The sequence below is a fragment of the Pholis gunnellus genome, assembly GCF_910591455.1.
Source record: "Pholis gunnellus genome assembly, chromosome: 22".
Taxonomy (NCBI): Eukaryota; Metazoa; Chordata; class Actinopteri; order Perciformes; family Pholidae; genus Pholis; species Pholis gunnellus.
In genome coordinates, this window is record NC_136549.1 from 9,164,558 (window position 1) to 9,236,646 (window position 72,089).

General features: G+C 41.6%; 1 protein-coding gene across 1 annotated transcript; it reads left to right on the top strand.

Annotated features, from left to right (window-relative positions):
* Nucleotides 1-20,856: 20,856 nt before the first annotated feature.
* Nucleotides 20,857-52,584, top strand: pdzrn4 (PDZ domain containing ring finger 4; the record flags this gene model as incomplete). Its single annotated transcript, XM_079183761.1, has 9 exons — nucleotides 20,857-20,925; nucleotides 39,822-40,099; nucleotides 40,939-41,041; nucleotides 45,633-45,731; nucleotides 47,276-47,338; nucleotides 49,421-49,522; nucleotides 49,712-49,828; nucleotides 50,297-51,355; nucleotides 52,012-52,584. 9 exons carry the CDS (start codon nucleotides 20,857-20,859, stop codon nucleotides 52,582-52,584), a joined length of 2,463 nt encoding a protein of 820 aa, XP_079039887.1.
* Between the last annotated feature and the right edge of the window lie 19,505 nt (nucleotides 52,585-72,089).

Consider the following 72,089-nt stretch of genomic DNA (forward strand, 5'->3'; position numbering starts at 1 on the left):
AAAAAAAATTGAAAAAATGATTCAAGAGAATACATTAAAGCCACATGTTGTTAGAAATCTGTGTTTTGGTTCACTCATTATTCATTTCAGTGCCCTTTGAATTATATGCGTGCACTGTACTTGGCTACATAATTTAATACTTTGAGTCATTATAGCCTACGTAGGGAATATATAACCAATACAATCAGACATGCTGGTATCTCTTAATGAGATATAGTATTACTATTCAAAATACTAATACACACTTTGCAGAAAAATACTGCAGTTTAAAGTAAAAGTTAGACATTTTGGGAAATGTGCATTTTTGCTGAGAGTTATAAGAGGATGGGTCTTTTCAAAATATGAAGGTTTAGCAAGCAGCTGGTTAGCTTAGCTTGACACCAAAACAAAACCACCACTTCAGCTTGCTACTTAGCAAGTTATACCTGTTTAATCAGTACAAAAAACAAATATGGTGAGATTAAAAAGATATTTAACACAATAAACAACCTTGTATCTGGTTAATTTGTGGTAGCTGAATTTTGCTAGCTTTGGACTAAACCAGGCTAGCCCTGTAGAGCCTATTTTATCATATTTGTTACAACAGTTTCAGAGACCTTTATGTAATTAACATGAGCAATACTTTCCTGGAAAAACGTATTGTATACAATCCTATACATGTCTGCTGCCATCTGGTGGATTTTCAATGCACTGCAGGCAGTAGCAGGTATTTCAATTCCATTTCCAAAATGGCAGCTGTCATGACGTGACTCGTTCCGTTTTCGGCAGGGTAATCGTTGCTAATTTTGAAACAGTTACGGTAAGAATAAAATTTATAGTGTTACTAATATTTCAATATCAATATTTACTGTATTGAAGCAACCTATAATTAATTAATGTTTCATTATTTGTTTACAGTAAAATCATGTTGAAAATATAGGTATCAAATATGAGACAGCAGGTATATAAAGTAAGAATTCACCTGTAAATCCTTGTATTGTATTTCATCATGCAATCTGGATTATGCCATATCACAATGCCAAATACACTGTTTTGATTATTTAATTAAACTAATTAAGGTAGAAATGTCATAGTAAGATATATTGAGTGGAAATTTATGTTTTATATATATATAATAACAAATCCTTGGCTATCAAAATTGTTTGTTATATTGCTTGTTTCAAAAAAAGAAACTCAGAGTAGACAATTTTTTTGTTTTTACTTTTAGATGGCAAAAACGTAGTGTTGTGGGACATGTGTGACGACCCTCTCTGCCCTGTCTGCCTGTTCGTTTGGCTGCCTTCCTTGCAGGTGTGGCAGAGGGTCGTCAGGCAGAGTGGAAACACCTGAGGCCATTAGCAACACTGGCCCTGTGTGCCAGAGCACCCAATATAAAAACATTCTGGACTCTCAGTTGGCTTCTCAGTTGTTCCAAATGTTCAAAAAGCAATGAACATCATTTGTTATTGTTTGTAAAATAAAAATTGTTGTGATAAATAAATTGCCCTCTTATACCTGATGTAACAAATGTGATACAAAAAAAATATCATATAGGTAAATAAAAAATAAAAATATGTATATATATTTTTGGACTAAAGGTCCAATAAACAATTCAATATCAAAAATTCAGAATTTTCTGAATATTATTTGATGGTTCAGGCTTCACAGGGCTAGGTGCTTCCGTGTCTTTGTCCCAAACGAAGCTAACAACTTCTCATCTAACACTCGGCAGGAAAACAAATGCATTTCTCAGAATGTCAGACTATTTCCTCAACAGTTTAGAACAGCTGGAATATTTTTTATTCATTTTACTTTGCGTTTGGACAGAGCCAGGCCTTTGCTCCGTTTCCAGTCTTCCCGCTAAGCTAGGCTAATGGGCTGCTGGCAAATCAGAGCAGTATCAATCTTGACAGTGATTAAGCATATTTTCAAAACATCGCACTATTTCTTCAACACATTCAGCCATTAAGTCCTTCTGTAATTTCATTTGCAGCTCTTTAATGGTGTTTGTGATGTTTACCTGCTCCTCAGACACTGAACAATACCCCCTAAATCCTACTGTGTTGTTTAATTGGCGTGAGCGTCTCGTGAATGCTTACAAATTGCTTTGGATTATTTCATATTTGTAATAATTAGATTCATTTGTAAGATTATATCATTCCTGTGGCATGTATCTGCATGTAAAAGTGTGTGTTAATCAAATGTGTATGTCTGTGTGGGTTGGTGCTGAAGTGAGGAAGTTAATGAAGCCTGTTTTATTTTTTATTGTTTGTGAGATGGAGGAGAAACCAATTGCAGACAATTAAAATCAGTAATTGAAATTGATGTTGCCACTTAAACTATCCTCTCTAATTTTTATTTGGCTAACAAGAGCAATAAATGGGTGCTCTAACTTTAAAAGTGAAAAATATGAAATCCTATATATTAAAGCTGAAAACGTGGTAAATAATACAACAAATCCATTTATTATGCTCTTCTGTCTTTTATTGGTGTGGAAAATTCAATATCTAATTTCTCATATCCTGCTGTGTGGCCTGTGAAGCTTTTGTAATTGCGAAACAATCCAATTCTTTCGCAGCTATGAAGAGTTTTCAACACAGCTACTGAACAGGTTATCAGAGGTTTTCTTTTTGCGATCTCTGAAAATTGTTTGTTCATTCAAATAAGTTACAAAATATGACTTCAAAGAAAAGATCTTGCAACATTATGCACATAATGATGACGATGAACACAAAGGGATGTGTGTTTCGAGGTGACCTCAGTGTTCATCTGACCTCTCTGGACTCCCAGTTTATGACCTGTGAAAGGATACAAAGGCTTCTGACCAAAGCCATAAATCCATATTAGACACCGTGAAGGGAATAATTGGAGAAACCCTATTATTTGTTATTAATGTTTTTTTTCAGATTTTATATTTGACAGCTGCTCATGTGCAGGACAAAGTGCTTTTGCTTTTCTCAATCACCTTCTCACTATGATTCCATTAAATTACATTACATTACAGTCATTTAGCAGACACTTTTATCCAAAGCGACTTACAATAAGTGTACGTTTTTTTTTTTTTCACTTTCTGCCGTCCACCAATCAGCATTTAGCAACATTTGAATTAGTGGGACAGTCATGGCATTGTTTGGTCATAATGCCAGTTCTGTGATGGGACCACATCCACATAGCTGTGATAAAACTGAATAGCTGAGTTTATGAGTGTTAAGGGCGAACAACGACGGTGGCTAAAGATATCGTTCAGACCACTTTCAGAACGATAGAAACACTGACGACCAATCAAAATCCATCCCAAATGTACAAGTCAAAACGGCAGCTGAATTGCAGAGAGACTGTTTTGCCTCCTTATGATAAATAATCAACTAATCAATTAATAATCAGATTATTAATATGTTGCATCGGGTGAGTACCGGGGCCATGAGACAATTTGCAGCGCTGGGTGGTACCAACGAGAAAAAACGTTGATAGTTATTCTGATCAGAAACAGCAGATACATTTATAAAGTACCGTATTTAGCTTGTTTATCTTATTCCTATTAATAAGAACATGAATAGGAAGAATAAGAAAGTAGTTGAAGTAGCCACGACTGTGCTGCACAGTAGGCAGAGAGAGAGAGAGAGAGAGAGAGAGAGAGAGAGATGCTATTGATTTGAGTAAATAGCTTACAACTATTTTATTTTCCATTTACAAAGGTAGGAAAGAAGGAAATTCAAGTCCTTTATTGTCCTTCACTGTCATTATAATTAGCCTTCTTGGTGTGAATAGTCCTTTAAACCTCTTGAACCCTAAGCCTATTTTTAGGCCTCTGCTCGAAAATTGCTTACCCATACTCAAGAGAGTGTAAATCTCTAACTACAAGGTCTATTTGAATATTTTTTTTTTTTTTTTTATATCAGAAACACTTGTGAGATCTGTTCAGATGGGTAAATATTGTGTAAATGTTACTGGTTAATAGTAAATGAAGATGGCACACAGCTCAAATTGAAAATTGTCAAATTCGCCTGAAAAAAAAGCAATTTTATTGTTAATATTTTTTTTTATGAGGCCCTGTCTAGCCTAAAAACTCTCCCAAATCATAGCAAAACAGGTCAGGAGTCTCTAAAAAAAAAATTGGCTTTGATAGAGTAAAGAATAAATATATTTAGAGAGTTTTCAGTACAGGAGAATTTAGGCGAGATCATCATTTTGGAACCAGGTGTTCCAGCTGTTCAATTGTACTTTTATAACTATATAACTATTTATTTCACTTGTTTTATCAATAATATTGTTCAAACATCCAAATCCGGCAGTTTGGCATGATTTTGAGAGCCAGAATCCTCTCTAAGGCTGTAAACCATGGAGGATTCTCATCTGAGCTCCAGTCTTCATGTGTGTATTGGGAGCTCAGACAGCCTACGATTGGTCTATTTTCAAGATGGAGACCATTTTGGACATGTCAGCGTCTCAGCAGTGCGGGGATAGAAGCTTGGTTTTGATTGACAGAGTCTTTAGCCCCTAAAATTCGAAGAAACGCCTTCCAAGCCCGTGTGTAAAATCCCATTCGCCCAAAGCTTGCCCCCCTTCCCCCGGGTCCCACACGGTTAGTCTGACCCCCCTTTCTCTAGTCAACACATCAGAGGGTCAGAGGACAAGCATAGCAACATAGCAAGTTAGCTTTGAACGGATTACCGGAACGTTTTCTTTATGATTCGTCACAAAGTAAGGAACTTTCACGGTTGTTCTGCTGCTGAGTGGCTTGGTGTTGTGGTGCTTGTTGGCTTGTATCTCTGTAATGCGTTCACTGAGAGAAATTCTGAAGATATCTCTAGATTCCTGATCGAATCCTCTTGCAGTTAGACGTATTAGTCGGCCATGCTAGTCGCTAGCGCCGTGTTTGTAGCCTTCTCCGAAGTGCGAAGCTCCCTGACTCGTAGCCAGAAATACGTGATATTGTGTACAATCTTCTGAGTTAGTTAGTGTAATAGTTTATAATGGTGTTTGCTGTGTGTAAAATGGTTTAGATGATTAAGTTAAAGAGACTTTTTTCGATCAAATAAAAAAAATAGAAAAAAATTCTTTTTTAAATTTCTTTATGAACTTTGATTTCTACAACGCTCTCTTCGATTAAATATCTCGCTCTGAACCCCAAATGGGGCTCGCTCGGGTCCAAGACTCTATATAATAAATACCATAAGGATGTTTTTTCAAAATCTTTATTTTCGTTGCTCATGAATATTAACTTTTATAAAGAACTTCTCAAGAATTGAAACCAAGATTTCAATGGTTTTGAACCACAATTGTGCTAAATGGTCCCTAACGCCTTTCATACAGCTCTCATATAGTTTAGATAGATGTTAGATATGAAGAGTTAATATGCACAAAGCCAGCAGGGTGCCCATATTAGAATCACTCTTACATCAAGTTATCAGGTAATCTCAAGAAGTGTTGCTGGCAAAAATCACTTGTTGACAGCTAAAGTTTTGTTCTACAACACTGGCAGGGTGTCATCTCATGTAACCTTGTTTTTTTTATTGTCCACACAGTCTGGAGCAAGATAATTGTCATGCATTGGAAGCCGGGGAGCATGACGGGCACAGATAGGCACACCATATATACACTGTACTTGATACTGACAGAGCCACTGCTATTTGTCTCACCCAGAGCGGGACAAGCCAACCCTGTCTTTTGATCAATGGATTTCTCCCCCGTCCATCTTTTTTTCTTACCGTCTCTCTCTTTTTTTCTTTTTCATACACTACTTTTTATACGTCTCCTCTCTTCTCTCTTTTTTTCTGCAGTACTTTTCCTTTTTATAGTTTCCATGCACACCGCCCACAGACGGGCTATTATGTTAACCATAGTGGCCAGTAAGGTTAAGTACATCATATAACCTTTTAAATCAAGATTTTAATGGTCAAGTCATTTGCCATTGCACTAATCCTTTGTTCAGACATCATTCATATACGGCACCAGAAAACCGAACACAGTGGGTGATAACTATACAGTCTTACGGAGCGGAAATGGCATAATTGCCTCCCATAGATTTGTAACCATTAGGTGTTTCACTACAGAAGCACATTTACTCTGGTGATTCCACATGCATGCTGAGAAATGAGTTTTTTTGACAAATACAATGTATACAACGGTTAAAGTTACAGTCTTGGCATCTGATGTGTTAATGCTAAACAACAGAGTGAAATCTCGAATGCATTCTTTAACATTCTATTTTTATAAGAGCATAATGTTCACACTCATTTGGTGGTTGCCTAGCAACAATAATAAATGATGTGATCTGATAACAAAATGGCAAAACGCTCTCTGGCTGATCAGGCCCTATAAGTAAAGTGTCTACTTGAAGCATGGCAAGTAGTCGTAATAAAATGGCAATTAATTCCTGACTTTCTACCTCGGGGTGTGTTTCCTGTTGGACGTTTAGTTGGCTGAAATTACGACGTCCACGTGCTGCATCGAGTTATAACTGTTAAGATAATCTAGGGTGGTTGGAAGGTTAGTGGAGATCCGGGGCATATAGCCCAGAAATCTTTGAAGGAGTCTGGGATCATGCTTTAATTCAGTTAGTCTGCTTTGTCAGCCTATAGCTTTGATCAAAGATACATCCACAGCTGTCACTATCAAGTGTGTCTGTGATACATTCACACTCCAACACGCCCAGTTGTTCGGTAAGACATGGTTGCTATGAGATTTGTGCTGCAACTCGTACTTTGTGAATAAGTTCAATCATTGGCAAAGCAGCAGCGGCAGGATTACATTACTACATTTGTGGTCTCTCTCTCTCTCTCTCTCTCTCTCTCGCTCTCTCTCTCTCTCTCTCTCTCTCTCTCTCTCTCTCTCTCTCTCTCTCTCTCTCTCAAGAAATGGATGGATGGATGGATGCTTGGAAAATGTGAGGTTGTAATAGCTGGGGAAGCAAAGAGACCTGACCATAGAAGTGGCCTGTTAAATGCACCTAATGTTCTGCCATTAAGACCTGTTACATCAAGCTACGACTATGTTTGGCATGATTGGATGCAGGGGTCTTTAATAGAGCTCTTCGTGTTTTTATCCTACATGCGCTAAAAGCTTTGAGTGGTCTTGGTTGCCAGTGCAGCACTTGAAGACACTCACGGATGCTGCGAGCCCAGACCGAGCTGAAATGATCATAAAACCCAAACATGGCCATTCAGATCAAGGAACCACACAAATAACATATATACTCAGCTGTTTTTCAATTACCTGCATCATATTGCTCACACAGATATTCCTATGTTTCCTTTTTTTTCTTATCTCCGTTAAACCGCTATGAAATGCATGAGAATCAAAAGCAATCAAAAAGCAATTCCTCACCGCAGTAATATGTGGTAATATCGGGAGTGAAAGGGGCGAGATGAGTCAGAGCTATAGCTCAAATATTCCCTCACATGCACACGCTGTGCTGGAGCTGCACTGTAAAAAGGCAATGTCAAATGTGTTTGGATGTGTTCGCAGCAGCACACTTCTAAAGTTCCTGTACCGGCTGAAATGTATAGAAATCTTGGGAAGAAAACGTTCTGCATCGCACCACTGTTGCTCCAACACAGTGGGGTTGTATGAAATGGAAAAACAGTAATAAATCCACGATTGATGGCTAACGAGAGGTTTGAGTCAGCAGAGAGCTGTTCTTGGAAGAAGCAGAAATTACACTGAAAAAGAAAGTTGCCTTTTGAACTCTGACACGTTCCTGACCTTGTGGCTTCGTGGATCCACTAAACAAGCTTCCCTCTCATGAGATTAAGCCTCTTAACCATTTTGATCTTTTTGACCGAAGAGGACCCCCACTGGGACACAGGGTGACCCTAACATGCCCTTATGCTCCGTTCTGATGAATTGACCACCAAAGGTCAGCAAAGAAGACGATGCTTCTTCATGGCAAGAGAGTTGCAGATTAAACTGACGAATGAGAAAGTCTTTCACAAACACAGGATCTGCTGCACCCCTATCTCCAATCGTATTATCCTTTCATGGTGCTTTATGAGGTCTGACTTATAGGTTAGATAAGAATTGAAACCAGAGTAAGGCTTTGAATTTAAAAATAAAAGAGTTTGAAGGAATTTCAACTGACAAAGAAATTTGAAAACAACCTCTATAACCTCCTGCGGCTCGGTCTTATTCCCAGGGCATCAAATACCGAAGCTTGATCCCTGCCGCCTGTTACCGTATGAGGTGCACCAGGCTTTCAAGTATCTACATTGTAAAATCATCATTAGACGCTCAGAGAAAATGCTCCGGGAGTGTGAAAAACATAGTATGAATACCAAAATAAAACACAGTGTGAGGGATTGGAGGTGGATGGGTCAAACAAACACAGGACTTTCAGTGTTGTTGTGAAGTTTTGTCTTTAATGTCATGTCTAACCATGTATGTACTGAGACTGTAGTGGCGTATTGACCAAGCATCAGTATGGGATGAGTTGGGATGAGAACGTGTTGCCTAATCCTAAAACTCGTTTGCACACGTTGGCAGTTGCATTGCTAAATTAGCAAACAAACTAACATTTGTCCACGATTTTTCCATCTATGGTGTCAATTCCAAAATGCTTCCTTTCTTATATGGTTTGGTTTTCTGATTATTTGTTAAGTCAACAGGCTATAAAGAGGACCAGAGGGACGATGGATTTCTAGGACTGCTGGAGTATGAAGTTAATGCCTTTTGTGCTACACTGCATATTGCAAGGGGGACATAATTACAGATTGAATGTATTTTTTCTGACATTCTCCCTAAATCAGAGGGATTTTGATTGGAAAGACATCAGCAACATGCAGAGATTTACAGTATCAAATGCAGAAACGCCTTATCCATTCTGCTAAGGTGACAAGGGAAGTTACGCATCTCAAACCTTGTCTGTCAGATGTGCTTTAATGTTGCAAGAAGTCTTTGTGCAGGTTACTTTTACTCCCGTGACACTGGCTTTCAGTCAGGTACCACTACATAGAGAAACCTTATTCGTCTGCCATCAATATATGATACACTGTCCAAACACACTTGACATCGCCTCTTTGTCATGTTTTGTGGTCCGGAGGACTCCCAGGTCATATCACACCAAAATGATTTTGGCTTTTCTGTGGACGCAGCAGAAGAAGAAGAAGAAGAAGAAGAAGGAGTGTGTTGCTTCATCCGTGCACCCACACAGACAGGTGCACACATCATTATAGCATGGCTTCCGCCATATGAGGCTATTTCAGTGACAGATCTTTGCTTAGTGCTCCTCTGTCATCAGCTCTGTCATATTGCACGGTTGCTATGACAACCACGGCACCATGTCAAGTCAAGCGATAGAGGTAACAAATACGGCGCTATAGTGCCAGGCCCCCCCACTATTTTTAAATGAGGTTGATTTGATTAAAAACGTATGGCACATCTTGTGCATGTGTTAATTGATGACTACGTGACCAATTATAGACAGGCTGATACGTCTTTAACAAGCAGTTTGAAGTCCTATGCAATGCTTTTGGCAGCATTGTGACTTTCACTATTGGTATGTCCCAATAAAATCCTACGCTGACCTTCTGTGCTTTTCCCCTGTCCACGGTGGTTGTAAAAAGAATGGCTTGATATTGGATCATAAACAACTGACAAGGCTGCTGCAGGATTAGTAAAAGAAAGAGATTTATAAGGTGAAAAGAGAGCTGTAAACATCAGGTGTGAATGTTCTTGTATCTCTAGCCTTGTGAGAACTATCGTGTTAAGGCCTGGCCACCCCAGGCCATAAATCACCGGAAATGTTTCTGTGTCGCGTCTGATTTTGGTGAACTTTGACCCGTGAATTTGCGCCTACCAATAACAAGCTGCCTTGACATTGGTGCCAACTTTTTTGCTTTGCCTCACTATGCCGCAGAATCAAACAGCCGCAGCTCGCTCGGGTCGGAGCAGCTGCCGCGGCGCCCCGTAGACATTGCATGGCAGCTCGCAGCAAGATGCACGTCTCCGCTGCTGTGGTGTGTTTTTGGCGTAAGTCACCAGAGGTAATGACCTAAGAAGTGAATTAAGTCATTTTTCACTGGCCCTTGCTTCTTCAAATGGCTAGTTTTAAGTTAGGGCTTGGGTTCAGGTTTGAGTTGGGTTCAGGGTTAGGGGTCAGGGAATGAATTTAGTCAATAAAACATCCTCACTGCTCAACTAAATTGTGTGTGTGTGTGTTGTCGTACCCAATAACCTACTATGAAAAAGGGGCCCTCCACAATTCTCATTAGCATTGTAAAGACTCGGGCCATCTGATACTTGCATCCCTTTGACCTCTGGGGTCATAACAGAGCGGATGTTAGAGCTTTGTGTGTGTACCAAACCGTCTGTGTTCAGTCTGCTTTGAACCGTGTAACATCTAGTCTATAATCTATGAAATGACCTATATGTCAATGCTAAACAGTAACTATGTGTTACTTACAAAACACAGACCTTGCTTATTTGGTGTCATGCTTTTTGTCTTTTTGTCTAATTTGGAATTTTATGAAATATGGGAGGTTTGTCCTGAAACAAAACATTTAAAACATGGCTTCTGACAAAATTTTTACAGGCATGTGAGTGAATCTTACTCATGTTGGTCATTTTGGGGTTTGAAGATCAAAATGTTTTCTCGTCACACATAAATACTATATATTGCAGAATGAAATGAACCCAACCAATTGGACTGTGATGGGCCATCTTCTCCTCGTAAAGCCATTTTTTTCCTTTGTTGTATGACCATCGTGGGGACAGTAAATTTTTTATTGGTCACTTTTGGCGAAGATTGGGACCAGCAGGGTGCTAAAGGCACGCCCAGTCAATCAAGCAATCAATCACATTTATTTGTGTGTGGATCATTTTGGAGACATGCTGTCTCAAAATATCTGGCAATATTGTGAGCATTAAAAAGAAAGCAACAGCAACAGGGAACATTTGTCGACCCAGACGCCCTGTGGCTCTCCAACAGATGCAGCACATAAAACAAAAAGCACTGTGGGACGGCTCGGGTAACAGATCAGTGTGATGCGGGGCTGCTTAGATTTGTTTATCTGGTGATTTTATTACAGTCATAATGAAGCAACAACAACCTGAACTTTTTCTTTCACCAATAACACCATCTTACCACCTGAAGATACAATTAATTTTACCTTGAGGAGTAACCGCATTATACATAATTCATTAAGTACATTTTTTTTTAAATCGTGTCTATTTAATTTTGCTATTCCTTTCATCATAGAACTACAGACCGCCATAGAAATGAAATGTCTATTTCATGATTGAAGTGACCTTTATCTTGCCGCTTCTCTGCGACGATGAATTGATCTTGAGATAAAATTACAGGTTAAAAATGACACTCAGGACTAAAGGCCTGCTACTTACCAACCTCCAACTGGAACAATGTCCTTGAAATGAACAAGAGAGCACAAGTTTTTCTATGAATTGCACCAATCCTTAAAAGCATGTGGAGCCAAATAGGGCAAAGGCATTACGCATAATTTCACATTTGAACCTTTAAAACATACAGTATATGTAGCATTTTGAATAAGACGTGTACGTCTTATCAGACATTGCTCCTACATTGATAAGATTATAATGATTCTGCTGTAATGTCAACTAAAACTACGCACATCACTGGCTCAACTCAATAAATGATTTGTTAAGATAGACATTTATGTCTGCGTAGTATAAATCCCCTGCAGACATGCTGTATAGATTTACGCAATATAGATCTGTGTTACTCAGGATTTGCCAAATTACTGTATGTTCTACAATCTGCACTTTATTGAGCATATTGACTGTAAGGCCAACCGCTGCCAGTTAGCCAGCCACACCCTTAGCCACAGAGGGCCTCTGAATCAATACTGTGTGCTTATTCACTACACATGGGCTTGGGGGCCCCTGTTGTTATGGACGTAATGTAGCTCACACATGGTATTCAAATATAAACTTGATGTGGGCCCCTATCCCAATCGACAAAACATTTGTGTGTAAGTGAATGAAAGACAGCCATAATTCGAGCATTTCTCCAGGAACCAAGAAAAAAAGGAAAGAGTTTTCTTTTCTGGTGCAGATGGAGCCATTGTTCCCCGTGTTTTTCTGCTCTGACCACACAGGTTGGCACATTGACACAAGAAGCACCGTAATATACAGACATAAGGAGGATCGGGGAGACAATGAACACTTCCTTATCTTCCTGTCAGGCAGTAGCTTGTCCTCAGTTTGGATTAGACAGGAAAGGGGGAACCAGCAGCTGGAACCAGGAAGTGAGACGCCACGCGACATCTCGGGCCCCACTTCGAGCTCAGTGGCGTATGACTAATCTTGTGTCCCCTGACCGAACACGCTCTGTCTCTTACACCACTTTATCACTGTGTGTGTGGGGGGCCAGATTAAGGCCACATTAATTCACAACAGGGAAGCCCTTTTAAACCCAGCCGGTGCACTGATAAAAATCGAAAGGGCTATTCTCCGCCACGGGAGGATGTGCATGCGAAAGATGGAAAAGCCGGCTGAGTGGGAGGCAGAAAGAGAGTACGACTGTGAAATAGTTTTCAAAAGAGAAATCTTTTGCCTCCCAGTCATAAAACAAATGATTAATAGCATCAAGATAATTAGGATATGTTATTTTTGCTTAACATGTTAATCAAGGTCTTGGTTGACAAAAGACAACACTTTCACATAGTTGATATCATATATTATTGAACAACAACCCTTTAAGAAATATTCGAGTTACAGCACAAATTGGACAGTAAATTTTGATGTGAGTCCCAGAGAAGAAAGAAGTTCGATTTTTACGCCCTCAGGCAGATTTATTTTTTTGATTTTAAGAGCATAGTGGGTCTTTTCAAAACCAAACTGAGCGAGTGATACAGATCTAAAGTGCTTTAGACGGGCAAGACTTCCGGGAAAACACAAAGAACAGAGAGAGAGAGAGGGGGGGGGGAGAAAGAATAGGGGTTTGTGCATTCATGTCAGAGAGAACCACTAAAGTTGTAGATTAAGTTTATTCAGACTAAATAAGGAAGTTCCTGTATTACTTCTAAGAAATGCTAGACTTACTGGAGCCATGACTTAACAAGTACTTTAGTGGTTTATCTAGTCCTGACAATGTATTTTTAGCCATGATAGAGGCGTGGCTCAATGGATAGCAATGGCAGTCAGTCGGACTCGAACGGTGGGTCCACCACTTTGGTACAGACAGAAATAACGTAACTATTGGATGATTTGACATGGATTTTTGAAAAGATATACATGGTACTCAAAGAACGAACCCTAGTAACTTTGGTGATCTGCTGACTTTTCCTCAGGCACTGCCATGAGGTTGACATTCATGTTTTCTCAGTGAAACGTCTCGACAACTATTGGATGGATTGCCATGACATTTGGTACAGAAACTCGTATCCCACTGAGGATGAATTGTAATAACTTGATCTCCTGAATGATTGAATCCTGAGTGATCTGCTATACCTGGCAATGATTTTCCAAGAAAGACAGCAATCCCAAGGTGGCACAAGATACTCAATAAATCCCAGTTTTCCTTTCACTTCTTCAATAACAATACGCAGATATGATAGTGAACCCAGGGTCGAATGACAGAATTCAATGTATATTTTTTGCACGGTGGTATTCTTTTATAAAAGAACACCCCAATAACACAATATCTGCATGCTTGGCCAAGCATGGCTCCATCCATTATCCGCTAAGCCAAGGTATGATGTGTCCTTGTGCTTCTCGTTCAGCCTTTGAAGTTTGAGGTTAAGTCTTGCAGTGTCTGCATGTGAGTGTGTGTGTGTGTGTGTGTATGGAAGAGGTTGGCCTCGTGCCCTCCTGTAATCCTGTTAAGCTACTGGACAATGGAGGAACAGCTGGCTTGGTCTTCCCTCGCTCTGCATCGAGTGGAGGGGAGGATGATGTGCACATCATTCAGATGAAGAATGGAAACTAGAATAAGACGGACACATCCAAGTTATCTACTGGTCTATATCCTCCGTGTCCATCTACCTATCTCTTTTATCTATCTTGCTCCCTCCCTCGGGCTGCTCGTGGTGCTCCCTCAGCCCGGGTGCTCCATCCATTCTTATGGTTCAATACTGGCACAGATGTTGTGGAAAGATTAAGAGGCCCACTTGTGCCATTAGTCCAGCAGCAGGACCTGGGAGCAGCAGGGGAAGACTTCTTTAATCAGTTTTATTGAAGCTATGCTATTGGGTTAACACATCAGGGTCAGGCCCAGAGCCCAGAAACACTCTTGTGTAAATGTGTGTGTTAGCAGAAGGGGTATCCGTGTATATTGACACCTAAGGCTAGGCACTGTCTCTCTCTCTCTCTCTCTCTCTTTTATGCACACATACACACATGTTGGTCATGGGTGGAACCTGAGACTCAGCTGTGTGACAGATGAGCTCCAGTTGGTTCAGATGTAATCAAATAAGTGATCACAACTCGGACACATTTCTTTGTTGGAATGGATGATAACCATGGTATAAATGAATCAAAGACAACCAGACTAAGAGTCACACACGCTGTAGCTGCTCCGTGAAGCGTTACTTAAGCACAGTGGTGCTTCAGCTGAATGCTAACATTTGCATGCTAACATGCTCAAAATGACAATGTTGACATACTAATGTTGAGCACGTCTTATGCTTGACAGTGTCACCATTTTAGTTAAGCTTGTTAGCATGCTAACATTAGCACCAATCACAAAGTAGGGCTAAGGCTGTTTTTTGTCAAAATAATTTAAACCAATGTCACCTCAAAGTAATAGTTAAGTGCATTTTCTGACCTGATTGTGCACAATTAGGTAAAAAAGAAAGTTTCTGTCTCTCCAAAATTCATCTTGAAGAAGAGATCAAAATCTGTAATATATTTCAAGTCAATATGTCCAATAGTTGTGGAGACATTTATAAACATCAATTTGTGAATATATCACGCCTTGTTTGGGATCCAGAGGAAGATTGTGGGTCATTAAAGTCAGTAGGATTCATCCCCCGGGGACCATGAACCTCGACAGAATTTTGTAGTAGAAGTAGATGAGATATTTCAATGGATAAGTGAAAAGGTTGACCGGCCTGCGGCACTTGAGGAAAAGTCAGATGATGAAGAAAGCCGTTAGGATTCATCCTATGGTCACCTAGGATGTCTGCACCGAATTCCATGGTAATCCATCTAATAGTGTTTGCGATATTTCAGTTTGAACCCAAGTGTTGGAAAGCCAATGCCAGCCCTTGAGCCACGCCCAAAACCAAAAATAAGGTACAAACCAGTTCAGACTCGTTAAACTCAGACATCTTATTTTCATTTTATTCTGCCACTTCTTTCAATAGGTAAAATTACTTTCAGTTGAACAAAGGTCTTCAATGCTTCAAAGTCTAATTTTGAGTGCATTCAAGTCAAAGGAAATCTGAACTTGTGTCCCAGTGCCTGAGGACAACTCCATCCTTATGGGCTACTTGACCCTGCTCAGCGAACGTGGTGTGAGGTCAGCTGGTCAGACGCCAGTGTGGCTGCTAGCTTATTGAGTAAAGAGACTGTCAGGGTCTCATATTGCCCCCGGTGATGCTGCACTGGGGTGGTTAAGTTGCCATATTGAATCGTGAGCAAGGAAGGGGGAAACGCAGCCCCTGGGTGTGTGGTCACAGCGGTTCAAGAAATGTTTCCATTTGCTTTTCTAAATAGCCTTGTTCAATGAAGCAGGGACAAAGAAAGTGTTAGCGACTGATTCAACAGTGATTTGACTTGTTTTAATGGCTGCCACGGTTCATCTGATGCCGAGCACTGAGCGGTTTCATTATCGCACACTTTGTCTGTTTGTGTATATGTGTGAATGTGTCTACCTCGCTTTGCCCGGCTGCTCAAAGGGGACATAACTAAGATTGGACATTAAAACACCGTGTTTCTACGACAACTCACTAATGAATGATTTTTGCCCAACTAGCAGTCTGAAAATTATGAACAAAGGGCCCCTCTGTGTTTTGTTGAATAGATCCCAGTTTTGTCTTTTCTTTACTTTTGTGGGCTTGACCGCCTTTTGTTTCTCTTTTAACTCGGCTCATTATTTGATAATTAAATGACTGGAGTCACTCGGGCTCTTTTTTTTTTTTTTTTACAGAGTCAGTCGTTTTGCTTCAACAATTGGGATCAGGAGACAATGAGTGGAGGACAGACAGTCATTATGAGGATTGGATCTGAACGCTGGCCTCCTGCAAAGTAATTAGACAGTAATGAATAGTTACAATGTAATTACTAGAACAAAAAACAGAAAAGGATGCCGCTTTTCAATTACCATCACGTACCATCATTTCCCCTCGGCCTTTAGCTGCGTTCTGTAAGTAGCACTCTAATCATGTTTTTACCTAGATGAATGGTTCAGAGTGTTAAATAATGTATGGGTTATGGCTATTGAGTCGCCCGCAGGCTCTTCTCACGCCATTGGCTTTGAGACGCCCAGCTGTCTACACGAGCAGAAATGTTGCTGTTTTGTATTGATCTTTCCATGCATGACGTGGCATCTAAAAGTCACATTGGAAGCAAACTTTATCACCACAAGTGGTTGAGAATTGATTTCATCTTTTCACAAAAGCCATATCCAAGTGAAACCAGCTAATTTGACAGGACAAAATGTGCTTCCAGCCCCGTTTCCAACTCCTCTGAAGGAGAATCTGGTGCTGTTTTGAACATCAACAACCGAGACCAAAAGAATCATAAAAGACACTGCATCATATCATCATAAAACTGAGATTTATGAGTCCTGGAGGTGTTTTTAGTCTGCCTGCGCCCACGTTGTGTCGTGTCCTGGATGTGTCCCCACTGAGGCGTTCGAGGCAACTTTGTGAAAGAAAAGTTTCCACTGGTAACTTATTTAACAGCAGTTTGTTGGTATTTTGCAGAGCAGGCCTCAGAGCACAGACCGAATGCGTGATCCTTGTTCCTGATTAGATACACTCTCTACCCCTCTACTGCTCTGTCTGTCGTCAAGGGTACTGTGGCCTTTGAACATCTCGGCGAATTATACCTAAAACTCTGACTGAGTTTTCTTTTTCAAAGTTTATACTCAGATTTACCGTAGATTCAAGACTGAAATGGCTCAGAGCTTTCCTAACAAGTTTCTATTTTCAGACAGGAACGTGCAGAGTGGCCAATTTTCTTTCAATCACAGCCATATAGGACATTATGCTAATATGGCGTTTCAGGCTTCCTTTGAAGTGCAACACTTTCCCCCTGCAGCAAGCTATTTTTGGTTAACCTTTCACTGACGGCAGATCCCACTGACGAACTTTACCATAAAACATGAAATGACCAGTACAGCTGTTTGAACCCACTTCAACCCTAAAGTGAACTACCTGTCAGAGGATTAATTCAACATGCAACTTACAGGTATGACACCACTCTGCTGCTGCATTGCCAGTCCAGTTGTCAGACATCAAAGACGATGAAATGCATTTTGTTTGTGCAATATTCTCCACACAATTTCTGCAGGGTTCAAATCCCACACCTCTTAAAGTTATACGAGTCTCTTCAATTTTATATGAGAGCATGAGCCAGACATCTGTCCAGTGTCTCATGTACGCAGAGGCAATAGAACAGGATGATGAAATCAAGGAGAGACATTGTAGAGATGATGGAAAGTGGGTGATATGAACAATAAAAAGGATGGTGATAGGCCATAAATGACCACAATGATGATGTCAACTACTGTAGAAAAAGCCTTGCATCTCAGATTAATTGAGGAATAGGATGGAAAATGTCACATTTTTGTTGTGTCTATGTGCGTGAGACTGTATATTTTTGTGTGTTCTGGACACACATTTATTTTTTTTTGTCTGTCAGCAAATCTGACTTCAGGGATGGTCACAGTAGCAGTTCAACCAGAGTTATTTCCAATCCCATACTCAAGACTCCAAACATCAGCACTGAAAAAGTGTGGGAGAGACTGACAGAAGAGAAGAAAAAGAAACAAAGGAAATAATCGAAGAACCCTAAAATTCATTAGGGGGGTGATGTCACCCCTGAGAAGTCCCCTTCAGAGATCCGCAGAGAAAGCGGTGACCTCATCAGAAAGGGACGAGAGTGGTCAGAGAGAAAGGGTTAAGTGTTATCTGGGGGGCTGTATCTGTATCTGCTCTGACGCCCTTGACTGAACCACTATGGTCCTTGTACCTGCATGACTGGTGATAAGGAGGATGACGCATCTGTTGTCTCTGCTCAAAGTCTTAACAGTGACGGCTATTCGTCATGCGGCCCGGGTGGAAGTTCGATAACAGATTTTTTACTGTTAGTCAGTAACACGTATGCATTTCATTGTAAAATGAGTGATACTAAGGTGTAAACCACTAACCTCTTGAAAAGAAAGAATTACTCAAACTTATACGCGGAACATAAACACTTGAGTTGACAAAAGGCACAGTACAACACATTGTTGAGCATTGAGCGAGTGAGATTCATGCTTCCCTTTGTGACGGACGTCAAAGGCCGTCCTTGCAAACTGAACATTTCATCAAAACATGTTTTGTAATATTCATACTAGCATTTCCAATATATATATATATATATATATATATATATATATATATATATATATATATACACACACACACAACACAAACAACAAGATATTTGTAGGCATGTCCAGGGGAACAAATTATAGACTTCTATATGTTAATTTATACTGCATGAGTGTATTAATATTCATCATTGTCTTATAGAAATTAAGTTTTCATGGGAAACATAATTGCTGCCTCGATTAGAATCATTTGCAACTCGTTATACAGGAAGCAAGTCAAATCCAGGCAGTTAGGTAGATGGTGAGCGTACGAAGTACGAGATTTTGACACTGATGACCAGGATTCGTATCATGCGTTTTTTTTAAAAGAAACCAGCATATATCCTTTAGTTTGACCCGGGTACTTGACTCAGTGGGTAGATAGCGATTAATAACATGAACCAAATGTAACGTCTAGTGGGAATTAGTGCTTGTCCCACGGGATCTCACAGAAATACCTGAAATGGCTATGACCAACACTTTTGGTTTAAAAAAAGTACACAAACACAGGTCTCCTGGGGGAAAGTGTTGGACCCATCCATCCACCCTGACCTCCACTATATATGGGGTTTAATCAAAACATGTTTCTGTTGAACCTCTTTGTGTTCACCATGACAAATTATCCTTATTGACTCTCTATTGGCATCCATTGTGCCGACACACGTTTGTAAGAGGTCGTGGTCATTTCATGTATTTCTGTGAGATCAGGCTGTGCTAATGTTGACAAGCTAGGTCCACTTTCTATGTGGGAGATAATAAGCTTAGCTTGAATAAAGAGTGAAAGATGAATTAAAAAGCACTATGAGTGCTCCCAAATGTTTAAATTTGTAAAGGACAAGATGTCTTAAATCATGAATGGTACATAATCAGCCCTATCAACGCTGTTTTTTAAAATTCCCCCCTGAAGCTTAGATATCTTTTCCAAAATATATTCAAAAAGTATTTTATCTTCTCTTGCAAAGAAAATAACATTATGTACAATAGCTGCAGTATCAAAAGTGTGAAAAATTCAAATTTCAGTTTGACTTTGAATGAAGTTAACACCATGTGTCCTAATATTCAAGTCACTTTTTCAATGTTGGACCAAGACCTAACTTTAACCAAGTGCTGCCAGTGCTTCAACATAACCATAAAAATGTTCATTGACAACTTCTCATTATGCTGATTTAAAGGCAATCTGGGCAGCATTGCACTTCTGTCAAAACACATTTACCATGTCAAATTACTATCATTTCTAGTGTAACACGGTTGTAATACCTTCACTGTGCTCTCAGTTTATCTTAACAGCATCCCAGAGTCTTCCATCCACCTCTCTCCCATTTTCCTTTACTCCCCCTCTGTCCTTCCACCCCTGTGGAGAGGGACCAGTTGAGCTGGAAGCTAATTTGAAGCCAATCAATACCGGCCTGTGTTTCTTCCACCCTTCCAACACTCCAACTGAGTGCAAAATGCCATCTGATTGAATTCAAATGAGATTGATTTTTTTTTTATGCCACATCCAGTTGTCAAATGTGGGCGCAGACAAATAGCCCTCTCGGTAACTTGATTAACTGCAGGGATGGCATTTCAACTCCTGTTTTTTTTTTTTTTTTTTTAATTGAACGTCCTGCATTGAAATGTAGGGATTTCGCATGTTGCTGGAATGTGTACACACAGATGCACTCTTGCGCATACAACTACATACCCCCCCACACACACACACACACAGACAGACACAGCATGTCCTTCACATCGCCTGCAAGCTACAACACTGATGTTCAGATACTGAACATGCCCAAGATAAGACCAGTCCCCTCCCTCTTCTCCCAGCCCTTCTCCCACAGCCAATGAGGACGCCGTCTATTCATGAGCCGGGAGTAGGAGCAAGGCATGTGTAGGCAGCCTGCCACAGGAGGAGGTGTGTCTCCATGAGCCAAAAGTGTGTGTGCGGACTAGTGTGTGCTCACACTGGGAGAGGAGGTGGTGGAGAAGAGAGTGTATGTAGGCATGCAAGGGAGAATCAAGAGAAGGAGTGACAAGCAATAGGGAAAGAGAAGCCAGGTGCTTTTGCTCATCTTACCACTGATACACACCCCCCCTCTCCCCCCACACACACACACACTAAAGGAACTACAGCCACAACCTCTACTAAAGGAGTGAGCTGACACACGTGGGCGTGTGTGTGTGTGTGTGTGTGAGAGAGAGAGAGAGAGAGAGAGAGAGAGAGTTTCCTGCGCTTGGAGCAACAGAGGGGAGCTCTGAGGATACACGGATGAGAAAGAGGAGTGGGGGAGCCAAGGAAGAGGAGCCCGAGTGTGTTTCGCCCCAGGGGGAGCTCCCACACACCACAGACAAGGCACACACTCCAGCGGGCACTCTGCACGGTTTCCCTGACAACTAGGATGGGCTGCAATTTGTGCACCTTGCAGAAACGGGAAGAACACTACAAACTGCTGTATGATATTGCACAGGTAAGTGAGTCTTAAAAGGAAAGAAGGGAGGAGGTTCGGTGTGGTTGATCAGTGGGAATCGTCAGCGTGATGAGCTTGAGGACGGCAGAGGCAAAGAAGATGATCACTGCGGGGATGATTTAGAGAATTCAGCAAGAAAGTGAGACAGAATCACAAGCAGGAACTGAGCAAAGTCAGAGCCATTGTGAGAAAGGCGCTAGGCAGGTTGAGTGGCGAAACGAGCAGAAAAATGGAAAAAGGACATGAGAGAAATGTACAAAAATGAGTATGAGAGCCAGTGTGTGTGTGTGTGTATATTCCTCTCCATCAAAGTAAGTGGAGCTAGTTATTTTCTCCTCAGCAGCAGGAGATGTGAGTACAAGTTCAGCTCTTTTTCTCGCGCTGGCTCCGGGGGAATTCATCAGATCTCCTCTTTGCCCGTGACTGTCTAGAAGCAATACAGTTCAAAGAACAGCCAGCAAATGTGTTCTGCTGTTTCCTTCTCTGTTGTGAACTGGACAGGTTTCCTTTGTGTCTTCTGACCTGATGTGACAGTTTTCAACCCTGCTGTCATGTAATAATACGATTAAGTTTCTGCGATGTTGATGCTTTTAAAAAAAAAAAAATGATGATTGGCTCTGGTATTTGGCACTTTTATTTATAGCATTTCCCCAAGATATAGACAGAAAAACAACATTATCACCACAAACGATCATATTGGTCATAATAAGCAGTAAAACAGTGAATGTTTGGCTGGAATGTGTTGATTAGATATGAAGTGTGAGCAAGTGTGAATCTCCTGATAAACGGATAACTCCAATGTGCCATTCTTTTAGAAATAGATGACATTACGGGTTTGTTCTCTCCGATTGCTTTTTTGAAAACGGTGTCATCTGGTAATGTGAGCTACATTCAAATCCAGATTGTTGCTGCACGTTTTTCTACAGCAGCGATATGTGTGGACAGTCGAGCTTACTGTGGGGAAACACGTGCTCCGGTACTTCTCTGTTGTTGATGTACAGTACGGGCGAATACGCTGGCCAGCAGCAAGGATTCATTCATCATTTAGTATCTTACTCGGTTACAGACAGCGCGGTAACTGGACACAGCATGATGAGAACAGAGCAGTTCAGCTGGTAGTCAGTTTTTGTCTTGTAAATGAAACCAGCATCATATCACAAACTACCGTCCGATGTGTGCGGTCGTGTCAAAAGTGTTGTGCATTTTACAACACCGGTTGTGGCCAATGACAGCAAGGCTGTTGCCAGTGTTTTGGTGTTGATGATTGTGTTATGGGCTTTGTAAAAATGTAAGAAATACATTATCACAACCCCCAATAACCTCAATCGCTGCTCCACGCTGTTTTCAGGAACGTTACTTACAGCGCTGCAGTCTCGAGCTCATTACGCGCACTGACTGAATGCCTCGATGCTTTAATGAGATGGTGGATGTCTGTGTTGTCTGCCTGGGTGGAGTGCAAGAAAATGAGCCTATTAGTTAAAGGAAACCCTAAGAGGTTAGGCTCCTTTTATACCGCCGAGGTGAATTGAGTAAACTGGCTCGAAACAAAGGGATATGTTAACACAGGGAGCCATAAAAAAAGTAATTGTTTTGACATATAAAAAAAGGAAGTGGCTGATTAAATTATATGATGAAATAATATTGTTGGAAGGAGTAGTTTGACATTTTGGGAAAAAAAGATTTAGCCAGAGGAAGCAAAACTGTCCCTTTTTGAAGTTTGGAAGAATTACATGGAGAGTGTGCGCTGCCCCACGTGCATACTGTAGGCTATGTATTCAGTGGTTTATCTTAAAGAAAAGAAAAGATCTAACAGCCTATATATAAAAGCCAAAGCTTCATTTGGCATAGCATAACAGCAGATGCATGATTGTACCATGAAGCATGGTGTTTTTGTGGAGAACATAAAAATGACCCTCGGTTTCCTCCTATTTCCGCATCACACAGTCGGTGTCCTGGCGCTGTGGCAGACGTCCAAGAATATTGTGTGTGTGTGTGTGTGTGTGTGTGTGTCTGTGTGTGTGTGTGAGCAAACCCGCACTGTTAAGCGCTCTGCAGTATGTGACAGTCAGCGAACACCTACGGTTCTCATTACCAGTGCAAAAGAAAGACAGAAAGAAAGAGAAAAGAAAAGAGAGCTCAGTAAGTGTGTCAGTGTGACTTTGTCGCGAAACTCGAGGCTGAGGGGGATTCTACAAATCCAGGGAGACTCCTCAACCATCCCTCCGCCTCTCCTCTCTTTTATCGCTCCAGACTCATTTCTTCTTCTCTCCTTTTTCATACTTTCTCCTTCTCCATAACCTTCATTAGTCTCTCTCTCTCTACCCCCTCTGTCTTTTTTTCTCTCTGCAATCTGTTTCTCCCCTCCTCTCACTTTATTTTGGCACACGCACAGCACTACGTATTCTAAATGTGTTTTTGTTCTTTTGTACGTTCAACGGCGCTACACAATAGGACACCACCTGCTCATTATACCAGTGAGAAACCAATGGCTGCTGATAGTGTTGCTGAAGCGGGGATAGAAAAGATGTCTCTTGACTCTCAGGTGCTTTGGTTATGCATCCCTCTTGTCTCACTCCCTTGTGTATTGGACGGTGAGTCCTGTTAGAGACATTTCAGAATAACAGATTGATATTGTTGACATTGTTTTCTCTCATCCGACGGCATCATCAATTCAAGTCCTGATGCTTTTGACTTCCACCTCCGGGAGACAGTTGCCTGTGTTTGACCTTTCCTTGTCCAGAATTTGTAGAGCCGCTAAAATGTAAATTCTATTTCAAGGCCTAGGTCACACCAGCATTGCAAATGATTCACCCAGGTGCTCAAAGCAAATCAGTGCAAGTTTTTCCACATCGCCCAATACAAAACCGTCGTTGACAGTGCTGACCTTTTAGGGGACAGAGACTCCAAAAATGGAGGAAGCAATCGTAGCTCATTGGCTATGTTGCACCATCCAATTTACAGCTCCACGGAGGAGAATGGAGTGAAGACCCTTATGAGACAAGAGTTGATGTTACAAATAGCTTTTTTTTTAATAAACTGCGTGCCCCCTTAGAGATCTAACAAGCTTGCTAACTGACAGTAAGCAGTTAGCAAGCTTGTTGTTCCTGCGAGCGTATTTCCCTCTCCAGTAAGACTCCTTACTGAAATAATGTACAATCCTGATGGCAAACGGATAGCATGGACGCCTGTCAATCATAGGGCTCCAATGCTACACAGGGCGGGTCTTGCTAAGAAAATCAGTAGGATTCATGATAACGCCCCGGCGGCGGCTGGTCTGTCGCGGCTATTGCCAGCTACAGTATAGTCCTTTTAGGGTGATTTTTCATTTAAGATGGAAAAATGTCCTTTTGTGGATGAAACAATGACACAATGGATTGCAGCTATTCTTGACTTATAGTAATGATTCCCCCCCCCCCCCCCCCCCCAAAAAAAAGATATGTATAGTGTTTTGGAACAGACCTGTTCATCACTTTCCATTTTGAAAAAGTAACGGAGCATTTCAGAGGCCAATTCCAGTTGTCAGCCCGCAGGCCTTCCATGGTGACTCCCACACCACAGCGGCTATCTCTGTTCACACAGCCGCACTATTCTGACAGGACCGCTGGCTGCACAACCCCTGCTGCCCAGCGGCCACTGAGAGAGTTATGACTTCCGTCATACCATTTACATTCAACGTTTCATTTGTGACTGTGTGTGTGTGTGTGTGTGGGGGTATCTCTGCACACTCACACCGCGGGGTCCCATTCTGGCTTTAGTAATTGCTATTCCATGTATTTTGCTTGTGGCTGTGTTCAATTGTCACACAGCCTCTGGCCTTCAGAGCCTCACTGGACAAATTAGTTTTGTCCTTTTTAGCGATACCAAAGTCAGCACTGTTGTATCACACAATACAAGAGCCACTAACTGCTCTGTGTGTAATCCTCCCCTGCATTTCTGCTAAGTAATAGGGTAAGGTATGGTTTTCTATGGAAGAATTCCTGAATAATTATGGTTCAAACCACGCATTAGCATGGCTTGTTGAGAGCCTTTCAGTCAGGTCTGGTTCATATTTCATATTTATGTATTATTGTGACATATCGCACCCTCTTCCATGGGTGTGTATGGTTGTGTCCCAGGTCAATATTTGGTGTGAGCCTGTCCTCCGGACACAGATGCTGTGCCACATGTCCAGCCTGTTAGACAGCATGAAGAGGGCTAGACAGTCACCCCTTTCATCCCGCCTCCCGCCACCACCTATGGTGTCCAGAGAGTGCCACACAGAGCAGGGGAAGCTGCGGTCAGACCCACACAGCCGTCACCTCCATATGGTCACCTTAGACCGCGACTTCATCCAGATAAGGATGTGAAATACGCCGGTGTTATCGGTTACATCAGCCTGAGAGGTTGAGAAGACGTGTAAGGCAGAAGAATGAAGTGGAAAAGGAAAAAAATCCACAAAACCGCAGTCATCATGCAGCTACCGCATGATTATTCCTGTGATCCAAAAGTTAGAATGCAACAGGAATGCTCCCAGAACTCATCTCTGAATGATGTTTTGAGATCATAAAAATGTACAGATGAGCAACAGGGGATGAACGGAGGTGGTATCACCTGATTCATCGGCTGTCTTCTTACCGGGGCGGCACAACACTGGTCCTGAACTGCCTGTCTCTGTTTCTCTGATGGGATTTCGAGCTTTTTCGGAAAAGTATAAAATGAAGTGACCTTTCCAATTTTTTCCTGTCTTTTTCTAACAACTTATCTTCCTGTCTGTGCAGGTCAGTGAGTTTGACCTTTTTTTTTTACCTGTGAGTGTAATTCACAGTGTCTTGCTGTGTGTGGTTTTGAGACGCAGTTTTGTATTGCATGTCAGAAAATGGAACACATTTCTAAAAACATACATCATTGCTTGCATTTCAGTCTGTTGGTGATAATGGTAATGTATTTTACTGCAAAGAAAGGAAAAACCTTTTTAACGCTCACACTTTCTAAAGCTTAGAGGTACTAAAAGATAAATGGCTTTTCCCCACTAAAAACGTGAACGTAGCATTTTGTAAATGAACTCTGCTGTTGAACACAGATCATCTGGTGTCTTCCATCATGGTTATAGTTGCTCGTTGGAGCACAGCGTGGTGGCTAGCGCATGATTTAGAGGTGCATATGGCCTCGTCACCGGCGCTGTGAGTAGCACGTCTCCTGGTCGCCGGCCAAACTGGAAACAGGAAACGGGTGATGTTTCAGTGTCAGGTTATCACGGGAAAAAGCACCCTGGTGTTGCTGTGTCTGTGTGCTTGTTATAAAAAAAATACGGAAACAGTTGGAATGGATTGATGTGGTATTTTAGATTTTACTCTGAATTCATTTGTGCGTGTTTTTACTTGTGTGTGTGAGTGATAGGGATGATGACAGCCAGCTTGTCACTCTGTACATGTCTAGCTGTCGAGCTGGTGTCTTTCTTTGTGCATCTGTCTGCCCGGCTGTAAGAAAACAAACATACACACCACTTTTCTTGCCGAGTGTGTGTGTGTGAAGCACAAAGTCAGAGGAAGAAGGGTCCGGCGTTTAGGGGGGTGAACAGCAACAGTCGCCGTTTCGCTCCACCAGCCAACGATCTCCCCCTGCGTTGGCTCTGATAAGCCCAGGATGAAAGCCTTCCATGTGGGCAGAGTGACACTCCTCTACCCCCACCCCCCCTCGTGTCTCCCCTCCACAAAAGGCACACATGATGCATGCACACACAACTACACAGCATTGTAAAATAGGTAAATATGCCTCTTTGCACATACTGTGTACATTAATGTACCACACGGAAGGAGAATCACACAAGGCGAATCCATTCATCAGCTTTACGGCGTGTTTTCCTTTTTTTTTTACGACTCTGTAAAAATGTCATTCAAGCTCTCAGTGCCTGACAAGAGGACTTATCAGTTGTTATCAGCCTCTAGCTGATTACCATACTCACCAATTGGCCAAGTGGCCTGGCCAAGATGATAGGAGGTGTAGGAAGAGGGAGAAGGGGGACAGAGAGTAGTGGGGGTGGGAGGAAAATGGAAAGGTGAGAAAGAAAGAAAATAAAGAGAGGATTGTGCAACAGTAAGCTAAAGCATGAGGGGAGCGAATCAGAGCGAGAAAAGGCGAGCCATCAATAAGTCCTTTAAACCCCCCACATTCTCCTTCTTAACCTCGCCCTTTCCAAAACACAATGCCTCGCCCTCCTCCTCCTCCTCCCATCACTTATCAGTCGCCAAACACAGTTTCAAGTCTGTTCCATTCCACTGCCCCTGTCTGTCTCCCTGCCTTGTTTGTCACTGTCTGTCTACCCGACTCATTAATACACTTTGGCGTGACCCCGCCCTTGGAGGTGCTACAAATTTTCCATGCGTGCTGGGAAAATCCTGCAAAGAAAGATATAGTGATGGAGGACACGGAGACTGTCAGTCAGGGAGGACACTAATTGTGTCTAGCCTCAGTGTGTTAGCCGTCAGCCGATGATGGTTATATGGTTTGAAGCCAACCTTGTGCCGGAATAACCCAATAATGCACCTTATGGCCACACGCTGCAGGCTATGTTTTGTCAGGTTAGACAGATGTTACGAGGAAACCATCTGGAGCTGTTATGGATATGTTGCAGGCATTTGCTGCAACACGGCGCTACAAAAATCTACACCTACACACAAAACATGCGCACAAAAATATCCCTCTAGATATTTAGCTGTTTCAGGGGAAAAAAATGCTAAGACACAACTTCTTAGACATAAAAACATCTAACGTCCTCCAAATTAGCATAAAATTCCTCTCAGTCAGATCTTTGGATGAGTTCTTTGGCAGCGAAAGGTGCATTTCTCATCTGAGACCAAATGTCAGTTAAACTATAAAAAGAAAACCTTTTTTTTTCTTCTCTTTGCCAAGAATTTCTCCATCACGCATAACCATTCGGGGGAGACGGGGGTATTTGTTACAGCGTCTTTCAAAGAACAGTGGCTCTGAATCGTGAACATTTACAGCTCGTAATGTCGGTAATGGTTTTCTCTGACAGCCACCGTCACGGATGTCACATCCGCTCTACAACATGTTGTAGAGCTAAATAATTCTGCACAAAGTCTGTGTCTTGATAAGGCTTTTAGCTCAATGCTTAAAAATGCACTGTTGCACTGCCACTGCCAAATGTGTTCTGAACCCACAGGGCGGATCCTGGGTCCAGGTGGTCTAAAGAGAGATTAGGTTACAACAGGGCACTGGTGTTGAATTCCCACTTAACCAACTTGGGGCTAGAAGTCATTAGTCCCACTCAGAGCCTCGCATCGAGTCCAGTTACAGATAGAATAACACTAAACCATCTGCATGGGGGGGGGGGGGGGGGGGGGGGTATTGCATTTAGCGCAGGGTGTAACCATACGCCTTGTGTTGATATGGGAAAAGCCCTCAGGATGGAGAGCGGCCGCCGAAGCGTCGTCTTTGTTGTTGTTGTTGTTAGTTTGAGGAAATGTATTAGATCATGAATGCTGTGGTGCAGTTTCATTCAATCGTGTTCGGTGTCGATGAATGAACGGTTTACGGCTGTAAATGCAGAGATCACAGCAGGTGCAGGCAGTGCAGCATAACGGCTCCAAACAACGAGCACGATGGCAAATTAGTGTCTCGAGGAAAGGTTGTCAAGACTTGTGAAGAATTGCATTCCTTAGCTGAACATCTCACAAACGTTGGTCAAGAGATATCATCTGCTCATCGCCTCATACTCCAACACCCGTCTTGGTGTGGATTGAGTGTTTTTCCCTAAAGTGCAGAGCAGAATGCCCCCCAAAAGAAAATCACTTCATGCTGAGACTTTTTCATAATACTATGTTCATTCTTTTTGCACAACTGACAAAAAATGAGAAATACATGCTGCACTTGCAAAGGAACTTAAAGCCACGTCTTTGTGCAACAAGGCCTCCAAAGACAATATGTGACAAAACATGTGTATGCCTTAAAAAATTACCCATATGAAGATGTTCACATCTGTCGAAGCTATAGTTAAAGTTTGATAACATTTAGACACAAAAACCATGAGTTTACGTTTTATGCATGACTGGAGTTTTGCCTATACTTTCACACATTGCCAATAATGTGCACCTTTTCTTTAACCTGAACCTTTTTCCAAACCTGTACCTCAGAAAGCAAGCATCTAGCATTAGGTCTAATATCAACATTCTTGTCTGGGTATACAAAGTAGTTAACAAATAGTCTTATCTTCCTGATATGTCCTCAGTCAGCCGTCATCATTACAACATGCTTCATGGCCTTGTTACGTGGAGACTCGCACAAATGAGGCCTGTGACCCATTTTTGAGAAACTGTGATTTGATTTAGAGTCAATCTGTGACATAGTCTAAAAATTACCCGAACGCAGACACTAATCACCATCCGACTGAGAATACGTTGGTGATTAGCCGTTCACTCAGTCATATTGTAGATTTAACCCCATCTGCCTGGAACTGTGACTACAGTCTAAGTCTTGATTGTGGCGGGTCGATTTGGGGGGTAAATTGCACCACAGTGTGTCTCTCGCTTAACTAACCAACCGTGCTTTTTGGATGAAGGTATTTTCCATTGAAGGAAGAGCTCTTCTCGCATGCTCACAGTTTGTGGAGTGTGAGGTCGTTTTTCTTCTCCACCAAAGAGGCGGACTGCGGAGGCTTCGTGTAATGAATAATGCTAATGGCTTAGGTGCTTCCAGTGAGCATAAACATGCATCACTTTAGAATGAAAAAGGCAAAGGTTTGGTGGGGGGAGGGAAGGGAAAAAATGGGAAGTTCACACTCCAGGCTTTTTAAAAGAAATACTTAATTTTATGCAAAAAGCATCACATAAATCTTTCATTTTCCTGCTCCCCAGTAAAATGTTTTCAATTTCCAAGCTTTAGCATGTTTTGCTTAATTATGCCCCTGCATCCGGAGATGGCTCTCTCTCGCCTGGAACTAACTATGCTCATGTGAATAACAAAGATATATAGCAAGATTGAACTTTTTGCGTTATATAGTTATGAGTACACAAAATGCTTCAAGCAATGGGAGGCTATACACATTTCTGATGCATTCAGTCAGCCTCAGTTCTTGTCAGTTCTTACTGTCTGTCTCTTCACTGGTGTCTTAAAAAAGTGCAGATTTACAAAACACTGAATAATCAAAGTAAATAAAATAATAATTATACAAATACAATTAATGATCTAAAGACAACTATAAACCATAGATTGTTTAATGCTTACTATGAAATGATATACAATATAAAATTGTGTATCCATCATCCATGCAGACATCTCCTGTCGTTGACACCTCATGCCCATTGTTTCCCAATAAAGAAAATCTTTAAGAAAAAAAGGGGGCACACATATATATAGTTTCATTTGTCTGAAAGGCCTAATAATATCCAAATATAGCTTGGCACTACAGTTTTTAGCTAACGTTACTCAAACAGGAGAAAGTAAGGCATTTGTTGGAAAATATTTTCAGCAGCGCATTAACACATTTGGTGCACTGGTGAGTCTTTATGGCAGCAGAATGGTGTTTGTGGGATTGGCTCAAAATAAACTACACTGCCCTGGTAATGACAAATGTGGCTTATTGTTGTTTTCAACGCTTCTTTTTTTTAAACAATGGAGGTCAACGGCACAGAATAATTAGCCACAGTATTTCACGCCTGCTACACTTCATTGTTGGTTTTCAAATGGGATTTGCTGAGAATAATATCATCACCAGTCTGGTTTTTAGCTAAATACAGTCCAATAAAAGATGACATGCTTGGATGGAGAATGTATGTTCAGCTTTCCCATGTAGAGGCGTAACACATAACCTCTTTGTGAACTCAGCCGTCTGGATGAATTATGTGGGTCTAATCGGTGACCCCCGAGAGCCTAATTCAAACTCATTGCTAGTATGTGTCGAGGGGCTGGAGGAAGGGCCACTGTATTGTTCAGCCTAGCTCACTGGCTGTTGTTTTAATGGCAGATGAGAGATTAATGGCGATCTAATGACTGTGGGGAGGACACGGCGCAACAATAGAGTCCTGGCACAGTGCAGACCAAGTACATTAGTCAGTCAAGACAACGATCTGCATGGATGCACACATACACAAGGATACCTATATGTAAAATGTACACACAAAACATCCCCAAACACATGTACAGATGCACGCAGAGTAAAAATTAAAGTGTCTGTTGATTTGCCAGGAAAGATGTTTGGCAGTCATCTGCCATCAGTTCACCCAGACTCATCACAAGCACAACAAACTAAGCTAATTCTCATACCCGCCAACCCCCCAATGTGACAAAAGAAGGCTAATTTATGCGTTGCCGACATGTTGTGCGAGGAATAAGAGTGTGGCAGCGGGGCTGGATGCTCACTCTTGGATCAGGGTAATTGTGATTTGGTTGCTAGGATGTTGAGGGTAATGAATGTCTTGTTGATGCAGTTTGTCATAACCCGTGCCATCCGTGCCTGCTTGAGGACACAGAGCCTATTAGTTAAACACAGACACATTGGCCCTGCCATGATGTATGAGCCCACCAAGCAAAAGGCATTTGTCATTTCATGAAGGAAACTGCCAGGCTACTGTAGATGTTGAGTAGATTGTGGATTAGGCAGTGTGTAGCAAATCTCCTTGACTTTTGCCATTGTTTTTTTTTTATTGTATACATTTTTTTTTTAATTGGACTTCATATGCTTTGGATTAGCTCAGTGATGATACAGTAGGAGGCGGTTTTTCCCTTGAAAGTGTCACATATGCTGTTGTGTTGTGAATAAAACACAAAAATACTCGTATTGTAATTCCAAAACGTAGGATGCGAGACAAATCATGTTTGATTCCAAGGTTGTAACAGTGGGAAGTGTCTGTATTCATGAAGCCTAATTGAAAGGAAGCCGCCTTGCATTTGGAGATGGTACAAAGAGCAGGAAATGAGATGGTTCTTAATGTGTTCACTGACAGATGATAACCTTTGATTTCTTCCCACTTACATCAGAAATGGCTGCTTGGAATGACAGTCACAAGTCAACAGTCTCTGATGTCTGCGCACACGTTTATACCGCTGGTGGTTTCACACTGGGGTGGGGAAGAATAGACATGTGAAGACCTAGAGAGGGGAAAACCCTCGAGACATGCACAAAAACCCACAGAACAGAAAGTGATGTACCGTCTGTTTTAAGAGTGCTTTGGCAATATACGGTGTTTTTACACATTGAATCTAAATGAAATGGGCTGACTTGCAGTTAGAATGACAGACAAAAGGGGAAATAAACCCTTGACAGCAAGACAAAGAAAAGTCATTCCAAAGAAAGGATGACAGGAATAAAAGAACCAATATTATTAGATTAAAGAATGTCATTCCAGTCATTTTAAAGACAACAGAGACATACGCATGCTTACATAAATGATCATCAGTAGACATATTTTTGAGGATGTACTCCATCCAAGGGTAAAATGAAACAATACTTGTATTATTTTACTTAAAGTCAACTTTTAAAGTTCATCTTTAACCAGACATTTAGTGAGAATGACTACATTACTGGAATGCCTAAAATGTGTGTTTCATTATTCCAATAATTCCATTCAAAAGCATGCTGAAAAATGGCGAGCTACCTCTAGATGGTTTATTGAATGATTGACTCATCGCTCTGTTGGTCTTTGTATTGTTTTGGTATTTGAAAATTAGAAAGGATTGTTGGTTTTATTTCACTCTTTGTTACCAAATAACAGAAAACCATTCTTTCGTTTGGCTTCCTTTCCTCTCACAACTTTAAAAAAAAAAAAAAAGGAAACCCTGCCATTCGTATTGATACCAACCTTGAGTTTATGGGGGAACATTTGGCACAAGGAGGTTGTAGTGACGAGATATTTGGAATGAGTTATTGGTGCAAAATCGAGTTCTGGCTATGATGAGGATTGCCTGAAGTGATTCTGGGAAATGTAGGAAATAATCTTTTGTTTTAGCCCTCCATGGGAAGCTAACAGCGTATGATCAGCTGCTGAGCAGCAAAGTCCATCTTGTTGAAGGACACTTCAGCAGTGCCGATGCTTCATGATGAGGGGCTTGAATGCAGGATAACCGGTTGAAGGACAGTACGCCAGCCTGTTACTTTTAGCAGATAGTATTGAACAGGGACATGTGGGAAGCACTGGTCTCTGCTGTTGCTGCGAGACTGTGAAAAGCCATTTGAAGCATGCCACTCTTGTGCTAAAAGTTCAGACATTTTTACATTTAACGCTCCCTTTGAAGCAAGGATCTAAAAGCTAAAAACAAGCCAGCACTGTGAAGAGCGATTCCAAGAGAAAACACAGTCTAATCTACCGCACACAGATACTGTGTGATGTACAAGGGATTGACTTGAGCGGGCTACTTAACATCCGTCCCAACAGCAGCTATTTAATCCATGTTTCATGTTGTCGTGAGCTCTTTCTCCATGCAGAACTAATTGGTTGTTTTTGCCCGTTGTGCAGGAGCCCATGTCTGTAAAAAAAAAAAAAAACTGTGAAGGACACTCATTACAAGTTGTACAGACACTAGCAGGCGTGGCCATAGATGCAATCATGGGTGCAGACGAGCACAAAAACACAGGCAGAAAACCAGTGAATAAGTTCTAATAGGAGCACTGAGCGAAATCTCCTTGAACCCGTTGCCATAGCTCATCGCACACACACACACTCGAACACACACATACGCATACCCGAAGCCGCTACTACTACTACCAACACAAACACACATCTCTCGCAGCACCCCCTTCCGTGCTCTCTCTCAATCTGATTTGCATTTTGGTTAACACTCTAATTGCCTCTCATTAAATACCTTGTCACTTTGATTAATTGGTGCGATACAGAAATGTAAAACAGCAGAGCGTCACAATGCATAGTGAACAGTTTCTGATTGGGAAAGACGAACAAATCAGGCTTAAAATGCAAAACAGATGTGAAATCTCACCAACTCCTCCATGCACTTTTAAGTTGAGTCAGGGGTTTTTCTGAAGTTGAACTGTCAAACTTTGAAGAAAATGTAACTTGAGGTCAAAATGTTGCATTCTGATGAACTTTCCTTACCTCACACAATTTGTCTCTCCTCAAATGGATCACATCACCGCATAACAGCAGTCATTTATCCCACAGAGTCATCCTACTCGGCTTGAAATTGCCTATAATTGTAGTGAATTACATGTTTTTTAGCCACTCTCAGGCGAATTTTACGGAAACCTATATATAGGATTCTCTATGTCCTTTGAAATGGCAGGTGCTGTAATTGTACAGTAAGTGAGAGGTATTATCTGAGTTGTTGTTGTTTTTTCACTTTCTGACTTTTGAGCTCAATATAAAAGTCATAAGGAAACTAAAAAAAAGTAGCAAACCTTAACTAACAAAAGTTCTGAAACTGAAAGAGAAATTTGTATAACCTGTGAGAAGTTCTAACATAGGGAATTGCAGACAGTGCAAATCCTTAAATTTCCCAAATCATCTTCAGTTTTAAGATCATTTCAAATATTGTATCCGAATCCAACCGAAACGGAACACAGAAGTTAGCCCCCTGGATTAGCAACTGGCTGCAGGCTCGCTAACTCCATAGAAAGGTGCTAATGGGGCAAATTGCTAACCAAACTAGCTGCCTTGATTTGACTCTAAGTCCATTGACCATTTGCGAACAGTTTACAGCTATTAATATTGAACTTTAGCCGATCAAGATTAGAACGTTTATTTCAACCCTGTCATTCTGTTTTGCTTGCTCGCCCTGGGTGCATCGATAGCATTGTGTTATTCTCATCCCGCACAAGGCAAGAATCAGCGCGATGCAGTTGACCGAGCATTACCCACCAGTTGCCTAGCCTGCCACTCAAATTTATGAAACCATCATCTTCTTTTGCCTTCGCTGCACATAGGTGATATTGCATGTCAGAGACTTTTGTCATTGAAATGAGACATTTATGACAGTGATCCCTCGCCACATGAGAGCGACCTGCTGAACCATCTCAATGCAGCTGAAGGAGTAAAATAAATGAGATTTGACAGATTATTGGAGCACGCCACCTGCGCTTCCTTACTCATCACAATATGCCAATTTCAATGTGAAAACAATCTCACTTGTATTGAGCTGAAGTTCACAAAAACCACGATATGGGATTTATGGAAGAAAGCTTGCTGCTGGTGTAGAGCTCTGCGTTTCCTCGGAGGCAGGCGAGGTCGGTGTTGAATAGGCAGGGGGTCTCTCGGCAGCTTATTGTTTCGTGGGCCATTGTCAACCTATTCAGTCTGAGATACTGCCATTATTCAGTCAAACGCAAACAGCCGCATTGTAGAGCTGTTTTAAGTCTGTGGGGAGCTGATGTCCTGTTTAAACTGTGTGCACATTTGTGTGTGTCTGCCTCCATTTGCTCACAATGATACCGTATCTGTCAGATTTAGCTGTGAGGTTGAGTGGTTCCCATCACGCTCTTATCTCTGCACTGCAAACACACACAAACTCTCATCTCTGGGCTTTCCTTATTGCTCCTGTTTGCATTCAAAAGTGGAAACATTTAGCCATCTTAGTGGCCCACTGATCCAACTGTGTGACACATTTAAAAAGGTTGACATGAGTCCTCTCTTGAGCAAATTGAAAGCCTCAGGCCCGGCCCTGATTGGCTTTCACTGTGCTACTTTCAACCCCGTCTCAACACATGTACCAACCATTTCCACACCACGGTCCGCTAGTAAACCTGTATAGTCAATGATGTGTGTAATTGGTGCATCACAGGCAGCAAAATGTGACATTATTGGCTGGGAGCTGAGACTCGCCGTTTGCTGTATGTGTGACCTTAAAGTCTTTGAAGTGCCATTTCAATAAGTAAATATCAAAGAAAATGCACAGGACAAAAGGAGAGAGGAGACAGTGGTCTGGTTGTCTGGAAAATAAGCATGTTGTACAAATTTGCAGTAACTACAAATTAAAAGAAAACTCTGGCTCCAAAGACCAAACGGCTAAAGCAAAGAACACTCGATGACGTTAAAGCTGGCTTGGTGAGTTAGCCACAGCTAGCTTTAGCTAGAAGTGAGTGTACTATACTTTTGCCAACCTACTTCCTGTAAGTCATTTTAGATGAATCCAACATGTTAGTATTTCAGTTTGTTATACCGCATTAATTACGAGGTAGCTAAATCCAAAGCATGATCCATAAAGAAAAATACACTAATCCGTCTAAACAGTAGTTTAGGTTTGCAGGGTAATGTAAGCAGTAAGTGCCAGCTAAGCTGCTGAGAGAGATTCATTTATTTTCTTTGTAGATACTGCATTTCTCCTGCACCCTTGAATCAGAATCTCGTTTATTGCAAAGTAGGTTTTCACATATTCTACAAAGGATTTAGATTTATTGTTTGCTGCATACAAAGCATAATCATACTATAAGAGAACATACAAATGAAAGTAAGCCCTGCATAGGACAACAAACGTAAAAATCAATAAAAGTAAGAAACAATACTATCAATAAAAAATGTCTTACAATATATCTGTTGCAAAATGTTGTCCAGGGGATGTGCAAAAGTTCATATTATGAAAGTATAAATAGAATATGTGCAATGTACAGAGATTATAGTCCAAAATATTTGAATACGCTTAGAAGCATTTTGCTATAACTTAAGAAAAGGTAAATTATGCAAATTGTGTGCTTGCCTTTATTTACAGTCAACATCTGACACAGTGAATCTTAAGAATCCAAATCAGTTAATTGCAACACAAACAAATGTATGCTGGTCATACTGGAAATAATCAACAACTCACCTATAGTGGGAACATGATAAAACAGCATAAAAAGTCAAATGCAAGGACTAAAAGTGTGGTTGCTGTATGAATGAGCTTCTCATTTAACTGTTCTGACAAATGTTTTACCACAAACCAAGCAGCTAAGTGGTCTCACTCCTATGAGACTTCTCATTTGTCTCTTTGTATCTGCTTTACAATAAAATATTTATCACAAACTGAGCAACTAAAGGGTTTCTCCCCTGTATGGACTTCTTTTCCCCACTTTCGCTAAATCGTTTCTTGCAGATTGATCAGCCAAATGGTTTTTAATTTGTATGAATATTTGTCGTAATACATCATAGATAATATTCAATCTAGCATGATTCAACCCTTAAAACCATCAGACGCTCTGAAACTTTACTGGGTCCAAACTTCACTGTTTCTATAGTCACTGCCTTTTCGGACCAGTGTGGATAAAAAGACAAAGACCATCCAATAAGTGTCTCAAGGAGTGATAACAAACAGAGTACAAAGTGGGCCGATAAGCAAATGACATTTTCAGTAAAGGCTGTAGATCGATGATGACCCACTACATTCAGTGAACATACGCGTAGAAACACACATCTCTGGGCTTTCCTATCTGCTGTCCCAAACTGTGGCACACCACTTTGAACCTTTGACCTTTTAAAGGAAGAGTGGTTGGAGAGACGAGAAGCTTTGGTTTAGGGCTACTGGGAACCATTTTTATTGGCAATGGTAACCTTTAACTTGAGAGGGATATGAAGGCTGCTCTAGATTGTTGGTTCATTACAGCCGTCCCCACAGACTCCCGTGATCTCTACTATTTTTAGTGTTCTCGTGGAGCTTTCATGGTTTATATCAGATGATGCATTGAGTTGATATTGTCTCTCTGTCAGCGTGGTCACAGGACCACAGTGGAGAAATGAGAAAGGGTACTTGTAATCAAAATGGAATTACTGTTTGATATAGATGGAATCCGCACACCTACATGTGTCCGTACGGATATTGTACTAACACGTATAGCTTCCATGCATCTAACCCACTCACACACACACACGGATGGATGGAGTTGAAAATCCCAGACTATGACTAAATCAAAATACAATCCCTTTGGGGAAGTAATTGTCAAGGGTAAACAATAATATTCTAAGGAAACCGAAAAGAAAAAGATTATACACAGAACAGAAGATGAGAATATTTCGACGAAACGTATGGCAAATGTTTGATATTGGATCAATGTCACTGAAGGTTTATTGCAGAATATGTGATCAAAAGGGAAAATAGAATGAATGACACAACTAAGAAATATGAAGTAATTACATTACGATTTATAGCATACTAAACGTGGCCATAAAGAAAACAAATACGTGAATGATTTTGAACCACTTTGCCCAATCCACATCTCAATCGTCTCAAAGCTTTAAAAGCCTTCTCTAACTCGTCTGCTCCTCTTTATCTCCTCATTTGTGGTTTAATTATCCTTAATGCTTTTGTAAATTCTGTGTACATTATGTACAAAATGCACGTAGCGCACACACACATACACACGAACAATCCTGCACACTTGAGCCATTATCCCCGGTCGTTGTCACATCTGCTGGCTATTAATCAGCCCCCAGTTAGCTCATCAACAGGCAGATTGAATGGAGGAACAACAGCAGGTAAACACACGGGCAGGTGTACCCGTACAATCACTTCCTGCATTCCACAGCATTCCCTCTGATTGGAGATTAATGTGTCCATCTGGATCTCATTACAACTCAACATTGTTGTGGAACTTTCTCTGCACTTTTTCTGGAGGTGGACATAGTTTCAAATGGGACCATAAAATTCTGTGTGTGGAGGACAACTTTTATGTGGCAAAAACACAATAAGGCCACAGGTTGGATGCAGCCATAAGTCAATTGACATCATAGCTGCAGATGGCGGTGGATGTGGACTGATGGGTTCCTAAAGCCATTGGAACATTTGGTAAATTTGTTTACATACCCCATGCGACATCCCAAAAAGAAAGCCATATAATTGCCGCTACTAAGCCTTTCCACCAGGCTAAAATATACATTATAAGACATTTCAGAATGTAGCTCTTCATATTTCTAATTTGCTCTCCCAATAATGATGCTGACATTAGGCCCATGCTTCAACATTTTAAGCCCTTGACAAACTCTGACACATTCAGACATCCAAAATCAATGCAAACAATCAATTTCAAGCTGAAATTGAACTTCACAGCCTCGGCATACAGAGGTAAAACTAATTGGGTTACAATTAAACACACACGTGTGGGTGTGTTTTCACATTGACAGCTGTCAGTATGACATCTCTTCTGCACTGATTCCCTTGTGGCACAACCTTTCCTGATCTCGCAAATTAAGTAGGCGCTGCTTGCTAAAACTGATGTTCCCAATGGATCATTGTCTTCCCCCATTTCTCCATCCCACTTTGCTGGTCATTTGCTTAAATCAGTATTATTTTTTATTCTAAGTTTTATGGGCTTAATGGCAGGAATGCAGTGTAAATAATGCATTTGAGTTGGATTGATTCGAAGAAGAAAATTGAAGGAAAACAAAACAAGATAAAATGAGCTCATTAAAGAGTTTTTTCCCACTCAGCAAACACTGCAATCTAGTACATTCTACAGTCTGTGTAAATTTGGCAGCAGCCAAAAGGATCAAGAAGCGCATTCATGAGGAGCAGATAAAATGTCTGAACTTGCTGGAAAAGTGCACCGACGAGGTAAAAACAAGGGAGATTTATTTTTTTATTTTTCCATCAAGAATTACTGCAAAAGTGCCCTTTATAAAAGCACTTAACTTGTAGTTGCTTTACTGGAAGCTGTTCAGCATCTGACTGTATAGACGTGTAAAAGTACTGAGAGGCTCCCAAGTGTGAATGTGAAACAGTTTAATGGTGAAAAGAGCATGCATGTCTGTCAGATCGTCCTTGGATAAATGAGGGTTTGAAAAAATAAAAAGGCACTGTGATCTTTGAAAGTGTACAAGGTCTCCTTTCACTCTTTACTGAGTCTCCTCTTCTCAGAGATGATTTAAATAGTAATTATTGTCACTGACAAGGGAATTCAGACGTCGGAACAGAATATGGTTTGCATCTTTTTTTACCATAACATTCAACATGAAGCTGATGAGTTTTGGTCCCTTCAACCCTCCCAGGTGAACGGGCGCAACTTCTCCAAGGTCGACCATGAGGAGGCAGTGGTGGAGGCCATCAGGCGAGACCCCATCGTTGTGCAGGTTCTCCGACGAACCCCCACCAGAGCGACTGCTGCTGTTGCATATAACCACGGCGGCGGCGGCGCGCCACAGGATGCGTGTGTGGTGGACGTTTGCACACAAACGGACATCACCTTCGAGCACATCATGGCGCTGGCGAAGCTTCGGCCGGCTACTCCTCCCGTCCCTGACATCTGTCCCTTCTTGTTGTCTGACAGGTGAGGGCAAACACACACAGTGAAGTTTACGGCTCAGGCTAGAAGTATTCCATCTGGTGAAAGGTGCATGACTGTTAATGGTACGCACACTGAGATGAAATGGATAGGTTGAAAATGATTACCCCGTATTTTATTAGCTGGAACCAGGAAAAAACAAATTCCCAACACAAATGTACCTGGAGCTTCCCCAAGGCTTGTTCTCTTTCATTTCATGGTAGTAATTAAGCAGTTGTATCATGGTGTGGAAACCCCCAGCATAGCTAAGTACTTTTTCCCAGTGATATCATTATGCGGAGCCAAACCCGCATGCAATAATTGCTTCTGTGTGCTACATTCATTTTCTTTAATGGGAGCTTTTGCTGGACGATTAAAAGCCAATGGGCTGATAGAGCGGGTATTCTGGCATTCAGTCCATTCAGTGGCGATTAATAGGGCTTTGCTGGGCAGTAGATGAAATCAATTTGTCCAATGAAACTACAAATCTGCCAGCCTGGGTCAATGATTATGGTGGGGCCATTATCATGGTGACAATTTGCAGAGGTCATGGTTTTTATGGGGCGATTGGTTGATATTTACATTGCTTTTCAGAGTTTTGTAGCAAAATAAGAAAACTGCTTCAATGTAAGGGGTCTGCTTTGTTGTTTTGTGCAATATTTTTTGGTTTAATTTTCTCAAAGAAGCCATTTAAAACATGCACCTAATAGTATGATGGCATCATTCTCACACTGCCAAAGCCATTCCATACATTGGTGGCTTATTCCAAATTAGTGACGAGAACCACAAAGACATATGCATAAAGGAACATACATTAATGATCTATTATTCTCTGTTCCCTCTAGTTGTCATTCCATCCACACCATGGAGCATGAGTTTTATGAATGTCCAGAGTACCTGTCCAATATCCCAGCAGAAGTGGAGAGGACTGAAGAGTATGAGTATGAGGTAAGATTTCTTTGTATCTTGCTGCTGTATGAGTGTACTTTAATTAAAGTACTCCTACTGTAGTGAAACAATACAACAAGTCAATCTATCCACAACTTTGGTCAAGAACAAGATAACTGTTTTGTTACTGAATCAATGTTCCTGGTCTACAGAGGATGAATCTCACCTCCTGTCACCTCTCTACTGTTGGCCATCCAATGAATGCCATCATTAAAAAAACAGAACTATCAAAATGAGAGTTCACCAACCACATGTATGTTCCCCATAATACAAACCCTTTCCATTTTGGACAATTCATTATCCTTCCTCTGTTGCTTTTATTTTACTATCTTTTGAAGGGTGCTGAAAAAAGATGTCTTTATCAGACCGGTAGCTTATTAATTACATGCAGAGTATTCAGCTTTCAAATGAAGAATTAAATGGTGATAATGCCGTATCAGACTCATGTGAAGCCACGGGGTCTGCACAGCACAACACTTGTGCAATCTCTCACTGTGTGGATTTCCAAGCTATTCCAACAAGATTGAATGCAGTTGGACAAGAGGCCACTGTTGTGTCAGTAATAAACAATCTCGGGAGATAATCCAAGGCTCGCCCTGACGTATGATGCTCACAAGTCCCACAACAATTCAAGAAAGATTGTCTTCCACAATGGTACAAGGAAATGGCCTGTCCCTTGTGAAAGCTGCATCTACGCTAGATTGTTCTGCATAGCACAGCAAAGACCCTGGGTTCAAAACGGAAGGCCATTCTTCATCTAATCGTACCAAAAGAAAATCCCTCTCTGTTGAATCACCAGTGTGTTCCAGTCGCAGGCTGTTCATTTCCCTTTCATCACGCACTGTCCTTCAGAAATATTTGTGTCCACTTTTCAGACAACCACTTCGAGCTGAACAGAAATTGTGAATGTTTTGTAGTAAAATGCAAGCACACACTGTTTGTCAAGGTGAGCAATGTTACAGAATGTCAATCAACCTTGCCAAGATAAATCTGTAATAGATAGATAAACTAGAATGTTCAGTTGTGGCAGGTAAATTATCTGCTATTTATGGTATGTATTTCACAAGTGTTATCTTGTCTGGTTTATCATAGACAGTACTCAAAATACTGAGTATCTCTAATACAAATACACCTTTATTTTATTAGTATATGTCACTACCATGTGTTAAAAACATACAAGTTAATATTGCGCATAATTACATGTATTTTTTGAAGACGAGTCGTCTTTTCAGGATTATTTAGTAAACCTTTTAGTCATGCTAGCGATTCTTTACGCTAATGTCGTCACGCTAACATGCTTACGATGACATTGTAACATGCTGATGTTTAGCAGGTAACGTTAAGCCTTTTCTTACATCTTACTATAGCATACAGTCTGTAGTGTCTCCATTGTAACAGATGAATCATGCCACTCAGAGAGTGGACCTCGAGGCCATGCTAGGTGACAGTGATGGGTGGCCTTTGCTACCGTCAATGGGCCTCCCTGGTTTAATGGGCACTTCCTGGTTCAGCGAACTGCATTGTGGGTCATTAGGATTCCTCTGCGGCCAGCTGTGGCCTTACCTTATAGCGTCATCTGGATGAAAGAGTCTCCGGTGTGTGTCAGGGGTGGGATGGGGGGGTTGGAGGGCTTGTGTGCAGTAATGGCAGTAGTATCAGAATAAGGTTGGCTTTACAACACACACACATGCACATACAGTCCCTACCCAACCCCCACCTGCCAGACGTACACACACCAAATCATCTATCCTCACTTACCTCTGTCCATCCATGTGTATCTAACTGAAACACGAATGGCTTTCCTCTTGGATGGTACAGAATAAGGCTGCCATTCCCAGGAACATTACTTCTGACAGGTTGGGCTTCACTTCCAACGGATTGTCCACATGGGTACTCCTGCTGTCATAATACTGCCCCTGCTACTTTTGTATAATATAGCAGACAGTAGATGCAGCAAATGAGTTTCAGAGACAACATTTGATTGTTAGCAAGCCATTCCAAAGCCAAGGCCCAGAGTTACTGAATATACTGAATTTCATATATAAACAGTTGCCACCTTTTTTTGGATATTTAGAGCTACTTACCAGGGAATATGATTTTGAACAATTGCAGATATTTTAATGAATGTTTTGTTTGGTCATCAGTTTACACGGTGATTAATGAAGCGGCAGCAGTCTTCCAGAAAGCAGAATCAGTATCCGTTTAGGGTTTGATTTTCAACAATGCCAAACATCAAAGGCTGGGTTGTTTTAATGCGCAAAACCCCCCAACATATTGGTATGCAAGGGCTGCTACAAAAATAAAGAATCTTTTTCAGCTTTGTCAGTGCAGGTAGAAAAAAGGGGATAGAAGAAAGAAGAAAGACGTAGTGCACGCTTTTTAAAAATCATAAATGAAGGATGGTCGACATCAATGCAGCACAGGCCAAGACATCCAAGCTTTTACTCTGTGGTTCAGGCCAAGCTCCAAAAATCCCACAGTTACCATGATGCAACTAGATACTATCTTTATTACTGCTTGATAAATGCCTACATCTTACGAAATCCACACCCCCATGTTCTTAACACAGGTCTACGTTTGAAAATCAATAGTCTTTAACCCAATCCAAGATAACCCTTTTAACAGGAGTTATTTTGCCACACTTTAAAGACCTGCCTCCACTAAATGGTTTGTGTGGAGGTTGTCGATGTACTACCAAACAGAATAGAATATTCTAGAGGGAAACATCCGATTGAAGCTAAAAACAGCACCGTATCAATAGGTAAGCTTTAAAGACTAGCATTGTGAAAATAGTGGCAGCTGAAAGGATGTCATTATGTGGAAACAATGAGCCAATGAACATTAGGCAATCATTTCTTTTGAATGAAAAACTGAAGTGACTGTTAAGTGCATAATGAGACTGAAATGTTACAAACAGATGTTTAATGTGGCTCCAAAAAACAGCACGACACCCATTGTCACATGTCTCCATTTCTTATATACATTAGTAACATGTGGTGAATGGGATTTCTCATTTTGCAAATTGGGAAACCATATACTGTAAATTTAAAAAGACAAATTCCATCAATTGTGACAATGCATTGGAAGCCACATGAAATGAGTTCCGCCTGCTGTGCCATAATTTGAACGGATTAGGATCCAATCATCACAAATAGAGTGTCTCTACAGTTTCAGCACCCCTGGCTCCACACATCTTCACCAGTGGGCTTCACAGCACGATAACCGACTCCGGTAATCCAGCGTACCGCCCAATGTGCACTGACATAAAGGCGTTAGGGCTGTCTGATCTCAGTGTATGCAGCTTTTATTTCACTGTCAGGGTTTGTACAAACCAGCCAGTGTACTAAACTGGTGAGGAGTGTGGAAAGTCAGGACCAGCACATGGTGTAACAATATTATAAACTCCTCACACACCCCACCCAACCTTTGAAGGTCAGGGCTGTCTGCTCAGGGAGTTAAATGCCACGGAAATTAATTACTTCCCCTGCCAATCTCTGCTATCAAGGTTTCCCATGACAGAAAAATAGGGGCTGGGGCTTAATTCTTGCCCCCATCCCTCATTTTACCCCACTCCCCTCCTTTCACGACTTCACAGCACTGAAATGAATTTTTCAGCATGGGGTTAATAAAGATTACCCCTTGAGTTATCTTTATGTGATTACCTTTATACACAGCAGAGATCAAAAGGAGCCAGTATAGCGAGTCGAGCTAAATTTAGAGACATTTCCTGTGGGACGGGACCAGCCAGTGGAATACTATTACTATAGCCATGAAAGACCTGCCCCTGTATGTTGACACATGCTGGGTTCAGTTTGATGCTAACGGGATTCTATTTCATTGATGTACCGAACTCATGCTGGGGCTTTGTTTGTGTGTTTGCTGTGTCGTCCTCCATTGTGTAAGTGTGTGTGTGTGTGTATGTTCATTGTGCATGGGCTGAGTTCTAGTGCGGTGAGTACTGCGACTTAAGGTGTTAATCAGTCGACCGAATCCAAGGGACTGAACCAGTTTGGAACTAAAATCCTCAATCTGTGAGTGTGTGTGCTACACAATCGACTCTCTGAAATAATTACAGAGAAATTGAGGCAATCAAGAACATGTAATATTGCAACAATGCCACCCAAAAAATGTATTTTTAATTCAAACTTTTAATCTAAACTTTCACCTCAAGTATACATAATTATTTAGTTTTTACTTCATTGTGTGTGCATAAAAAAAGGGAGAGCGAGGTAGGCATTTGAGGTTGCATGGATATTATCAGTAGTAAAATTAGCATAGATTATCTTTGCCGTAAGCAATCTCACACTTATGACTACAGAAGCCCCCCCCCCCCCCCCCCCCCCCCAAGTGATAAGTGATTAGTGACGGTGATGTAGAGCATGAAAATCAAGTTGGACCTCATCTCCCATGGGTGGTATCGTTTCAGCTGCTCTGCAAAACAGATGAGTAAACTCTGTGTTTGAAACAATATGGGTTTTGGAATCCATCAGGTCCACTGGGAAAAAACAACTCATAACAGGTGCGCCGTGGGAAAACATTTCTCGTCTAAAACAGTATTGTGTTTTTTGTTTTTTGTGTGTGTGTGAAACAGGAAGTGGAGCTGTGCAGGCAGAACAGCCTGGAGAAGCTCGGCTTGACACTGTGCTACAGGACCGACGATGAGGAGGACAGCGGCATCTATGTCAGCCAGGTAGGGACAGATGTTCCCGTTATTTGGTCCTACACTTACACTTACAGGTAAAATAATAGTGTTATCACATTTAACTGTTTATTAGTAATTGCTTTTTCTGGTCACGCAATTACCTACTTCCCCGATGAGGTCTGATAGAGAGAGAGCTACATGTTCCCATGATCAGTTTCCTTTGGAGCAGGAAGTTATTAGAAGATGGCATGAAATCCCATTTGAATTCCCATCTTTACAACCTGAAGCACAGAGCAAGTAGAACTGAATGAGGGAGGAAGGAGAGGAAAATGTTAGCTAGTCAAATATCAACTCTGGATGAGCGATGCATGGCAAAAGAGGAAGTCAGGTTTGAAATGTGATTCCGGTCCTGCCATTCTTATTCCTCCTCATTCCTCTTGCTCTGATTTGTTTTAATTGAAGGTTTTTTTTAATTAGCTCTGAGCAACAACCTTCACTTTCCCCCCCTCACAGTATGTTAAATGACTCATTTACTGCACCACTTCTGAATACCAAGAACACGAAACAAAGATGGGATGTATTACAGAGATTCCTATTCAAATTCAAATGATTTTTCATTTTTCAAAAAAAAATGACACACTGAATGAATGATGAAATTATGAGTGCTTTAAAATGTTCAATCTGACTGCAGGTGCAGTTTCAATCCCAGTATTAACAAAAAAGGCAAGCGTGTGAAAAGTAAGAGCTGTTATGGGGATTAGAATGCTGGCATGAGGATATCAATGACAGAATTACAGTGTATTTAGTTTTCAATCATTTTAGAATTACATATAAATGAATCTGTTAACTCTGCTGTTTCTCTGGTTTTCACCTGCTCTACTTGAACCAGACAAAGACAATGATTGTTAATAAAAAACCTGCTGAACCCGAACAGATTATAAAAAACAGTCTCTCACCGACCGAACGCGCGCATCTATTTTTAAATGTTTGATAAAAAAAAGAATAAAATTGCAAATTTCCCTCATTAACATGTATGAATGGATAGCATCGGAGCCACTTTAGGAAGTGCCTAATTCTTTTCTCCATTTCCACTAGGGTTTACTTTCCCCACATGTCGCTCTCTCTCTTGATCTTCAATGCAAGAACAACAAAGTTTATGAAATTTGAGGGCTTGTATTGTTGCTGCACATCCACTGGGATGCATTTTGAAAAAGACGAGATGTTTATTCATTCAACTAAAATAAAATCATGTCTGCGCCATAAACATTTGGGACTTATTGTTTTCAGTTTTTTATTTATTATTTATAACTCACATGGTCTCTTGTATAATGTTAAGGACTTACATGTTACCTCAGTCAGTGTCAGTCACCAGCTACGAAACATTACAAGTCAGCGCCAAGAACCTGTGAAAACAAAACCTGTGTCATAAGAAAAATACGAGGTCGTCGGCGAGGAAATAAGCTCTTCTTCATGAAAAAAAGGAACAGACGTTTTAGCTGACAGCAGAGATGAGAGAGCAGTGTGTTTTGAGGAGAAAACTGAAATACACAGTGACCGGCTGTCAGCATTGATTTTCATGTTCTTTTGTGCAGGTGGAGCCAAATAGCATAGCAGCGAGAGATGGACGCATCAAGGAAGGAGATCGTATTCTACAGGTGCTTATTGTCGTCGCAGTGACCAAAGTACATTCACACAGGTTATATTATGAACTCATGACAGGTGCCTTTATTTGATATCAGCTGTATTAACAAAAAAATATATAAAAATAAAACCCATTATTTCCTATTTGAGCGGTCTGTGTTGAGCAAACATGCCTAGTTAGGTCCTCCAAGCTGCTTGCAGGGCAGTCTTTTTAGAGGATAGCGAAGCAGCAGGTGTCTCCAGTCCTGGCAAGCATACGTATATTTAATCACCTCGTTTTGCACGGGGAAATTAAAGCCCTGTTCAGTTACACCAGGCCGTACATCATCTCTGGCACTCCGCTCTGTCTCAGTCTTACTCTGCGCCATCATGCGAAAAACACCTAGTTCTCTCAAAACACACACGGTTAAAATGTTACAACCTTATTTGCAATAATTTGCAATAATTGTTCTGCTTTGGATTGTGTGTGTAGCCAGTCTACCACAAATAAAAGACCGTGAGCGCCCATTGTTATCCCACTGGAATACAGGATTAACAAAGTGTAAGGCTTTACATTCTTAATGCCAAGCTTACCAATTAGTGGCACCAGGTGTAAGTCGCAAAGGTGAGCAGTCCCTCGTTAGGACTTAATGAGAAGTGGTTTCTTGTAACGGAACCATACGTGGAAACAACTCTCACCTTTATTGTGTAATGAAGTTGTTTCCCCTTATGTTCTCTACAGTTTCTCTTACTAATTAGACAATTTAATATTAATTTGTGTTGTGTGAGCCAGGTCTGATATTTGTGAAATTCAGTCCTTTTATATATTTTTGACTTTTTTTTTTGCTTTTGAGAGCATATTTGTGTGTGTATGCAGATACACACCCTACTAGTTGATGGGTTCATTGAAAACACCTTCTGCCTCTGACTTTCCTCCTTCTGATTGGCTGTTGCCCTTACCCCGAAAGCCTATTTGAGCCTCTAAAGTGCCATGCTGACAGCTTTGAGACCTTTTTTTTTTTTGCATCTGACGAGTCTCTCAGTTCTTGGTCAGCGCACAAGCACTTCTCTTTGTAATACAGAGCCATGTAGATTTGTTCGTAACTAGGGGACAATATGCAGTGACAAACTCAACATATCTCTAATTTCAGTGCACTCAATGCACTTCACTACACATTTAAAATGGAAATATCATTTTGGTCAAGTTAGAAAAGACAGATTTTAATGCATAACAATGGCATGTTTTGTTACTATATTATTTAAAATGATGATATGAGCATCCATTATGTTTGTTGTACCTGATATGTTGAATAAAGAGTAACAAAAGTAACACAAATAGCACAAATTAAATATAAATATATTGTTGAACTTGATCATACAGTAAAGCTAAACTGTTCAGCTTAATGACTCTTATTTATGTATAATTTGATTTTCTGGGAAAAATATTGAAATGCTTAAATATAGTTTGATGGACATTTACTGCATGTCCTCTCAACTTGCTTCCAGTCTGAACAACAGTGTGCCAACATTACCTCTCCTCCATATTTATTGTACATGGCACTCTGATTACCTCCATTCTCTCACTAGTGTCTCTGTATCCCGGTAGTGTGAATGATTGTGGGGAGCTGGGCCCGTTGTACTGCCGGCCCTATTATCTTCTTCTGACAGACCCATTACTCTAGTGAGGAAAAGATGAACGCCACCTGTCACAGAACAGTTAATTGTGTGTCTGGATGTGTGCTGAGAGCAGACTCTCGTGAGGTCGGACTACGCACTTGCAATTGACTCCCCTTACCGAGCATGGAGCCTTTCCTATGGATTGTGTGGGGTTGGAGGAAGTGATGGGGGGGAAAGACGGAGAGATCCGAGAAAGAAGGGTGTACAAAAGAGACTAATGATGGGAGAAAATGTGAGGGGAAGAGGAGAGATGTGTGATTTCTCAAGGTGTGTCTTGCAAGGAACAAGGGCTAGTTGTATTACACTTATCTTTTCATTCATGTCAGTTAAATGAATGATGATGATGCAATTACAGGTCCTTTCTTTGATGTGTGGTTGGGACTCGCTACAAGTTCAGTCCTTTTTTAACATGACCATTTATACTTGTCTTTGATGTACAGATAAATGGCTGTGAAGTGCAGGACAGAGAGAAAGCTGTTGCCTTGTTGTCGAGTGAAGAAGCAAGGAGCATTATACTACTGGTGACAAGACCAGAAATCCAGGTAAACACTCACACACCTCCCGGCCCTTTCTTGAAATCCCATGTCATGTCAAATAGCTGTCTAAGTGCATTCTGCTTTCCTTCGAGCTGTCAGTGAGATTTTCTGGAGTTTCTTTCTATACACACACACACACACACACAAACACACACGGCAAAAATGCAGGTTTCTGACAAGATGTTGTGATTTCAGCTGGAGGAGGAGGTATGGCTGGATGACGAGCAGCAGGAGCTTGTGGAGGAGCTGAAGATGGAAATCCTGGAGGAGAGGAAGAAGCAGAAGGGACGTAACTTTGACAGGGGAGATGAGGTGAGGGGGCGTAAGCTGAGAGAAATGCATCAAAATTGGAGGCAAAATTCGACACAACTGGATCACATTCAGTCTTTTTTTTTTTTTTAAATCCAGTGCCAGCTTAAAAAAGCAATATGCTTACGGTTGGACTACCAGGTTGGGTTAGTTACGGTAAGCAAAATTGCAAGTGTCAACTGCAGGTCTATGACAAGAGACAAACTCTGGTCTCCAGCATGAAAATCAGACGTGCTTACCCATCAACCACCCTGACATTCAGGCTCTCTACATATAGGGCACACTACTTACTGCATTGGCACTGGACGTAAATGATAAGAATTGTCCATTATGAATGTAATTCCAAGGTACACTTGGCTTATCATTCTCCCCTCACGATGCACTTTGTAACATCATGATCTGCAACAAGAATGCATGAATTAAAATGCCGTTGAGGAGGACTCACTGTTTTTATTTCTCTTCATGCACCAGCATCTAGCTGAAGAAGATATGACAACAGACACAGCCACGTGTTCCTCCAACAATCAAGACAAAGACAGTGGGTACTGTCACAGTACAGACAGTCCAGATCACCAACCACTGTTGGCTAGACTCCACAGGAGGAGCCCAGCCCAATGCCTGAGGGAGCGCTGGCGGGTAGAGCATCCACACTCAAGACGAGGGACTGTAGTGCCACAGGACACCCAGGGTCCGAGGACATTGTCCAAAGGCCAAGGCCATGAAGGGGTAATCAGTATTCGCAATGGTGGAGGAGGGGTTTTAGGTTTAGAGAATCGCTTTCAGCAACTTCTGGAGCTCAAGTGTCAAATCCGGAATGGAGGCGAGTGTGGGGTGTACTCCATTCGACACAGTATAGAGTGCAGTGTCACTGAGCAAGGAGTGGAAGAAGATGGCGTAGATTGTGTTGGCGGAGGGAACGGAGTGGAGCAGGAGTTGAGGATGCTAAATGAGGAACTGTGCAGCATTGAGCTTGAGTGCCAGAGCATCATGCAGGCGCATCAGCTCCGCCAGGCCCACCAGCTGGACCCCTCACAACCCGCGTCACCAGGACAAAGCCCCAAAGACGGAAACAAGCGGCAAGGCAGGTTGGCCGACATCCATGAATACCCTGAGCGATCGGACAGCGACAGGATTCGGGAAAAGGACAGCTCCAGTGCCTACAACACAGCGGAGAGTGCGCGGTCGACACCGCTAGGAATGGAGAGATCTCCTGATCACTCTCTGAATAGACGCATCAGCATCACCAACCAGAAAAACCTAAGACTGGCTTCCTCCACACCCTACAGCCCCATCCCTATCCCCAATCCCCTGAGTACACCCAGTCGTAGCCGACCAGCAGACCCAGGCCCCGTTATCTCCAGCAGCCCGGACCAGAGCAACCCTTCCCGGTCTGAGTCAGACCCTTCCCTGCCTGCAGACGATGAGAGGTGTGAGAAAAAGGGAAGGAGCAGAGATTCCAGGAGGGGGCTTCCCTATGGTTGTTATCAGACAACCCCCTATCAAGGCCAGGGAGGATCCAGGCAACTACAGGTAGGTTTGATCAAGAAGAGATGTGTCAACCCTTAAGCTTTGTTTGGAGCTCCGAGCATGAACGAAGCCATGTCTACTCTATGCGCTGCACTATTCTCCGAAACGCCAGAGGGCGTACAAACTAAATGAACTGTGAAGAATCAAAAAGACAACCATTGTAACCCATAGATTTGCCCATAGTCTGTAGGTGTAATCGGCAAAAAAGCCATAAACCAACCTCAGCAATGCTGAGGAGGGATTGTAATTATCTGTAAACTTATATCTCATATTTATGGAATACTTTATTGCCTTTGTACAAGCCCTGTAAAGAAACAAGTCAAGTATCACGATCATAAAGAAACAAGGGTTGAATATCCTGTAGACAATTTGATTTGGCTGGCAAAATATATACTCCAATGAAGCGTTTTAAGACCTCCTGCTTCTAAAACGAATTGACCTATTTTGTATAATCCCAGGTCATGTAAATAGTGTTTTTATCAGTGAAGCGCCACGACCACTTGCGGGGCGGGGGGGCCTACCCGCACAATGCGGCAGACCTTGATTACGTAGCGCTGGCTTCATTATGCCGAGTATAAACTAAGCTTAATGCTGATATGCCTTTTGAGAGAGGCACATCTGAAGACAATGCCCTGCTAACAATGTTCCCTCTGTTGCAGAGCTACATGCAGCTGCTACAGCAGCACTCATCCCTGGAGTATTCCCAGAGTCAGCTGAGTCTGCTCAGTGTCTGTCGAGATCCCGTTCACCGGACGGGACGCCCTGGGGAACCCCGTCTAGAGTGGAAGGTCAAAGTTCGGGCTGACGGCACGCGCTACGTGGCCCGGAGGCCTGCTCGCGACCGCATTCTGAGGGAGCGGGCGCTAAGGATCAGAGAAGAGAGGAGCGGAGGCATGACCACAGATGACGACGCCATGAGCGAGATGAAGATGGGCCGCTACTGGAGCAAAGAGGAGAGGAAGCAGCACTTGGCGCGGGCCAGGGAGCAAAGAAAGAGGAGGGAGTTCATGCAAAAGAGCCGCCTCGAGTGTCTAAAGGAGGGGCCAGCCAGTGGAGCGGAGGGCAGGAAGGAGGTCAATATCTTGGAGCTCAGTCACAAAAAGATGATGAAGAAACGAAACAAAAAGATCCTGGATAACTGGATGACCATCCAGGAGCTGATGAGCCATGGGGCCAGAGTCCCAGAGGGCTCCAAAGTACATAACGCTTTCCTATCCGTCACAACTGTCTAGCGGACACGAGCAGTACTGCATATTTCTAAGTACTGAACCTGCATTTCAGGAACTACTGCTTTATGTAATAAAAAAATGTGTCTTTGTGAAATTTGATTAATAATGTCACTGCTGGAGGACTTCTGTAGCATTCCCAAGGCAACTTTGTAACTATCACTTCAAGAATGTTTGAATAGTAACACTCTATCATTACAAGACCTCAGCCGTTCATGCACTGGCCTTTGATAGGAGATGCTTTTGGTAGCATATTGGTTCAAACTGATTCACTGAAAAAAAGTGCTGAACCAACACAATAACTTCATGTACTACGATGTATTGTCTCTCCGTACTCCATATTCTTGTGTTTCATTGCATATGAAGCAACTTCACTTGCCTCGTTCAAAGTGGCATTTTTTTATAAATCGGGGGAAAATACAATATTTTTCACACTTTGTAAACTCTAAACTTTTTGTAAGCATTTTTTTACACTGAATGTCAAATTTTCTGTCAACATTTATTTGTGCTATCTTATTTATGTTATGTATCAACCAAACCATCCAAGATCAGAGTTGACGCCATTTGATTGTACCGACACAAGAGAAATTAGAAACTTTGTGAAATCACTGAACTCATCTCATAAAACACTTCTTTCGTTGTGTTGGTAACGTCTGTTGAGTCAGAGTCATCTGAAAAATTGAAAGCGCTGAAAATATAATTATGCGATCTCGAAATCTCATATTATTCATGAGCTGGGAAGGCTTTTTGAAACAGTTTTACCTCACAGTCAAAACCCTCGAGTCGACCCTGAACCCTTACATAAATGTGTGAATTATGTTTAAAATGTTGAATAGATTCATATTTATATTCTTTACTGTTATTTCTATTTATTGTAAATTAATTTGTACGGTGCGTCTGATAAATGTTTCACATTAAGCGGCTACCCTTCATCGGGAAGTCCAGGAAATGTATCAACTCAAACCTGCTGCTTCTCACTGTAAAGTTCATTGAAGAGGCCTTGAGTTCAGTATTTGTTGATGGTGGTATTTGTAATAAAACAATAATGATAAAAAGAAAGATTAAGAAAAAAAACATCTTTTTGATAATTTTGTCTTTTTTCACAATGACGTTTTTTTTTCATCCCCTGGACTTAAATATGTCAACAACTAGTGGATGGAATTGCAAAGAAATGTAGTGCCTTTCCAACATCATCAGGTCAAACTTGTAATTTGTCCAAGCTGGGAAGCATTACAGCTGCTAAACACCAGCTTTGCAAGCACTGTCATGCTGATGTTTAGCCCTACCACTGTGCTTAAGAGAGCCTGTGGAATCTTATTTAAAAAAATTTTGATTCAGCCTTTTCAATGCCAAAGACACATTTTCTGTGAAAATACAAAAAAAAACTTACCTGACAAACTCACCATCAGTTTCATGTTTCTGCTATCCTCCCCAGTGCTTAAGAGTCAAACACACAGAGCTCCAAAGTTTCCAGTGATTCAGTTTAAATGTGGCTCAGTCACCATGCATTATGCATGCGGGGGCCAGCTGTTTACACTGCTTTAAGAGGCACAAGAGCAACACTATATCTATAATAAAAAATGCTCTTTCTGAAGAAAATGTATTGTCTCCTGCCGAGAACACAGTGTGTGTGGTGTCCGGCTAGGAATACACGAGAAGAGGCGGCCAGGTTATTTATCTAAGCTGCATAATGCAGGAAGATCTACGTAAGTGCTGCCACTGATCGATACTGTGCAATCAGCTACACTCTAAAAAGCATAGATTCTGTTTGTGAGAGATTATAAAGAAAATGATTGCTAATTGAACACATGGGAGAAATTAAACGCAGACTGCAATGATTGCCGCACCTGTAAAAAACTACCCCACCTGCCTTGCAGTCTGTACCACACCAAACCTCCTGATCTCCATATTCACACTCACAGGAAGTCATAAAGCATTTTCATGTGTTGTGGCTTGATGGCACATATAGCAATTTACCCTGTCGCTATAGTTTACAGTATTCATGTATTCACACTGGGATGACTGAGTGACAGGGTGTTTTGTGTGTGTGTGTGTGGGGGGGGTTGGATACGGGTGCTGGGAGGCTGTGTGTGTGTGTGGGGGGGGGGGGGGGTGCATGTCCATTTAGCAATAGGAGGCATCAAAGCTAAACTATACTTCCATTTCAAAGCATTAAGGAGACGCCGGGGAAGTCTCCTCATCCCCTGTCAATCCTCTGTGTCTGTCCACAGCCCACTGAACTGAAGAATTAATGAGCGACATCAGACTGGCAACCCCATCGCCGGGGCTTTTATGCATAATATTAAATCAGGTGCACCCACCACGTTTCTCACAGCTAACCATCTCCCTGTATAATATCCCACCCGGTTGTTTCTGTGAAGTGGCACAAGAACTGAGGAAAAATTCGGTGCAGTCAACCTAGTATTTAAAAATGATTAATCCCAATGTGCATAGCAATGATAATTGGATGTTGATCTGTTGCGGTGGTATGGTGTGGTTGCCTACGCTGAAATAGGCTTGTATTTCTATACACACATGAGGCGCAATGGCATGACCATGATAAATAGCTTAATGCTGAGGCATTGAGGCTTAGGTTGCATGCAAGCTTCACGCATCGAGACAGGATGTAAAAAGAGAATACCACCTTAACGCCAGTGACAATGGATTACACTTGTTCAAAGGAGCCCTGCCTTTGCTTTAATGTGTCATAACTACTGTATGACGTTAGCACAGAAAATAGAAAAGTCTTTATTTTAGATGCTCAAACGTGGCATTATGAATAAAATGCTTTATTGGTCGCCGCTGGATGGATGCAGACACTGCTGCAGTAAAGTGAAAAGGGTCCATGCAAAGGTCATCATAAGCAGATTCTGATCACAAGTTGAAATCTCACATTCAATACATGAATTTCAAAGACAAAAGTTTGTTTCAATTTTGGCAAATTTGCTGTCTAGGTGAAAAGATTTTTGGATTGCTCTCTCATTCTCATACCAATCTTTGCAAACTCTCAGCAAAAAAAATGAATGAATCTCCCAAAATGTGAAAACTTTTTATTCCTTCAATGGACGTCACATTCATAGATGTTTTTAAGGATCATTTGAAGAAAAACTCACCAGCAAATTCACACAAACAAACAACCTGAGTGGAAAAACTGACAGGAAGAGTGAAAGAGAAATAAACGCTGCAGAAAGTCCAGGTAACGTCCATTGATTTTCCTGTTAGAAATAAAAGTGTGAAGGTGCTGCAACTCCACGAGGAAGACACCTGGGGGGGGGGGGGGGGGGGGGGTAGTGTTTACAGTAGTGTTTGTGGAAGAGTTACGTCGGTGTTGGTTGGAAACTTTACAACGGTTTAGTCTGTCAAATCTGGAGCTGTCCTCACAGCAGGATGTCCCCCCAAAACACACAAACCCGATTATGTGAAATCTTTATATCCTGACTCCTTCTCCCAGTCTTCTCATCTTGATCTGTCTCATTCAAATTCCAACTGCTGAGCGGCCCAGCGTGGCACAGTAGAGCGCAGATGGAAAAAGCGTGGTATCCTGGCTCTCTTTAATCTAACGGCGCCTTTGAAGCAGCTGCGAACGAGCGGGGCTAGAACAAAGTCAGGTGCTCTCTTCTGAGACGCCGGCTTAGACGACGTTGCGGGAAACGGGTGACATTTTGTGTGTGTGTGTGTTTGTGCGTGATTATGCCGTGGGCCATTATAAAAAAAACAACAACTTGGGAGTTCCTCAGCTGATGCTCCATTATAAGAAAGAAAAAGATGTGGAAATGTAGCTTGGCTGTGGCTTATTTGATGGGCCATTTTAACACAGATCAATCTAAAAATACATTTATACTTTTAAAATTCTACCTTAACTGACAATTTACTATAAACCCCGTCCCTGTTACTGTTTCTACTTGAAATGTGTGAGGTTTAACAGAGAGGTTTACAAAAAACAAGGTTGACTCATTGGTTTAAACCGTAGCTATAGCCAAATTACGCAAACTATGGGAGTTGCTTGAAATCCTTGTCTCATGAAATCAGTATGTTTTACTGCGTTTCAGCATGTCTCAATTTGACAAAATACAAGACTTTGAGGACGAGGACTGAGAATGTGTGTGCAAACGTGGAGTGCTGCAGGGGATGAAGTATTTTTGTTGGCCAACCATGAAAGCTGGCATCGCAAAAAGGAAAACACCAATGGGATATTTCCATTGGATTTTGGATTATTGCAGAAAATAACCCCTGTGGCAAACACAAGTTTGAGATGCTTACACATTTTGTTCAGCAGGATAATCTTCACAAATGAACACCACTTGAAGCGTGAATGCAATTGTCAAAACTAAAAAAGCTAACGTCAGTTTACATGAGGCGTGATGACGTTTAGTAGCCTCATTTATAAGCAACTGCCTTTTTAAAGACTCATAAAAGCTCCCTCAAAAGGATGCTTTACTGCTCGCCGATGTAAACGCCTTTGAGCGTTGTACTGTTGAATGAATGACCTGCAGATTTACATTTGTTCAATCAGTGTTGTTTGTCTTTCCAACAACAGTCAAGTCAGTCATATTTTTTAATGTGCAGCAGCGCAATCATGAGTTGTGTATTATGACGGAATAAATTACTTATTAGGGTCGGGGTAATGGCTGATCATTTTCCATTCATTAAACCTCTATTTACGGCCTCAATTATGTGCTAATGTCTCAATCAGACTTCTAATTAACTAAATGGATATTTTTCACTGTCTTTTCCTCATGAAGGACAAGCAACTCTACTCCTGTGGAACTTCAGTCAGTTTCAAACACAGAAATGTTCCCACAATCTTTTTATTGCTGGTGCAACTGCTTCTTCTCCCCGCATGAATTTATTGTGATGTTTCTTTTAAAGCTTTGCACAAAAAGCCTGTACTTTCTGTTCAATTCGTTGCATAATACAAATCAACCTCTTTGGAACTTTTTTGCTCTTACTCACTTGGATGACACTACCCAAACATGTAATATGTCATGAAAAAAGATCATATTTATGACATATTGTATGCAATTTTGTGTCATTGTGCGGTTTCAGCAGATAAGACACTGACACCAAGCAACGTAAAGAGCTGCTATTATAGAGTAGAAACTCGTGCAGAGTATTAGCAGCAACAGTATAGGCTCAACACGTGCGTTAATTAGCTGTATAAAATATGCATAGGAGGACCAGTCCTGACACAGATTTAACGCTTGAGATAATTGGAACCGAACACACACGGAACAGACTGTAAGTGTTCCTCTGTGGGACGGTGGGAGGGGAGAAGAAGATGCTTTATAAATAAGAGCCAATGGCTTTCAAGGATTTTTTGAGTGAGGCACAGTAGGTGTGTGTCTTGGAGAATATTGATCATGATTCCTGTTTAAAATTTTCATTTCTCAAGAGGTCCTATTGATGAAGCAATTAAAATCTGAATGAAACAATCAACTCGATTGACTGAAAATAAGGTGTTCATTTGAAGAGTTTTGTCCCTAATGTGCCATGACGTGAGATATAATATAACCTCCTACAAACGTTGATTTAATTTGTTCTTTTTTTATTATTTGGAACCTCCTTATATACTACAAAACCTATGTGCAATGTGAACTAATGCTTTGAAAGAGATATTTGGAAGTAGCTGTTTCAGTCTCAGCAATGACAATAGCGGTTGCAGCTGGTTTCATAATCCAGCCGAGCTGACACCTGGATTATCCTGAGAGACAGACACATTCTGTGTCAGTCTCTCCTGTGGGTTGAAGGCTTTGATTAGCCAGTGATGCGCTCAGCTATTGATCTGGCTGACTGCTCCTTATCCTTTTCAGTTATTACGGGTTTACTGCAGGTGCCCTGGTAGGCTCAGTTTAAAGTGTTGTGCTGGGAACAACATCTCTGTCCTGCTGCAGAGCAAAAGACACGGAAACAAAACAGCTTTTTCCCACAAACTATAGCTTTGTGTGAAAAACGCTGCATAGACTCCTGTTTTGCAACATTAACAATTATCTAAAATGTAGTTTTGTCAACCAAAGACGAGGCAGCCATCTAACCATGACTTTACATTAAATTATAATGCCGGAAACACATTTATTTTTTATGAAAACTAGAAACTAGGCGGTGTCTTTTCAACTGCTTTATTTTCGCCTCTACATTAGCACCACAATAACTCAACAGTGTGAATTGATAGCAAAGATAAAAAAATAAATAGTCCCATTAAACGTGAGATGTCGTGTTATGGAAAAATGCCAATCCATATGCAATTTAACACAACAAATGTATTGCATCAGTTGAGACAGCACTACATCTTCACAAGCTGTTTTTAACAGATGTGATAAAACAGTGAGAACCTGTGACCTCCAGGAGGGCTTTTGACTGTGGTAGTAGGTTTAAGTATTCCATGGCCATAAGAAGAAGAAAAAACATGCTATTGTATTTAGAAAGACATTATTTCGTAATGCAGTTGCCATGACTTTTAGCCATGCTCGTGGGATAGAAATGTCAGTCAGTCAGTTGGTCACCAGACACCTGCAGCATTGTGAGCTGGAATGGCTTTTTCTTTGACAAAGATCCTTTATGTCTTAACTTTGAACCGCTGGATCAAAGCTTTTATGTGTACATGGAGGACAGAAAGAACCAGGGTCTTCCAATGTCAGAGCTGGCCACATTCATCTCCAACTTGAGGTCCAGCTGGGAATCGCAGACCTCAAGACTGACAATATTATGTTTGGAGACCCCCAACAGCAGCCACTGAGAGTGAAGATTATTGACTTTGACCTGGAGCAATATGTGTTGTCTCTGTGCGGACCACCTGGACAGAGCACCAGAAGCCATGCTGCACATTCCCTTTAATGTGGTCTCTGGGCCTGGTAGCTGCAGAGATTGCTACTGGGTACCCACTCTATCCTGACTGAGACTATTACTTCAACGAACAGCAGACCAGTGAAGGCCCCCGAGGAGTTTGCTTATGAGATGGGCATGTATGCTCGGGATACGAGACACATCAGACTCAAGGGTCTAGATGACCTCAAGGAGGCAATGGAGATGAACTGTGGACACCGGAGCGAGCAGCATCTATTAGTAGATCCGGCCAAGAGGATCCTCGAGTAGGATGCAAACCTGCGCATCAAACCCCTGGAGGTTCTGAGGAGCCTCCTTCCAAGCTCCCATCCTGACACCTTAATTGTGATAATGGACACTAAGGAGGGAGAGCCAGACATCAGCTGGCAGCCTACCTTATATCAGATAGCAGGACTAGGGAGCATTCTTAGATGACAGAGAGTCACACGTACAACTGACTCCCTTGTCGAGGAAATTAGAGTGAAAAGAATGACAGAACACGGCGTGCCGCATTGCTGCTCTGTGATTTCGCTGTCTGCAAAGGCTGGACCTGACGCCAGCACAGTCAGTGGCATTGGACTGGGCCTTATGTGAACAGACAGTCGCCCCACAGATGACTGTATTGGCTTTCTTGTTTAATCTTTTTTATAGCTATTTTTTCTGTAAATAAATCTGTTTTTAATCTTATTTGTTGTAAATAGCTTTTGTTTTTCTACCAATGCAGGTTAATGCAGGTTAATGAATGTATAATTTATCTACAAATTAGTTGTAAATAACTACTACTAATTCTATGTAAATAAATGTGTTGAATGTGTTCATATTGGTGTAGTGTAGTATCATCACCATCTTCTTGCTGTAAACTCTCAACACAGTTTAACACGTAATTGTTCCGTAGTCCTTTGCATGAGCACGGGTCTGTTAGCTGAACCTCTTTACAGTTCTTTCTGAAATTTAGTGAAAACAGCTAATGCCTCAAATGTCACAGCTTTATTGTAGAATGCACAAATGGGTTTTGGGGGCATAAAGGTATATGAGTCAAATAAATGCATTTAGAAGTAAGGAGATTATTATTCCACTTAGTGGGATGGGATTTTCACAGTTTAAATGCAGAAATACAACGGAGTGTGCACTTCTTTGATCCGGCAAAGTCTATAGACCATATGGATCATTGGTTACTGAAGTGTTTTGCACCAAGTTACTTCATCCTCCATGAATAGCTCCCTGAATGGCCTACTTGGAAGTGGCAGCCTTAACCAAGTGTCATTAGGCCGGATGAAAGCAAATTGATTTCAGTGGCAAGAGGATTGCCAGAGGAACGAGTGCCTCTATGAGATTTTCTTAAATACAGAGAGGATGTGTTTTCTTTCTCTTTTTGGGGGGGCACAGATGGTGCTCCTTTCCCCTATAGTCTCTGTGAAGCTGTGAAAACGAGGACAGGGAATGAGACAAAACACCAGATCTCACTTGGAGTAATTGATCTGGCTTCATGAGAAGCTGCGCTGGGATGTTGAAGTTGAGTCATTGGGGTCCGTGGGCCAATCATGCTGAGAAAAATGAAGTGAATGGCTGCTTAAAGCTTCACTCTACTAATAAAAGCAACAAAGGCTGTTCAATATTTGTTGCCTTTTTATATTTGCGACAAAATGATGAAATAGTACATGTCGTAATAGGATATCAAAATGTGTCAATGCACACACGTACATTGCTGTGAAACTGTCACCCGGTACATATTTAGTGATATAGCTCCTCAAATGTCATATAAATCTTGAAAACTGCCAAAATTACAAATATGATCTGAAGGTCAAATAGAGCAAGAGCATTCTCACAGCACTGTGTGGAAAACCGGTTGTTTTTCACGCTGACACACTGATGTTTAGTAGGCATAATGTTTATCACATTCACCAATTTCATTTAGCATATTGACATTTACTTATTAGCAGTAAACGCAAAGTAAAGCTGAGGCTGATGGGATTGTCATTGGTTTTGCATGTATTTGGTCATAAACCAAACCAATTTTAACCTGATGACGGCACTAAAGGAAAAGTCAGAGCACCACCTAAACTATTATGAGTCAACCTGAGGGGGGCATGAATGTCTGTACCAAATTTCATGGCAATCTGGTAGTTGTTGAGACATTTCACTCTGAGCCATGCAATGTAAATGTAAACTTTATGGTGGCGCTGGAGGAAAAAATCAGGGGATCACCAAAGTAGGGTTCATCCTCTGGGCACCAGGAATGTCATGGCAATCCATCCGATAGCTGTCAGGACATTTATACCCACCGCTATATCATAGCTGAAAATGGACACGGAAGTAAGTTTTAGTCATAACTTCTTGAAGTCAACCTAAAGAGAGAATCCAGATATCCCAGAATGCAAAGCTATTTCTAATTTTATTTTCTGAAACTGTCTTTTTTGACAAACTAGCTTTGAGCAATCTGAAACCTACAAAAGACTTAGAGGATATGTACATCCTCTAAATAAGATGTGTGACATACTGACAAGGTGGCTACATGTTGCAGAATCTTGTCTCTGTCTGTTGTCTTTGTGTCCAACTTATTTAGTCAAAGGTTGAAAACACAAAGTACACCTCCTAGACATTTGCAGAAAAGGAAAGACAGTGTTTTTGAAGGTTGCAATCAATAAGAGATTCATCCGAGCGAGAAGTAAGTTGGTGTGAAAAAAAAGAAAACACAAGAAACATCAAGGGATATCAATAAAAACAGCTTTAGACCAAAGCAGCTTCTGTGACAGCATGACTGAGAAGTGTTTGCTTTGCGATCGATTAAGCTAATTAACTGTTTCACACAGCCGAGCTCTGTAAATATCAGCTGAACAACCAGTCGATAAAGACAAACCATCTTACACTCTACGTGTGGCATTTGTCTCCCGCACTGCTTTAACAAACTTACATATGCGTCACGCTCTTATCGATTCGATCACCGTTATGAGAGAATTTGTCATGTAAGCCATCACTACTGCATCGACAGATTCCCGTAATTGCTGGAGCAGGGCCTCTCGTGATCTGATGGTGTAATAGTCTCACATTTAATTGTCGTTTGACAAAGTAAGGCTGAGTGGGAAAAAAGGAGCTGAGTCAGTGTCTACAGTTGGACATCAGCTGCAGAAACGTCAAGGCACTGCGAACAAATGGTTGTCAATATATTTACAGTCAATAAGCCACTCGTGTAAATGTCCACGGTAATACAAAAAAGTGAGTATATTCACAGTAACCTGGATATTGTCTATTAGTTAATAATGTTGTGAGGCAGCTCTACGAGAGACTTTATAATGTGGTTTGATACTATGGACTTCTTAAAGCTGCAATCATCAGTCTTTTCATATTAAGAATGGATCAAATGACTGCATAATGTGAAAGGAGTTGCTCGTAGTGACAAACCTGATTGCAGTATCCCCTGGCTCGATGCACCATTTTTGAGTCCTATTAACTCATTGTTTTGGTTTAATTGCCCGCAACTTTACTGCTTTGGTTCACTCTCACCGCTCTAATAAACCTTTATTCAGGGGAAAAGCTCTAATAAACTGACTGAGAGCAATACCCTACAGCAGACAGACAAAGTTAGCAACTAGCTGGGGAACATAGCGGAGTATTTAGTCACTAAAGAGCCACATGTTTTTCACGAGAGCTGGTGGAGACCAAAACAAAGTTAAAAGAAGAGTGAGATTTGGACTTGCATTTTGCAAGGTAGCCAGAAACACGACTCCAAAATGAATGCTGTTGTTGCTTCGTGTCTTCTGGGTGTGTACATTTGGAAGATGTTGGCTAACAAGTTTGACGTATACATTTAATAAGGTGATAATGTCAAATTTAGTGTTTACAGCTTTTTTGTGATGCCACCAAGTAAAAACAAAAGAAAATCAATTAATTCAGGTTCAAACTATAAAAGTCTGTTTAATTCAGGCCTATTTTTTTGTCTAACTCAATTGTTAAGCTGGTAAGTAATTTGATCATAACCAATAGAGATTATGGCCTAGACTACGAACATGAAACTAAAACACATTTCTTATATAAAAGTACCATTTGCCTAGAACACAACTATTAACACTCCACTCCAGTACGGTCTTACTGACTTCTACAGAATAGAAGAAAATAAATGCCCACAGTACCGTTCCTTTTACATCAGTGCACATTGAAGGTGTCCTCCTCATCTCTCCTCCTCTGCTTACTGTAGTTCCATGTTTTTCTTTTCACCCATGGTCGCGTCTCCTAACATTGAAGCCTCGCTGCAGGGCCCTTCATAATCAGGTAAGCCAGCCATTCACTAGATGGAACCTCCTTAAATCCCCCTTTATATTTACCCACATGTTCTCCTCCGGGTGTTGAGGCCAACTAATAAGCAAAAGGCTACATCGGAGCTAAATGCTAGAAATCCTGCAATCCTTCATCACTGATGGGAGAAAGACCAGAGGAAAGCCGTGGGGGAGAGAGGTAGACATGGCTATTAACACTGGACCACCTAAACCGTGTGTACATTTAAAGATCCACATGTGCACACACACACACACACACACATATACTAAAGGCCCCCATAGAAAACTTATATCTCTCGGGCTCTGCTTCTCTCTCCCTATGTCTGCATCACAGGGCCATATGTCTAAATTGTGTGTCAACACACAATCTAAATGCAAATGGTTAATCGTCTCTTCTGTAGCCCGCAGCCTCCCAGGAATCAATGTGTACCCCCCAGCAGACATTCACACCGTTATTAGGTTAGTGGGGAAGCGATCACAGGTATAATCAAATAATTAAACCTGCATTTCTGAAACCCTCTATTGCTTTGCCTTGCCTCCGAATTGCCAAGGGACTCTTTTGCTGCCTGTTGGCTCCAACAAGGGATCCTGTTGTGCATGTAGTTAATTTCAAAAGCATGCTGGAATCTAAGGATATTTAATGTTATATATAATGATGATTTTGTAATTTTTCTGTCTCTATATCTGCTGCATTATTAAGGAGAAGTGGGGTGTAGACTATTAAAACATGTATGTTCACAAGGGTACGAATGTTTTTTTTTGTATATAATATGCAAAACATGTTTGTGTGTCTACTTTATTTCTATACTGGGAGGAAAAGTTTAATTACATTTAAATTGCGGTGTAGGCATTTAACCTTTTCCAACACCAATACATTAGCTACTCTCCTTGTTTAAGCAACGGGGAATAGATCCTCAGAGCCAGACCACCAATTATTGGTGGGTATAGTTTAATAAGGCTGCACTCACTCCTGCGTTGTGGGAAGAGGAGCCCCCCACACACTGGAACCTATACGGTAATTAGGAGGGCAGGTACTACAGCAGGAGCTGCTTCTCGTGGGTCTGATATCAACTTACATATGATTATTGAAATAGAAGTTTCTTTATTTGTAACCGCAAACAGCTTTTACTTGATGCTCGTTAAAAGTATTTCCCATTACACTGGACAGCAGCGTGATGAACCCAACAGTGATTTTATATCCTCAGGATTTAAAGATGGGTCTTGACAATGATGGACCATGAATAATTGAAATCCCTTTTGAGAGGATCTGTGGACATCACGGCCATCTACTTCTGCAGCGACTGACTCAGCCTATGAAGTTTCTTGCTAACACATAGCCCATCATGCTGGTGGTAACCTGCATTTCTGCCAGTAGAGAGGTGGTGAAGTGTTCTGGAGGAGGGGCGACAAGATTTAGTATGTAATTATGCAAAAACAGAAAATCTCAGGAGGAATCCCTTAACTCAAACGAAAGGCTACAGTATCCGACTTATGGCTCACAGCTTTTTCTTTTTTTTGGATTAATTCCTCACTTCCTGAATTCATTATTGCATTCATGGTTGTACTGAAAAAAAGTCACACACACACACACACAAAGGGTGGGCTATCATGATGTTGCTGTGTTAAAAAAAAGAAGCTATTTCAGTGCTTCGGGGATTTGATGATGGGAAACTGCTTTGGAAGCTGTATCAGGCTGCGTCAAATAGGCATGGAGGGCACCCTCTCCTGTGTTAGTGTTTTCTTGCATTTAGGCATGAATCCCTGAAGACTGAAAAGTACTGGCTTAGTTAAGGAGCTACCAGAGGGTAAGAGAGAAGTCGGAGAAAAATAGTTTTATGTGCTTTTAAAGCGCAAAAAAAAAAAACAGATTGCTGCCGTAAATTTGCTGAGATGCCTCGCCATTAAGCTCCCCGCTGCTTTCTTTAAACACCTCACAAAGTATCACAAAGACGACTAATTCACCTGCAGGCGCCGAGAGCGCCTTCCAGTCACGGGCCCCGCCCTTTTTTTCGTGTACGGTACAACGTTCACGTGCTGAGCATCTGTCAAAATACATATTCTCCCCCGAAGCCTTCCACCTCCATCCAAGGACAAATCAATTAGCAGTGAAAGACAGGCAGATGGTTTTGAAGGACGCTGGCGCCTGTGCCTCAGGTGAGAGGCATCGGATGGCAGCGAGCAACTGTCAAGTAGCATACTCGTCTGAGTGATTCCCCGATGTCATCGGCGCACATCTCCCCGAGAGCCTCTGCCAATATCAGACACATGCCGCCACAGAGAGGCAGCTCGCAGCTTACTGTGGGATGCAAAAATCAACGCTGAGAGAAGAGTGAATATTTCATAGACGTATTATCAAACTGAATTCTAGATGAGCGTTTCTGCCAAACGACCCCAGGTGATGCTAAAGAGGCTTCTGTGGAAACTGGGTTCGGGAATGTGTGTGCGCGCCTAGAGAGCAAAAATGGGAGATCAGAATGTGAATAATAAAGAAGAAAAAACGACAAACGCAGGAATAAAAAAAGAAAAGCATGTTGATAATCATGGATTCAGCAGCGGAGTAAGCAAGCTAATCTTTTCTGCTGATTGTAGCGACAATGCTTCAAAGTGGCTAATTGGGTGATTTCCTCCGCATCTTCCATTTTACCTTCTGACTGATGAGATAACAAGCTAACCGAATTAGCCTCTTGCTTATCTGCAGGTTACCAGGACGACCGCTTGGTTCGTTAATAATTGCACGGAGGGAGCGGGTCCAAAAGGCAGCCATTTTGAGAACCTGTGGGCGAGGAATGATAGAGGACCTGTAAGCGGAGAGAAAGGCCTATCAGTTAAAAGACTCATTGTCTCCTTTTCAGCCGTAATTAAGGCACACAATGGCGGGAGGATGCAGTACACAGTGGCTAGCATGCAGAGACAAAGCCCTCCAGACAAAGCAGCAGAGATGGGAAATCATTCATTATAAAACAAAAAGGAAACAACAGCAGCGGCTAAGAGCACTTCAGCCCTTGTTCAAGGTGAACAAGGGCTGATTTCGTATTAATTCAGTCCACAGCCTGTAGATCTGCTGACGTCTGCATAAGGCCATCAATATGTAAGCAATCACTGCAAAAGATTTTTGCTCAAGTAAAATAGAAATGCCATATATTTCTTTTTTAAATATATATTTGAAATTAACATCTCATGGCTCGTATATTTTCTCTGGCTGTGTTTGGAGTACATCCATATATGCAGTATATTAACTCTGGCTGACAAGCAGGCCCAGTACAATCATGGAAATGGACTCCGCATAACTGCCAAAAAAGATCCTAATGCCTGCTAATTGAGATTCATGGCTTCAAATACCAATCAGATAAAGTGATTAAGTCTTAGCTTGTCCAGATCTTTAAATCATAGCTTCCCCTCCCAGCGCATCATCCTCTGATAGTCCGTGTCTCATCATTTCATTATTAATCTCTCTTTGTTTTGGAGCAGTGTTGCTCCCTTGAGGGCTCAGACTTAGCTGCAATTAGAAGATGTGATTATTCCTCTGCCGCGCTGTAAATCTAAACAATCTATAACCGTCCCCGATCCCCAACGAGCTTGAATCGTGCCGTCCAGTGTTCTGAGCATGTGTGAGAGCGCCGTGAAAAACACGCCGGCATACACACTTACAGCCCATTGCTCAATTTGGAGTGTGGTGCTTCACCATTGTCACGCAGTTCAGAGTGAATTGACAATGATGGCACCAATCACAGCTGGTAAAAGTGAATAAACACTTCAGAAGATGGAACAACAAAGACATTTGTAGCCATTTGTTAAGACATCACTGAATGCCTTCTTTAATTCCATCTTAATCCAACTAATCCTAATTCATTGAAGTCCTCTGTCAACATTTGTGCAGTGTATACAACAGTAGGCTACAAGCAATATAATGGAATGACAAAACGATCACAAATGATATCTTGATATCCAGCCCAAAGCACAGACTGCACATATAGCTGTAATGCAACTGGTCCAAACAGAAACAATAAAGATGTCAAGCTCAACTTTTAGCTCTTAAAAGTGCTCTAAATGGAAAATCTGCTAATCCATCACAACTGAGCAAACTCCACGTGCTCATGTGATAGGATGTTAAAAGATAAATAAAAGCAAAGTCCTAAAATGATATACCTGAGGGCAAATTGCCTGCATATGCTGAACACAGCCAGCGTAGCGATAGCTTCAGCACTTCATGTCTATACAGGATGTGTTCACGCACGTGTAGTCCCTCAGAACTCAGAACCCCAACACGCAATCACTGCAGGTAGCAACATGTACACAGTGAGTGAATTGGATGACATTCAGGAAAGGAATCGGTTCCACATTCGGACTCAATCACACCAATACGACAAAACACTCCAGACCACTGATCCACCAGGAAGACCACGTTCCTTTTATCAAATCTGTCCCAGGAACAAAGGAAATGCAGCGATGGATCACTCAAAGATATTATTGTATAGATGCTAACAAATAAATTGACGGAAGTTTCTTTTTTTTCATTTGCCAGTGTAATCACCATTAGATATTGAAAACACGTAGACAGAAGAAAAGCAGTCTGCATCATCACCAGAAGGCAAAATGACCTTGCCCTGCAGTGACAGCTTAATCACTGTTGACCAACATTGAGAGCCTGAATCGCCAGTGATCCAAATTTAAAGCTTTAATCAGCATCGGCCAATATAACTGACAGTAAGCCTGTAGCCGGCCAGACAACTGAAATAGTGTTCACTTCCACAAAGACTGTGTCTTTTTATGACGCCACTGAATCAAAAAGGAATTAAGCACTTTGCAAACAACATTACTGTGATGAGCTCGGGGTAAATTATGATCAGAAATTGTCCTCATACTGCATGCGTGGATACTTCTAGTTACCATCTGGTTTTATTGTTCCCCAGAGCAAAGAGACGGAGGGATTTTTAGTGAGGAAGTCTTTGGTGGAAGTCTTACTTACCGTCAGCGTGCGGTTAACTAGGAGTTTTCCGCCAGCTGTCCGGTGTGAGTTCACACATGTGGCTCGGTCAAATGATATCATAATCTGCAAGTCAAAATCTCTGCACCTTTTTTTCATTTTCAATTCACCACATCCATAAATACATCTCGGGGGCCAGCTGCTCTGTTGAAGACGAGAGTGTCTTTTTGGCTCCAAAATTTTAATTAAACCATAAATTGAATCCGGCCATGAAAAAAGGCAACCGCCCATATCTATGATCGGTATGGGAGAAATGGAGTTCACTGAAGAAGGGAGGGGTCCATTCATCTTGACTTTGAAGAACATTAGGCCGATGGCTGAGCACGGTCCATCCCTCACGCACACTCACACTTGTGGGGAATGTTCCATTGGACGTTAAATTAATTTCCCATTTCGTGTCATTAACCGCTTAATGAATGAGTCCTTAGAAAGTGGAATCATTCCATCGGACGGTATTCAGGGCGTCGATTTCACTTCTAGTTCACCATCGGCGCAGCAGCACATAAAGATTCGGAAGTCATCACGCTGTGCCACGACCTTGACTGCAGTCTGGCCTGCTTGTGTTTTGAAATGCCCGAGACTTCGCCACCATTCCTCTTCAATCGAGGCGCTCCATGTTCAGGACCCACATGTGTCAGTGTCTTTTTTTATTTGGCTTTGTTACCCCTGTCTTTCTCCCAGTGTGTCTCCATGTCCGCCGCTCTTAAAAGCGCGAGCGGTTTCTTTTCCCCGACGGGCTGGGGATCTGCTGCTTTCATAAACTGTCAGCACTGAGGACTCTGTTTTTTCCCAGATCAAAGTGAGGCCTGTCGGAGCAGCTGAAGTGCCCTTAATGTGGTCGCCCCAGCAGGAGGATCCACGGGCCGGTTCTGCCTGCTTCACTGCTGCTGGTTCGTGACTTGGGTTTTTTTTTCTCTCGGGGCGGATTAAAGACCATAAAAAAGGCACTTGTATTTCCATGCCTTGTTTATTAAATAGGTAATCTCTATAAACTGAACAGTGACTGCAGAGACCTGGAAGCAACAGGACAAGATTCGGGTATCGGAAGCATTCTGGATTCCGTTTGCAGTGCGAGTTGTATTGTGCAATCATGGTTGTATAAAAATAAACTGTTAACCGAGTATTAACTGGCTACTTCCATCTCAGTTCTCGCGTCTCAAGCTGCTAATCAGACTGTAAACACCGACCAGCCCACGGAAAAGGAAGTCTTGGCCTTGATATCCACTGGCTACACTGGAACACGCAAAATATTGGCCGTTGCGCCAGAAGTTGTATGTGTATATAGTATGGGCCATTTAGTTTAACATTGTATGTTGTCATATAACAGACAGCAGGTAGGGCTTCAGTCGTCTCTCAGGGATTTAATTGAAAGGACACATGATTGTTCTAGCCGTGGTCTTTGTCTTTCTCAACACTTCTCCTCTCCTTCTTTCTCCTGCCTTTCTTTACCAAGTCTCCCCAGACAATATGAATCCATCTTTGTGGTAGATAATCATGAGTTTCCCCAATTACGTCCTTTTCTCCGTGTCCCTTCGTTAGGAAGACCTCGTTAGTCCCGTGTGATGCTATCAGTGATTGATCAAAACCATCAGCCTCATATCCTGTCTCGCATCCTCCGCCCGGAACATCAAGCGCGCTGAGCCTGATAAACATCACTGATAAACTCTGAATGCATTTGATTACGGCGACTTGGAGCCCTGCCAAGATGCCTAACCATTAGTCGCTCTGCATTTTACTGGTGGATTTGACGGGCGAATCATCTTCATGCGTCGGTGCTTTTACCTGGGGAAATAATAGAGCTGTAAACAGATTGAGAAACAATGCCGCATTTAGAGTCCTCCACTTAGTCACATCACTAAATTATGGTATTTCTGTTTACGTGTGTGTCTTTGTACATGTGTAAGCCCCTAATGGCACACTTTAACCTGTCCATCACATAACACAGCAGGGAGGGAGAGGGCTTTAATTAACGGAGTGGATCGTTATCGTCATGGGAACAGATGTGATAGGGTGAGACTGACGTATTTTGCCACCTTGAGAGGTTTGAGAATTACACGGTGTGAAGCACTGCATGCACAGACACATACACACACACACACACACACACACCTACACACACACCAGCAATATGTAGCAGACATTTTGCCTTGTCTTAACAGAGCTTTAGAGCCTTACATGTGTGTTCAAGCAGATCAATAGGGGCTCACTATAAAATGGACCCGGGCGTAAATTAACACACCAGGGAGCTGCCAGAACAAGACACCAGCACAGGACTCACCGGGGTGTCATTTGGACAAATACACCTCAGCTGCCTGGGTGAACAAAAAGTAGCGGGGGTTGCAATTTTCTGTACTATTTAAATTTCTTTTTTTGACAGAAATAAATACTGCATCATCATCATTTCCTAGATTATACCCCACAAGTGAGTTCAGCTACTGCAGGCCCTCTAAGAACTCAACAAACTTTTCCTGGAACAGCTTTACTTCGCACGTATCTATTATACATACATTAGTTATTATGGGGTGTCAAAACATTTAATACATAGTATATTTTCCTTGCGCTCCATGCCGTTGGCTAAATGTAATTCTGATGATCTAATGTGTTATCGTACACTTTTTACTTCCACTACTTTTAGATGAATTGTTCCCAGAAGCTACCTGGATTCTAATAGTGTGCTCAAAACAAAGGCAACATTGAGAAAAAGACACATTGATGATGCAATGAATCGCCGACATAAAACCAGGAGGGCCACACTTCACGGCCTCTTGCAATTAATGCAAAGGGAAACCGCAGGACTCGACAGCAACTCTGCCTTCTTTGCTGCAGTTAGAGAATACCTGCTTAATGAATTGTGTGTGCTTGTTCTGAATGTCACATGCTGATTGGTAATGAACCAAAGAACATCAAAAGATAATCCAAGGAGGGATGAGCGGAGAACAGTTTCTGTCATTTGCTATAGGGCTACACTGGTTGACGTGCTAAGAGTCACTGTTATGGTATCAGTCTCACTGTGTTCTGATATGTTGGTTCAGTTAGAGGTTAAGAATTAAAAAGGGACTGCGTTAAGTGCAGCGCCTGCAATTTCCAGCGTGTAAATCAACATGTTTGTTAGCTTAGAAGCTTTTAAGCCTGTCAGTCATTTCAGCTATCAAGCTAGTTAGCTATACCTGTGCTAGCGATAAAGCCTGCTAATGCTACTTTCCACGTCCCCGTGTCCGCCTGATGTAAACGTCGTCAATCGGCCATATATGCGAACCCCTATACATGCTTTTTTTGGAACACTATATAATATATCACAAGATACCCTGTGGAGTTTCTTTTTCATAAGTAGCAATGCCAAGAAATCTTTTTTTGAATAGGTCCCCGTTGCGTTTGCAACTTGTGCACACGCGACTCGAGTGTTACACGGTTTGATGTTGTTCTGATGTGACGTTGGG